Source organism: Acinonyx jubatus, chromosome A1, assembly GCF_027475565.1.
Source record: "Acinonyx jubatus isolate Ajub_Pintada_27869175 chromosome A1, VMU_Ajub_asm_v1.0, whole genome shotgun sequence".
In the NCBI taxonomy this organism is placed as follows: Eukaryota; Metazoa; Chordata; class Mammalia; order Carnivora; family Felidae; genus Acinonyx; species Acinonyx jubatus.
The window spans coordinates 230,133,052-230,193,999 of record NC_069380.1 but is presented as its reverse complement, the minus strand read 5'-3'; the positions used below and the strand labels follow the sequence as shown (position 1 = coordinate 230,193,999).

General features: G+C 47.1%; 2 protein-coding genes across 6 annotated transcripts; one reads left to right on the top strand and one right to left on the bottom strand.

The window, feature by feature from the left end:
• Positions 1–7,078: 7,078 nt before the first annotated feature.
• Positions 7,079–17,126, bottom strand: FASTKD3 (FAST kinase domains 3). Of its 2 annotated transcripts, XM_027074137.2 has the most exons (7): positions 17,004–17,119; positions 14,615–16,085; positions 13,438–13,523; positions 10,761–10,935; positions 9,531–9,600; positions 8,666–8,780; positions 7,079–7,622 (listed from the first exon to the last, which is right to left on the bottom strand). In XM_027074137.2, the coding sequence occupies exons 2-7, from the start codon at positions 16,050–16,052 to the stop codon at positions 7,524–7,526; spliced, it is 1,983 nt and encodes a 660-aa protein (XP_026929938.1). In that variant the 5' UTR covers positions 16,053–16,085; positions 17,004–17,119; the 3' UTR covers positions 7,079–7,523. The 2 variants fall into 2 exon arrangements, 1 of the variants encoding a protein (XP_026929938.1); XR_003425387.2 differs by lacking the exon at positions 7,079–7,622 and having other exon boundaries at positions 8,702–8,780; positions 9,531–9,720; positions 17,004–17,126.
• Positions 17,120–48,376, top strand: MTRR (5-methyltetrahydrofolate-homocysteine methyltransferase reductase). Of its 4 annotated transcripts, none has more exons than XM_015068049.3 (15): positions 17,120–17,253; positions 19,000–19,164; positions 21,103–21,256; positions 23,232–23,349; positions 26,098–26,476; positions 30,829–30,951; positions 32,541–32,694; positions 33,566–33,654; positions 35,837–36,014; positions 39,392–39,434; positions 39,983–40,169; positions 43,374–43,492; positions 44,765–44,857; positions 44,943–45,125; positions 47,783–48,376. In XM_015068049.3, exons 2-15 carry the CDS (start codon positions 19,036–19,038, stop codon positions 47,925–47,927), a joined length of 2,094 nt encoding a protein of 697 aa, XP_014923535.3. In that variant the 5' UTR covers positions 17,120–17,253; positions 19,000–19,035; the 3' UTR covers positions 47,928–48,376. The 4 variants fall into 4 exon arrangements, with proteins under 4 accessions (XP_014923535.3, XP_026929911.2, XP_026929925.2 ...); XM_027074110.2 differs by having other exon boundaries at positions 39,983–40,187; XM_053202235.1 differs by lacking the exon at positions 17,120–17,253 and adding an exon at positions 17,764–18,213 and having other exon boundaries at positions 39,983–40,187.
• Positions 48,377–60,948: the final 12,572 nt, after the last annotated feature.

Below are 60,948 nucleotides of genomic sequence, written 5' to 3'. Positions count from 1 at the left end.
AAATTCAGTTTTGGTTTGTTCACCTTGCCGATTTTGGAATAAAAACGAACACGGATTTATACGAGGCCCAAAGTGGACATTTTCTGATACCGACCGCTCTCGCAAGGAGCGGGACCCTGCGGGAACCAGGTTGCACAGAGAGAGCTGACCCTGGGCCTGGGACCAGAAATGGTCCGAGCCTGGGGCATCCTGTTCTTTGGAAGTTTCAAAAACGAACGTGTCAAGTCAAAAAGACAAAGGCGCCACGGTGAAGGGTTTCCCGCTGGTCTAAAATGGGGCAATTTAAGCATCAAAAGGATGACCGGGATGGACTGAGGCAGGTCACTGTACAGATTTCATGACTTCGTAAATTTCCTAAGACAAAAAAATCCTCACCAGACCAACTTTTTACTCTATAAATTGATGCAAGGAAAGTAACATTTTTTCTTTTGTATGTTTTTTTTCTGTATAAACCTTATGTGAGGGTACACAAATAGTTGATGAGAGAAATCTCTTCTTTGTAGATAAATACAAGCTAATAAGGGGAGAAGGGATGATAGAATTAGGAAATCATCCCCTCCCTCCCTCCCCCCCCCAAACACCTAGTGGAATAACGGATCTAGGCAGCAATCACCAAGAGATGCTAAAACCGTCTGCTGTTGGCAGACGGATGGATTGGGCTGGTAATACAGGAAGTCGCTGGTCAATTTACTAGGTATCTCTAAGAGGGGACAGCAGGGCATCATATGATACAAAGCAAATGTACCGCCTCTGAAGCAGGCATCCTGAAAAAACTTAAGGAAACTTAAGAATCTAAGCAAAGGGGCGCCTGGGTGGCTCCGTCGGTGAAGCGTCTGACTTCGGCTCAGGTCACGATCTCGCGGTTTGTGGGTTCGAGCCCCGCGTCGGGCTCTGTGTTGACAGCTCGGAGCCTGAAGCCTGCTTCAGATTCTGTGTCTCTCCATCTCTCGGCCCCTCCCCTGCTCATGCTCTGTGTCTCTCTGTCTCTCAATAATCAATAAATGTTAATTTGAAAAAATTAAAAAAAAAAATCTAAGCAAACCTCTGCCTCTAACGTTTAATTTAACAGAAAATACAGCAACTGGAGGAATAAGTTAGCTAACACCAAATCGATAGTGTGGGGCATTTCACAGGGCAAGTGATCTAATTTCTCCAGTAAATTAATGCCATGATAACTAGGTGAGGGGAGGGGGCAGTTACAGCTAGGGGACTTAAGGCCTAGTAATAGAACATCTGAAAGTAATATGTGACCTTTGTCTGGAGCCTGACTCAAACAAGCCAACAGTTAAGAAATAATTTTTGAGACAGCTTAGGAAAGCTAGAATATAGACCCGGTATTAAATGATTGTAGAGAATAATTACTAGTTTGTTAGTTGTAATGATGGTAGATTAGTTAGATAAAAAAAAGTGTTCATGGGTTGTGGATGTATACTTAGGTTTTTAGGAATAAACTATATGATAGCCTGGATTTCTCTACAAACTTTTCAATAAAAAAAGGAAAAGAAAGGGAATGAATAGATGAAACATGATTGGAAAATTTTGGTAATTTTTCATGCTGAATAAGAAGACTCACATGGATTCATTACATTGTTCTTTCTATGTTTTCTGTTTGTGTGTTCAAAGTTTTCCATCATAAAAGCAAAAAATGGTAGTTATTGGGACGCCTGGGTGGCTCAGTCGGTTAAGCATCCGACTCTTGATGTTGGCTCAGGTCATGGCCTCACGTTTCATGGGGTCAAGCCCCGCGTCAGGCTCTTTGCCAAAAACGTGGAACCTGCTTGCCATTTCTCTCTCTCTCTCTCTCTCTCCCCCTCTCCCTCTCCCTCTCTCTCTGCCCCTCCCCTGCTCATGTGCGGGCACGCTCTCTCTCTCTCTCTCTCTCAAATAAATGAACATTAAAAAAAAATAGGGTTATTAAGAGAAATTGTTTCTTGCAAATATCAGAGTATGAACTAGATGCCAGGGGATGGGGACAGAAAAGCTTGTTTTCATCTCAAATGGGATTACACATATATTAAGGGAAAATGCCCTAAAAATTTTTTTTAATGTTTATTTTTGAGAGAGCGAGCGAGAACGAGCAGGGGAGGGGCAGGGGGGGGGGTGACAGAGAATCTCAAGCAGGCTCTATGCTGACAGCAGAGATGTGGGGCTCGAACCCACGAACTGTGAGATCATGACCTGAGCCAAAGTTGGACACCCAACCGACTGAGCCACCCAGGCGCCCCCAGGGTGAAATGTCTTATGATGGAGTCCCACAGCCAAAGAACACCAACTCGAAGTTAGGCTTACCGACTGTTGAGGCAAGGGAGACAGGTCCCCAGGGGAACTGAAGGGAGGGGTGGCCTGGTGGTCAGAGGATTTGGGGAAGGGTGGGCTGGGGTAAGACTGAATGAAGCTGCGTTGGGGACACTCATGTAGACCAGGTTTGGCTGTAAAAGGGTTGACGTTGGGCCTGACCCGAGAAGCCGACTCAGGATCCTCAAAGGGAAGATAAATGTGGGGGGTGGTGCCCAAACCCGCCTCTGCTGGCGTTCTGTACCAGGTTGGAAATGGAGGCTACGTCTTTGTGTCGAAATCACCCGTGGGATTCTCATGTGGCTCAGGATCCTGCAGGCAATAAAGGAACGTTCCGCTCTTGTCGACACGGTTCCAAACAGCAGGTTTTACAGAGTGAGGATTTGCGGCCCAGGGTCCTTGATGCTTATTAACAAAAGCGGCTGCCACAGGTTCACGGTGGCGCACAGTCACGTCCCTCCTCCAGAGTGTTCCTGACGTGCACCCTGGACGTGCACCCTCGCCGCTAGTTGCAACAACGAAGGTGAATTAGGGATGCAACGTTAACACATGGCCGGTAACAACGGCCCCCGAGTCTTTCTGAGCATTTACTGCTTTCCAGGGACTGGCCAGACACTTGACAAGGTGTTTCTCATTCCACCATCCTGCACGGAGACTCCTAAGGGTCCGGGCATGTCTCCAGTTTGCGGAAATCTCGGCTTCTGGAGGCTAACTCACCTAGCTGGCCACCACTGAGCCCAGATCCCCTCACTGCACTTGAACACGAAGTCTTCCAGTGGGTGCAGCGTTTTTAGAGGGAACCGAGGGCTTCCTTGCTCTCTCAGAATTCTATCAAAAATACACCGAGTGCTGTTCCTTCCTCTTTTTCCTTCCACCTAACAGACGTTTACCAAGCCTCCACACACACCCGGCCGTGGGAGGGTGGGCAGACAGGGTCCTGGGGCTCCAAGGAGCTGCGACTCCAGCCGGCATCTTCTCGCCAGCGTCCTGTCGACCCTTCACGTTGGGTAGGGTCAGGAGACCTGCATTCCTTCTTTAGAGGAAGGTAAGGAGGGCCACCTGTCACCTCACGCTCCCACAGCTCCTGCCTCCCCGCCCCACGTACACGCCAGCACAGGATCCATTCTCCAGAAATCTCCTTTCTGAACTGCGCAACCCAATGAATATCCCAAGCTTTGCTGCCCCCTAGAGGTGGGTCTGAAGAATATCACCTTGGTGCTGGTGGGGTGGGGGGGAAGCTTGCAAGTGGACCAATTTTTTACCGGTTTTTGTTTCTTTTTTAAAAATTTCCTTTGCTCTTACTTTTGAAAAGCTACAGCAAGATATCGAAAGATGTCACCAGGGCGCCTGGGTGGCTTGGTCGGCTAAGTGTCCGAATCTTGCATGATCTCAGGTTTCGGGAGTTTGAGTCCTGAGTTGGAGCCTGCTGGGGATTCCGTCTCTCCTTCTCTCTGCCTCTCTCACTCTCTGTCTCTCTCTCAAGATAAACTTAAAACAACAACAACGGGGCGCCTGGGTGACTCAGTCGGTTACGCGTCCGATTTCAGCTCAGGCCATGATCTCACAGTTCGTGAGTTCGAGCCCCGCGTCGGGCTCTGTGCGGACAGCTCAGAGCCCGGAGCCTGCTTCAGATTCCGTGTCTCCCTCTCTCTCTGCTCCTCCCCCTCCCATGCTCTGTCTCTCTTTCAAAAATAAATAAACATGAAAAGAAATTAAACAACAACAACAAAAGAGATACCATCAACGTATTGTCGCAAGAGCTATGAGACTGGATAAGTCATTCCAACAATACTATCACTTTTGCTTCTATGGGTAAACATCACAACTCAGAGGACTGAGGGTTCCGATGATAAGGACTAGGTTTTATAATCTTACAGGATTCGTCAAATTCACTCCACTTGGTGAAACCAGAAATCTTGTATCTATTTATTAGCCTAGATGATCTTCATGACAAACATGTACATTTCAGCATTAAAATTTGCTTTCATTTTTTAAATTATTTTTTAAAAATATTTTAAGTTTATTTTTATTTGAGAGAGAGAGAGAGCAAGCAGAGGAGGGACAGAGAGAGGGAGAGAGAATCCCAAGCAGGCTCTGCACTGCCAGCAAAGAGCCCGATGTGGGGCTCGAGCTCATGAACCATGAGAGCATGACCTGAGCTGAAGTCAAGAGTCCACAGTTTAACGGACTGAGGCACCCAGGGGCCCCGGAATGAAAATTTGCTTTAAAACCAAGTGTCACTCAGTCCGGCCTCCTCTGGTGAGACTGCTGGGTGCTTTGTGGCCCTGCCATGCCTGGAATGTTCTCCGCTGCACAGACCCACCTCCCTGTCGCCTAGCCTTCAGCTCACAGAACCTCTCACTCCCCAGGCAGGCCTGGGCTGTTCTCCATTCTGAGTCTGCACATCAGACGGCCAGCGGGCTCCGCACTGTAATCATCTGGTCACTAATTTGCCTCACTCAATCCCCCCACCCCTCAGGCCTGGGCCCTGTTCCGCTTCCCTAGGCAGCCGCCTTCAGGGTGCCCCGCGCCGAGGGGAGCACTTTAATAAATGTCTGGTGAACCCACAAAGGGCAGGGAGAGACAAATGAGACTAGGAGGGAACTGTAGGCACAGGGGAAGGGGGATCTGATTCTGGTCGGAGGAAGGATGGTCACGATGGGGGAGGAGTTAGACCCCCAGCAGGGGTGGAGGAAACAAATTCTAGGCGGTACTTTTTCTCCATAGCGTTTAGAGCAGACCGTCCCCACGTGTTTGTGTGGCTGTTCGTGACCCTCTTCTCCCACCACATCTCAGGCTGTTTCACGCCCAAGGATGAGTCACGGGGAGAGGCGAGCAGGGCAGCGGGACTGGCCTGGAGGCCGGGGAGGGAGCCGCAAGGTCGAGTGGGCACAGGACCCGGCAGCCTCCAGGCACCTGTCCCTGCCCCGGCTTTGCCGCTGTGGTTTTCCTTCTCTGCAGTCAGAGGCACGCACTCCACCGGCTGCAGACTGTGGGCTGACTCTGCTCTGGTACTTTTCCAAGTGGCTTATGTATTTTAACTAATTCTCATTTCGACCTGCTGTGGGTCGAATCCTGAAGCCGATCCCAATGCCTGTGAATATGGCCTTATTTGGAAACAGGGTCTTCCCACAGTCCGTCAAGACAAGATGAGGTCGTTAGGGTGGGCCCCAATCCCATATGGCTTGAGTCCTTGGGAAAAGGGGAATTTGGGCACAGAAATGGATACACAGGGAGACGACCATGTATAGACAGACACGCACACACACACACACACGCGCGCGCGCGCAAGGACGACAGCCATGTGAACACGGAGACAGACTGGACTGACCTTGACGCACACCAGGGAAGCCCAGGCCTCCAAGAAGCTGGAAGAAGCAAGGACACTCTCCCCTGGGGCCCGCCCAAGGGGCGCAGCCCTGCCAACACAGTGATTGCGGACTCCAGGGCCCCAGAGCCATGAGAAAATAAACTTGTGTTGTGTGGCACTTAGTTGTGGCCGCCCTAGGAAACTTTTCAGAAGCCCTTCGTTACTGATGAGGATTCGGGTGGAACGGAGGCCCAAGGCCATCAGGAGGCAAGAGGAAAAGCTGGAACTCAAACCCGGGCTGGATTCTTTGCAGCTGTGCTCTTACTGCTTCTCAAGACCAGACTCAAATCTTCACCTGTTGCTTGTGATGCCTGACAGGGGTGGGACGCTCAAGCTGGCTAAGCTGGCCCATAACCAACGAGTGGGAACCACACCCGACTCAGAAGGCCAGGGACCCACAGGAGTGTGGGCTGCAGTGCTCAGCACGGGTGCGCGGTCTGAGCACGGGATAGCAGCGGCTTCCTGTCCGAGCTCTCTCTGCTCCACCAGCCGGCCTCCATGTCCTCTTTTCCCCCAACACTTTAACCTGACCCCAGTGGGACGGGACGGGACAGGAGGAGGACGCATCTGCACTCAATGGGAGACAACACGATTGATTCCGGATTCAAAATTCAAAAGCTTCTCTCTCCAATCAAATGCCCCTCCCGAAACCCTGCCTAAAGAAGTGACCTTTGGGGCGCCTGGGTGGCTCGGTCAGTTAAGGGTCAGACTTCGGCTCAGGTCATGATCTCGTGTTTCATGTGTTTGAGCCCCACGGCGGGCTCTGTGCTGACAGCTCAGAGCCTGGAGCCTGCTTCGGATTCTGTGTCTCCCCCTCTCTCTGCCCCACCCCTGCTTGTTCTGTCTCTCAAAAATTGAATAAATGTTAAAAAAAAATTTTTTTAAAGAAATGACCTTTTATGTCTTTATCCCTTAAAAAGAACCAAACGGCTCCCATTCCAATGGAAACCATTTTCTTCATAACTACAGGGTTATTTCTGCATAATTCTGTAATTACACGTTATATCCATAATCCTCTTTTTCATTATTCCTTCTCTTACTATGAGACTGCCTCTAACAAAGGAACAGGAGACAAACTTTTCGTCCTTATATTTGTTACAAGTGTTAACAAAGATCTTGAAAGAAAATATTTTCAGTTAGCGGCTACTGCAAAACAAAGATTTAAAAATAAGCACACCTGGGATGCCTGGGCAACTCAGTCAGTTGAGCGTCAGCGTCTTGATATTGGCTCAGGTCATGATCCCAGGGTCACGGGATAGAGCCCGGAGTCGGGCTTCATGCTGAGTGTGGAGCCTGCCTGGGATTCTCTCTCCCACTGCCCCTTACCCCTTCCTGCACGCACACACACACGCCCCCTCTAAAATACAAAACAAAAATAATACTCATTACATTTCTTTTTTTTTTTAATTTTTTTTTTAACATTTATTTATTTTTGAGACAGAGAGAGACAGAGCACGAACGGGGGAGGGGCAGAGAGAGAGGGAGACACCGAATCCGAAGCAGGCTCCAGTCTCCGAGCCATCAGCCCAGAGCCCGACGCGGGGCTCGAACCCACGGACCGTGAGATCGTGACTTGAGCTGAAGTCGGACGCTTAACCGACTGAGCCACCCAGGTGCCCCTCATTACATTTCTTTATTGTACTTGATCAATTGCTTTGTGTATAAAAGTATAATACTAGTATTAAATAAAAATAAAAATTTATTTTAAATTTACCACTGGTAAGCGTATACACGGTGTAAGGAAAACCACAGACCCTTTCCGGATCATGGCCAACTCACAACTTCCATCCCTCTTTGTACTGAGTCCCAAGAAAACACAAGTTGGTTCACCGAGTCCTGAAGCCAGTATTCCTTCTTGTTACCAACGAACGCCCACGTTGTGAGGAAATAGTTTTCTCTGCAAATATTCCACCAATTCAACTCTTGATTTTAGCATCTCAATCTCATAATAGGGGATCTGTAAAGGGAGGGAAATAGAATACATCACACAATCCGTCATGTTCTGAAGTCACCCTGGTGTTTCGGTCCCTCGAACCCTCCGCCACGGCTCCTGGAAGGCAGAGCTCACGGCTGCTCGGCGGGCCTCCCCAGTGCTTGCGAGGGTGCCCAGCACCCAGTGCGACTCAGCAAACGAGCCGCAGAACATGCAGAGAGAACGGGCGTCTCACGTGGAGAGAGGCTCACATTTCGGGTCAGGGCGGAAGGGGAGCCCGAGCCAGAATTTGGATGCGCAGAGTGGCGAGACCAGTCCTCTGCGGGAAGCAGCGGGGCCAAAGGGAGAGAGGCAAGAGAGCGGAGGGGGGCAGGGGTGTGAAAGAGACCGCTGAGCACGGGCCGACCGTGGGGGGTCTTGGATGCCCAGATGCAGATGGGTTTCCACTTCATCTTGTAAGCAGTAAAGGAACAGTAAAGGTTTCTCAACACACACAGGCATGTCAGTTTCAGGAGCGTTAATCTGGGGATGTAGGTAAACTATGCAGTGGAAAAAAGTAAGCAGACGGGACAGCAGAGAGCAGACCAGCAGACCGGGAACACACAGTCCGGGAAGCTCCATGAACATTCGCTGCTGACTCCGCACAGACTGCCTCGCTAAGAGATTGACAAGACAAACACAAATAAGGGCTGAAGCTTAAAAGTACGATGATGATCCTGGTTTTAACGGGGTCATCTTGGCTATTTCTATTCATTCAATCAGAGGGACATTAAAGCAAAACAGGTGCTCTAAGAATTCAGTAATCCTAGAAGCAGAGGTTAGTATAGCTTAGAAAGGGTATACGGATGCCGCACTTGAGAAAACTGTGGGTCTGAATGTTCTGTATTTCAAAATATAAATACAGGGATTTTTTTTTTTTTTAACTGGGAAAATAATGCTCAAAGTTGGCCTTTAAACTAGATGTAAGATGCGTGGTCCACTGGGCTGGCAGACCACCTAGCCCTCTGGAGAAAACACATCTAAATTAGAAGTTGCTTTGGGGGAGAAGAAAACAGGTGAATTCCTACCTGAACAACCCGATAACCAAGAAGGCGCAGGTGTCTCTGTTTAATAGCTTCCTTTCCCAGTAAGTGTCTGCTATTCAGAGAAAATCTTTTTGGATCATCAATGCATAGTGCTAACCTGAAAAATCCGACGGAGAAACTTAGTTCTTAAAACAATCCAAAATATTTATACATTTTTCGTGGAAAGTGTTTATTTGGGATTCGGCTATTCCTGTGTGTCAATGTTATTTTCAAATAAATCATGAGTGTGCCATTCTTTAATATGCTGAGAAAGCAATCTTATTAATATTAATGTTTCTGTTACAAGGAATTTCCAAAATTGGGATGCTGTTCAGTAGTGTCTTTACTTCTAGAAACATGTCTATTTTCCCACCATGTTTTTAATGCTTTATTTATTTATTTGGGGGGGGGGGGCGGGGCAGAGAGAGAGGGAGAGAGAGAGACAGTCCCAAGTAGGCTCTGCACTGACAGCAAAGAGCTCAGTGTGGGGCTTGAACCCAGGAACTGTGAGATCATGACCTGAGCCAAAATCAAGAGTCGGATGCTTAACCCACTGAGCCACTCCTGTTTTCCCACCTTCTTAAGAAAATACCATCGACGGGCGCCTGGGTGGCTCAGTCGGTTGAGTGTCCGACTTTGGCTCAGTTCATGATACGCGGTGAGTCTGAGCCTGCGTCAGGCTCTGTGCTGACAGCTCAGAGCCTGGAGCCTGCTTCAGATTCTGTGTCTCCCTCTCTCTCTGCCCCTCCCCTGCTCATGGCCTCTCTCTCTGTCAAAAATAATAAACATTAAAAAAAAAAAAGAAAACACCATCGATTATTAATCCCAACAAGTTTTGTAACATAAAAACCGCACCAGCTTTCTTTACCTTTTATGCACATCTTCATCAATCGTAAATGGCAATACTAATCCTTCTTCGTCTAATTTAATTTCCACATCTGGTGAGAGAAGAAAGGAAACATTCTCCGTGTGATACCCTCACAAACACTACGTTCCTTTCCTCCTCCTCCTTCTGTTCTGAATTCTCCCACACTGCAATTTACCAGCTGCGCTGGAGGCTGCAAAGAAATGACCACACCAGACCATGGTGAGAATTTTAACGTAACCAGCTCTACCATCAACCAAGTCAGCCTTAATTTCAGAAGGCTCAGCCACTAAATCAAGGTGCCGGGTGTGATAAGAACTGCACGTACTTCCTCTCTCTCCTTGAGGTGAGTATTGGGAACCCTTCACCCCAGACAGGAAGCAAAGCCAGACTGTGGCCTATACAAGTCGCAACTTTCACCACGGAGTCTCCCAGAGTCTCCAGGGTAGGCAAAGCCTCCTGCGCCCCACTCTGTGGTCGCTGGGCACGGCAGACCCCCACTTCCTCCCCTCTGATGTCCTGCTATTCTCTTTGTGAAAAGAGCTCTAAAGGAGGAGGGAAGTGAGCTACGACGTCCTGAAGCCTATAAAACACTACCTCCTCGGAGCTGATTTTCTTGCAGTCATTCATTTAAAACACTGTTAAGGGCAGAAGGACGTGAACTCTCCCGTCAGCCCCACCCAACAGAACTTTCCGCCGTGATCACATGTTTGCGCCTCTGCTGTTCCAGCACGCCTGCCACCAGCCACCTGTGGTTCTGAGCCCTTGACATGTGGCCAGGGCAACCAAGGAACTGAACTTTGGATGGTTTTTAAACTGTAACTAACGTAAATTTAAGTAGTCACAGGTACTCCTGGCTAGGGCGTCGGACAGCACTGACCTAGAGTGGCACAGCAATTATACTGGCTAATGATTACCCAGCACTTGCTATGCTCGGGGTATCACTCACTCAGTGCTTAAGCAAGTCTGGGTCACTACTCTTCGTACTCTCATTTTACAGAAAAGGAGCAAGCGGAAAAAGATTACTCTGCCCAAAGACATTCCCCTACCACGTGGCTAACAGGTGGGACGCCCCCCACGCATCTGGACTCCACGGCCCACGGTTCCAATTTGCCTTCCGGGAAGGGCCAACTCCGTTTTATATTTCCTGACCTTCCAGTGGCTGCGAAGTCCTGCATATTCCCAAAGAGGACAGCAAGCCAAGCCTGGTAAAGGAGACTCCCAAGTACTTACCTATTGTATAACAATAGGGCGTTAACACTTTTGAAGCAAAATACGTTCTTGCGCCCAGAAGGTCAATCAGTCCAATCCTCACAGATTTGTAAAGCTGAAAATCCACAGGCGTCTCCAGAGAACAGCACGGAGTAAGAAATGACCTCACTTGATATTTAGGAAGAAGTTTCCGACCCTGAAAATTGTATGTTTAAACATGAGAAAGGAAGATACGATCCAAAACTAGAAAATAAAACAAGGTTACCTGCGAATAAGTCTGATCAATATTACTCTATAAGCAGGATACTTTTCCAGATTAAGGACAAATACCTTCCTCAAAATGACAACAGAAAAATATTCTTGCGATAGCTCAAATCCAATAGTTCGATAGATCTTTTAAATGTGTGGGTTTTTTTTTTAACATTTATTTATTTTTGAGAGACAGAGACAGAGCATGAGGGAGGAGGGGCAGAGAGAGAGAGGGAGACACAGAATCCAAAGCAGGCTCCACGCTCCGAACTGTCAGAACAGAGCCCGATGCAGGGCTCGAACTCATGAACCATGAGATCATGACCTGAGCCGAAGTTGGACGCTTAACCAACTGAGCCACCCAGGTGCTCCTAAATGTGTTTTAAAAGTAGTCCGTGGTCATAGAAAGAAAGAAAGGAAGGAAGAGAGGGAGGGAGGAAGGGAGGAAACAACAGTGCTCTTGCAGCTCAAGAAATATCTCTTTGGAACTCTTAGAATTGCTTTAAGGGCCTTAAGGACACTCATGTTTTTAACAGAGGACAATGTGATAAGGGTGACATTTCAATTTACCAGGAGAAGGAGAGCTACGTAATAAATGGTACAGCCGGTAATCCATCCAGAAAATAACCAAGTGAAAGTTCTAGCACATGTTGAGGACTGCCATAAATTCCAGGTGGGTTAAAGTGCTATAAATACAGTAAGGGAAAGGAGCATTTTTAAAAATTTAGTAAAATATGTGTATTACCTTAGGAATGGTAAAATATTCTAGAGAGAGGAAACCCAGAAACCATAAAAGATGGATACATTTGACTATAGACAACTTGAAAATTTCTGTAGAGCAAATAGAGATCATAAACAATATTAAGCTACAAGCCCCCCTCCCCCAAATGAAGAACAAAAACTAGGACCAAGTATGTGCAACATACATAGGCGCTAATATCTCTATCTCACAATGTGTTCTAGGATAAAAAAAAAAAAAGAGAAAGAAAAAAGACAACCAATAGGAATCTGAGTCAGGAGATAATGAGGTAATTCACAGCAAATCGACCAATAAGCATTGTGAAAATAGGCTCAGCTCAAGATGCAATTTAAACATGTGACACGGTACTTTTCCACGGAGTCAAATGACAATGATTCAAGGGACTAACCACGCTCCGCAACAGAAACGATAGGTAAAGGGACATCTCCAACTATCAGGGGAAACACATCTGCCAGTAGTCCAGAATCTAGTCCGCAGTCTAGTCTCTAGATTGAAAAACAAAAAGAATGCACTTAATCTTCATGCATTGCCCTCGAGGAACGTCCATGGTAGACTGGGCATATTAGAGCCAAGTGTCCTCGGAAGAGCCCCGTTCCAAGGAAAGAGAGAAACAGGAGTGTTCATGTATTTGTGCACCTTTGTACATAAAACTGCTAACACCACTCCTTCAGGGATGGAGGGAAGCTGAGGTAAGTAGCATTTACTTTTCTATGCCTTACTACTGTTAAAGCTGTTTTGTTTTTTTAAGTAGGGTCCACGCCCAACATGGGGCTTGAACTCACTACCCTGAGATCAAGAGTCCTATGCTCTACTGACTGAGCCAGCCAGGAGTCCCTGTTGAAGCTGTTTTAAAGAAGAAAATAGGAGTGCCTTTCCATTCTTCCTTCTTAATCTGAAATGAGCTGCTTTTTGTTTTTGTTTTTAATGTTTAGTTTGAGAGAGAGAGAGCCTGTGCTCATGAGCAGTAGTGGGGTGGAGAGAGAGAATCCCAAGCAGGTTTCACGCTGTCAGCGCAGAGCCCGATAATGTGGGGCTCGAACTCACAAACTGGGAGATCATGACCTGAACCAAAATCAAGAGTCGGATGCTCAACCGACTGAGCCACCCAGGCGCCCTGAAAATGAGCTAGTCTTAAATGTGATTCAGTCAAGGGAGGGATGAGCAAGTCTGGAGAGGCCATGTGTGATCTTAACCAAGGTGCTGGATTAAGTTACAAGAACGAATCTCTGGGGTACTAGACAGGAAGCACCAACTCCACCTATCAGGTGAGAGTGAAACTTCTGGCTTGGCGTAGAAATGTACTTGAAACAGTTTAGGATTTGCTCAGGCCTAACCGAACGAGGGATTCACATTTACTATCTAACAGCTGTGGGGAGTGCAAGCCCTTCAAGGCCCTCAGAGCGCATCCAGGACGCTCTGACTCATGTGCCGGCAGCACCCCACAGAACCTCCCAAGAAACCTTACGCAACTGGAAATGGGTACTTCCAACACAAGAGAACAGGTATGGGGACAATTTATCAAAGAGAAGGCTACCTAGTGGGAAAGTAAGTTGGAGTGAATGAAAGCTCTGCTTTCTGATGAGGCTACTGAGACAGATCAAAAGAGGAAAAACTTAAAAGATGGGGAGGGAGACACAAAAGAAAGCCGCCCCCACAGGGAAATAAGGTTAAGAGGACCCCTGCTTTTACCTTATAGAAAGGGCATTCTAGCACTGAGGTTAGGAACAGTTGGGTCAGCTGTGCGAGGCTCAGTCTGTCCACGGACGATTCTTCCCCTGAAACAAGAAGCATTCCAGTTGTAGGTAAGTTTGAATTTGGTTTGTGAAGGAACATCACGAATGGACGATGTACACTAATCACTCTGGAAGTAATGTACTATTAAATGGCACTCGGGAGGGGCGTCTGGGTGGCTCAGTCCGTTGAGCGTCGGCTCAGGTCATGGTCTTGCGGTCTGTGGGTTCGAGCCTGCATCGGGCTCTGTGCTGACGGCTCGGAGCCTGGAGCCTGCTTCGGATTCTGTGCCTCCCTCTCTCTCTGCCCCTCCCCGACTCATGCTCTGTCTCTCTCTGTCTCAGAAATAAATAAACATTAAACAATTTTTTTTAAATAAATAAAATAAATGGCACTCGGGGAAGAACTTGTCAGAGTTAACCATGCCTTCTGGCTTGCCATCAAATGCCATCTCATTTAAACTTTTTTGTTTTAAGTTTTATTTGAGAGAAAGAGAGAGAGCATGAGAAGGGGAGGGGCAGAGAGAGGGAGACACAGAATCCAAAGCAGGCTCCAGGCTCTGAGCTGTCAGCACAGAGCCCGATGCGGGGTTCGAACTCACAAACCGTGAGATCATGACCTCAGCCGAAGTTAACAGTCGGATGCTCAACTGAATGAGCTCCCCAGGTACCCCAATGCTATCTCATTTGAACTTCTGAGGGATTCAAGCTATAATGAAAAGTCAACAGATATGTTAAAATTAGTGAGAATTTCCTTTAGCAGTGGAGACAGACATCTGACGTTATTTGGGTGGCCTTGAAGATGACCCACACCCTTTCTGAACAGGGGAGTCTACAGTTGCTGTTGTGGCTTCCGACATATTGGCATGACTATCACCGATGCCACACCATGTCCCCGCGAGACTCAGTTCAGCAGTCTGTGTACCCGAAATGGTTTTCTCTGTGCCGTGCTCCATCATTCTTTAACTCCGTATTTACACTGGCATCTGAAACGTCACATGTCTTCTTTAAGTTATTATGGAAGAGAAATCAAAGGCACCGCACGGCTCAGGCTAAGAGGTAGATGTGCGACTTGAAAACATCACGCACGCATTCAAGGGTTAATTTTTCCACTCTCCAAGTTATAACCAACTCACCTTGCAGCTGCTGAAGAAAATAAGGGCTGAATATTTTTGCCATAAAGTTGACCGGATGGCATGCAATGAGTGAACACGAATGGAGAATTTTCAATAACGTTTTGGGTGGAAAATAATCGAAACGAGTGAGTAACAGGTTTTCTAGCTTTCTGAAAAAAGCAGAGGCGTTCGGTGGCAAATAATTGAGTTTTCCAAACGGTTCAATTAACTCAGAAACCTGACGAGGTGAAAATTTCTCTGACTGGCCAACAAAAGTTTCCGCCACTGCATCGAAGATGGGTTTTGAAAGAATCTGTTTCCTACCGCAGTACTCCATGACTGTGCTGATGACCTCAGGATCCAAAGTGAGACACAGTGAGGCCACGTGTCGCTCCAGGGCTGTTGTAAAAAATCGGTCATTGTGCCCAAAGTATATGAAAGCCTCCAGGACTTTTCTGAGCTCTTCATGAGTAAAATGAGGGATATGCCTCACAGCGTATTTTCCCAATTTTATAACCAGAGGAAGCGCTTGAGTTTGATCAAGAGCCACTAGGGCAGTGAGCATTTGACTCATCAGCGCAGGACTCAAGTTGGAGACGACCGACAGGGAAAAGGTGTTTATCTTGTTTAGAAACGCTTGGTGTCGGTCCACTTTTTCAGCACATGCCTGCAGTATTCTATAAAGGGCCACAATATCCTCAGGGGCAAATGTTTCCAATTTTTCCCCTTGCAGTTGATATATAATCAGTTCTAGTGTCTCACCGCCTGGACCCTGCAGTCTAATCAGACTTTCCCCAAGGATACAGAGACTGCGGACTTCCAGGCCACCTCTGTTGACACGATGGCGGCTTTCTGCCACCAGGTTTAGTAACAAATTACTCTGAGGGCCCACGTACAACAGACTCAGAGCTTGCAAAGCAGTCACCAAAGCAGTGTCCGACAGACTCGGGGATTCCTGCTCGAACCGAACGCATAAAGCTTGAAAGACACCATTCTCTAGTATTCCTTTTGGCAGCTTGTGATTGCCACCTTTTTTTTCCACTTCACAGATCCGTTGCAAGGCTCCTGCTGCCAGGCTATCAGGCAAAGGTTGCAGCGTGCCTATAAAACGTAACACGTCTTCTGAGGAATCCAAGTCGTTGAGTCTCCTGTAAAACATCTGTTCATCCAGGCTTTTAGGATTTTGTTCAGGCCCAGCCCAGTCATGTGCTTGAGAGAACACTGGCTCACCAAGGGGATGCAGGGCGTCTCCGTTTTCCGAGTGGAACTTTTTACAACAGGCATGATGGAACCTGACCCTGCAAGGCTCGGGTTGTAGTGAAGGGAACCACGGACACAGATGCCCCTTGACCATCTTGAGAACATGGTTTACGGGGTGATTTTTCAGAGCGGCCAGCGCTCCATGTATCCGAAAATCGGATAAATGGTGAAGGTTCCTCCGCAAGGTAATCAAAGCCATGCCATCAGATTCTCAACTCCTCTTGACTTCTAACTAAAGAAAATAAAGAAAACACGGTCAAACATACTGAGAACGTGACTCGCTCAACAACATGAATGCTTCTGAAACTGAGGATGAGTACTCATGAGAAACGACACACAAAAGTTTCCCACTGAAACACAAGCACCCCGAGATCAGTAGCAGCATCCCACAGCTTAGAAACGTGGCTGGCACCCACGGATGATAATCGCTATGGTTTCTATGCACTGTTGTGCCCCCTAGTGCTTAGCCCTCACAACAGCTCAATAAATGAAGTACTTCTGGTGTCATTTTATAGACGAAGAAACTGATGCCCTCAGTTTTCTGTCCAGCTTCCAAGCTGGACACAGTAAGTGGCGGTGCTGGGATTCCCCTCGGGCAGTCCAGATCCGAAACACGCCTCCCACATGTTAACGTGTTGGGTCGACGGAAGGCACTGCGTTTGGTTAAACTGACTCAAAAGGAGCAACGGGTTAAAATGGCCAAAATTCGTATAGGTCCACGCAAAGCAAAGGTCAAAACCACGTTTAAGAAGCCCTGAGGCGTTGGTTTCTGCTAGGAGTAAAGACCTGGCCAGTGGTAAGGAAGAAAAGGATCTAGCTTGGCAAAGAGGGAAAAAAGTAGGATTTAAAAGAAGATAAAGGAGGCGGGCGTGTAAAGGAAGAAGGTGGGCGGTCCGTCCAGATCTAAACACCCCGTGTGAGATTTGGGAACAGGAGTGCGCGCGCCAGAGGGGACGGGGCGCCCCGGGGACCCAGTCCTCCTTGGAATGAAAGGAACCCACGCGCCGGGCGCCCCAAACCCGACGTCTAGGGACCTTCGATAAAGCACCGGGAGGGAGGCGGCGGCGGCTGGAGAGCAGCGGAGGGGCCCGGGCAGTACCGACAGCTCAGCTATGCCGCGGGCCCATGCACGCCGGGCCGGGACACCTACCACACTGAGACATCTACTGCGCTCACACCGCGGGAGGTCGTGCAGCGGCGAGGACCCTGGAGCCTCGTGGGCCTCCGTACGCGCCTTCCCAAGCGCCGGGCAGCGGGCGCATGCGCGGGGACGGAGGCCACGCCCCGCGTCCGGAGCGCTGGGACTGGCACAGTTCCTTCCCGCGCTCATTGGTCCCCGGCGCTGACAAGAGTGCGCAGGCGCCCGCTCTCCCCGTGGGTCTCCGGCAGGTCACCCTTAGGTGAGCGCCTGGCGGTGGCTGTTTCCTGAGTGAGCAACCCGTCCTGCTGGAGCCTGGGGGACGCGCCCCAGGGTGGGCAAGGGCAGCGGCTTCTGCGTCCCCACGTCCCTCCCCCGGCCGGGCTGGGCGCTCGCGGGTCGGTCAGGAGCTCGGCCCCGCAGGGCAGAGAGCGGAAGGCGGGCTTCCCGGAGGCCGGTGCTCGGGGGACTGCGGCCGCCTTCCGGGAGCCGGCCCCACGTGGCGGCGTTGACCCACGGCCTGGGTCCCTCCCGTGGGCGTCTCTGTTCCGAACACTTCTCTAGGCTGGGGGCGAGGGGACTCGAGAATGTTTGGAGCACAGCCCCGGCCGGCAGGCGGGGTCTGGCTCTCTTGCTGCTGCTGCGCCTGTGGTTGCCGGGGATCCGCCTCTGAGAAACGCGGGGCCGCGCGGCACCTGCTTTATAAGTGTTGGTGGACCCGAGAGGTTCATCCTCTGCAGCGCCTAGGAAGTGCTCGAGGGCCCAAGCTATAGTGATAAGCGGTGACAATTTCCATCTCTCTCGCTGCATTCCCAGAGTTCTCACCGAGTCCAAATGTGTATTATCCTTACAGTACTTATGCGTTCATTCGTTCAATGTATCGAGCACCTGCTCTGTACCAGGCTATGTTCCCTATGGACATTCCATGATTCTAAACAGCCCATAATTCTAGACATGTTATCTAACCCAATTCTTTTCATGTCTTTCGTGGCTTAATTTATCCTTGGATGTAACTGGTCAGAGGAGCATAAACCTGCTGATGGTTCATTCTGGAAGAGCCAAGATTTGATTTGGTGACATCTGTCCCCACAAGTTAACAGTTCCCCAGTTTTAGATACTGGATGAGGCTGTAAGTGTTCCTTATTTTACTCCTGGTTTTCTTTTCCAGGAAAACATATAAACTATCTTGAGTGGATTGGAAATATTTTCTCTTTGTACATATGTAAGTGTATCTACCTGTGCACCCACATATGTTTGATATTGAATTAAGCCATAAAGCAGAGTATGTAGATTAACTTCAGTACTTTGATCAGTTTATTCGGCATTAGGATCATGGAGGAACAGAATCCTCAACTTTCATTGGAATTTTATTTTTAATTTTTTTTTTAACGTTTGTTTATTTTTGAGAGAGCACGGCAGAGACAGAGAGGGAGACAGAATCTGAAATGGGCTCCAGGCTCTGAGCCATCAGCACAGAGCCCAGCCTTGGGCACGGTGAGATCGTGACCTGAGCTGAAGTCAGATACTTAACCGACTGAGCCACCTAGGCGACCCTTTACATTTTTTTAAAAAATAAAAATATCTAAGACGTAGTGAACACTGCCGTGTCTCAGCTGTTGTTCAAGTCTTTTCAGCTAGCACGTCTTTGTCAGGTGGGTACAATTGTCCCCATTGTAAGGGTGAGGGAGCTGAGACACAGATCAGTTGAAAAGCTTTCCTGAAGTTCTCTCGTTTTGAATGATGGACCCTGGATTCAAGCCCAAGTAGCCTGACCCCAGAAACTGATTTCCGAGCCTTGAACTTAAAGCTTCACTCGTGGTTAAATGAATTCTCTCTTTTTAAGACTCGCTGAGAATTAATGCTAACAGATCTAGAGAAGTCTCTTTTGTATGTGTGGATATTGGTGGAGACTTGAAAAAGATTGTGAGGGAGAATTAATGCCTGTGGTGTACTACTTAATTAAAAAGAAAATCCCTTTTTTCTGTGTTTTTTTTTTTTCTTTTCTCAGTGTAATTGTTACAGGTGAAACATATGCCTCAAAGTGATGAGGAGGTTTTTGCTGCTCTATGCCACGCAGCAGGGACAAGCAAAGGCCATAGCAGAGGAGATCTGTGAAAAAGCATTTGTGCATGGATTTTCTGCAGATCTTCACTGTATCAGTGAGTCAGATAAGGTAAGTGGTTACTCATGTGGTTTTTATTGTGTGTTTTGTGCCTGCAGTATTTTGGTTGGGAGGGAATGTTAAACAGCAAAGCAAGGTGCTGAATGCCACCATAATCCTTTTCTCCCCCACCACATTCAGAAATTTATTTTATCAACTGTGTTGTAAGATTTCTGCCATTTTTTTAAGCATATAAGTGTATGAATTAGACTAAACTGTCCCCCAAATCGAAGCAAGTAACTATTAACCGTAAGCAGAAGTCGTAATGCTTGCCTTGGTTTTCTTGGTTCTTGGGGTGGCTTTGCCAACAAATGAGACGTGTTTGCGTGCACGTGTGTGCTTTCCAACTCACAAATCCCATGTCTCAAAATTAAGACTTGGCATTCATGTCAGAGTTCCTGCAAATGAAGGGCCATGGAATTTTTTTCAAGTTTATTTATTTTTGGGAAAGAGCAAGTGCATGGGCTCGTGCACAAAGCCAGTGGCGGTGGGGAGGTGTGTGGAGCGGGGGAGGGCAGAGAGAGAGACAGAGACACAGAATCCAAAGCAGCTCCAGGCTTCGAGCTGTCAGCACAGAGCCTCTGCGGGACTCAAACTCACTAATAGCGAGATCATGACCTGAGCTGAAGTTGGATGCTCAACCGACAGAGCCGCCCAGGCGCCCCAAGGACTATGTAATTGTTCTGTGGAATAAAATTTAAAGTCGAAGTGGAAGGATCTAGAGAAGATTTGGCTTCTTTAGGTCAAGGACTGCTTATTTTTATGTTCAGTCTCTGCAGAAGTTCATACTTTAGGTTATGTGAGATCATAACACACGTATATTCTTCTCTCAGTTTGTGGGATTGAGTCCTGCAGTTTTACTGTTTTATACAGTCCGGTTCATAGCAACTAACAGCTTTTTATACCAGCACAAGATGATGTACCAGCCACTCATGGGTCAAATTTAGCTTAGTATTTTAAAAGTTACCCTTCCGGTACACTCAAGTTCATAAGCTCCTCTGTCCTTTCCCACATCTCTGGTTCAGAAGACTAGACTGTCGGCAGCACACTTGAATTATAAACTCTGCTCCTAGGAGAGCCACCTGGTTCCTTCATGTGTGAGGGCTAAGGTGAGCCAGCAGGGAGCATCCTGGAGGACACTGCCAATCAGCAGGTTCTGTAATCCTGTGGTTACTTCAGAGTTGGCATAGTGGATGCCACATGATAGAATAGGAACAAAAACAGAGTTGTCCGCACCGTGTAACTGGCCTGGATTTGGCCCCTAGGGTCGCCTCACCACCCAAATCAGCGGCTACTTGAAAATTCGGTGAGTGTTTTAGTGCCTTGTTAGTCACATGTGCGGTCCCAGCTGATTGACTTCTCCAGCTGTTCCTGATCCAAGTTCAAACAGATAGCTTTCTACTTCTAGGTCGTGGTCGTCCTTTTCAAGGTGGAGTTACTTTAACAGACTGTAGAAGTTTAATACACAATTTGCGCCGCGTCCTGTAAGCATTGAATCACCTGGAAAAACGTTAGCTCAGATCCTTGTGTCCGCCTGAGAAATAAGTGAATTCCTCAGAAGCAGCTTGGATCCGCATGCTCAGTAGAGCTCTGGAGTCATGATAGAGATGGTGAAGTGCTCTTCTTGGAATATTTAAATTTAGGTGAGAATTAGGATGAAGAAACCTGATCTGTAAGACACGGAAACACGGACGATCTCGGCTTACCACTGACGCTATCCCCAGCCCCCCGGAGCCCTGAGGGAGTGAGGACTTAGCCAGGCTCCCTGGTGTCTGAGGAGTGGGATGTGCACCTTCCCAGAGTGACCATGCTCCGCACCCTCTCTGCCGTTAAACAACGCGCAGTACAGGTGACCGGTTCAGGATAGAGACTAAGCCGGTTGCGTGGCCGATGCGTTAAGTCGAAACTACATACAGCTGTAGATCCCTGACATGCCTGCTTGTCTTCTAGTACGATCTGAAAACCGAAACGGCGCCTCTCGTCGTCGTCATTTCTACGACGGGCACGGGAGACCCACCCGACACCGCTCGCAAGTTCGTCAAGAAAATCCAGGACAAGGCGCTGCCAGTGGATTTCTTTGCTCACCTGCGGTATGGATTGCTGGGTACGGACTGTATTTTGGTTCTGACTCTCCTCAGTTATTACAGGTTTGATTTCTGGTATCTGAATGTATCCTTCAAAACCGTGGTGTGTAGCTGTAGCGGTCTTGTTTTTGTTTGTTTTTTATAGAAATGTGTAAAACACGTAAGTGTAAATACTGTGCTGTGTTCTGCAAATGAGTCCCCTGGCTTCACCCCACAGCAGCGCCTCTCTGGGGCCAGGGGACATTTTCTGACTATCAGCGGCTAGTCTCCATCCCAAACTTGGTTAAAAATAAAAGGAATCCCTGAAGGAGCAACTTTAAATGCTGTTTTATTGATTTTGTGTGTTTTTTTGTTTTTTTTTAAAAACAGGCTCCCAGGTCGATCTGATTTCCCTAGGAGTCACTCCCCTAGTATGATTTCTAATCTCGGCCACATATTAGGACCAGCTAGGGGAGTTTTCCTTGAAATCTGTTACCCGGGCCCATCTCCAGTGACTCTAACTTAATTGCTTGGAGGTGGGGCCCTGGCATCAGTGGTTTTTAAAAGCTCCCAGGTGATTCTAATATGTATCCCAGGTTGGGAAACACTGGCATCTAAGTTGCTGTGAAGTATAGGTTAAAAAACTAAGATAAAGGAGCAGAAAGACCAGCTCAGCAAGATAGGACACCAGAGAGAGAATTCAGAGCCCATATTCCTGGCTTGTGATCTGTATTGTTCTTTGAATGCTCTTTGAGAATTATTTTGGGGAGGGTATCTGGTAAGGATGGATTATGCTAAGTGACTGATCAGAAATTTGAGGTTATGACGCCGACTAGGTTCTGTCTTACAGAACTTATTCAAATAAGAGGGGGGTTTAGAGTACTTACATGTTTTTATTCAAGTTTTTCTGATTTCAAGAATGAACACATGTTGCTTTAAAAAAATTCCTTGAAAAAAAGTATAGACTGAAGCCCATCCCAACCTTTCCGGTCATTCTTAGTCCGTTTATGCCCCCCTCCCTCCAAAAGCTCCCATGTTCTTGTTGGGAAGGTACATGGAGATGATTAAGTGAGAAATTGACCATTTTAATTTTAAATTTTTAACCAAGTATGAAAATGTTAGTCCATTTTCTTACCAGGAGACACAGAAGCAGTTCCTAATTCACCTCACACAGAAACATGGCAAGTGATTATATATTACCTGTCTCTGCTCTAGATTAGGGGTCAGTAAAATCAGTAAAGGACCAGCTACTAAATATTTTGGGCTTTGTGGACCATGTGTTCTTTATAACAACTACTTCCCTCTGCTGTTGTGGCTTGATAGCTACCATGAACACTATGTGCACAGATGGACTTGGCTGTGTTCCAGCACTTTATGTGAAGAAAGACAGCGAACGGTATTTATTTGGCCCACAGGCTGCAGTTTGCAGACCTCTCACTAGATCACAAAAATCTTCAAAGACAGATGTTACGGGTTTTTTTTAACGTATCTAATTCTTGTTTTAAGGTTTCCTTCCACATTAAAATTTTTTTTTTAATGTTTATTTTTGAGAGAGACAGAGAGCAGGGGAGGGACAGAGAGGGAGGGAGACACAGAATCCAAAGTAGGCTCCAGGCTCTGAGCTGTCAACATGGAGCCTGACCCTGGGCTCGAACCCATGAATCATGAGATCATGACTAGAGCCAAAGTCGGACACTCAACCGACTGAGCCACCCAGGCGCCCCTAAGGTTTCCACATTTTTACAGATTTGTGTAAACAAACATGTAAACATATTTTTGTTAACGGTGGCCAAGAAGTACTTGTTTGTGTTTCGATGCATCTGGTACTTTAACATGGTAAGATAGAAGACGATCGTTTGCATGCTTAGTATTACTCAAGGAAAACCTCAGAAAACGTGAAGCTATACGTTATGTATTCGTTAATCAGCATGTAGAATGTTGTTTTAAATACTCTATCTGTTCTATGTACCTTCTTTAAATCTTACGGTGCACTAACAACCCCTTTTGGGCTCCTAGGGCTGGGCGATTCAGAATACACATACTTCTGTAATGGCGGGAAAATCATCGATAAGCGACTTCAGGAACTCGGTGCCCAGCATTTCTACGCCACTGGACACGCAGATGACTGCGTGGGGTAAGGACAGACTGTGCGGTTTCCACTCAGCCCCTGCTGGTACTTGATGAAAGTCTGTGAGGTTCTAAAATGTGATGACTTTTGATTTAGCACTGAAGCTTTTATTTTGAAAGTGGTATTTTCATTTCCTTAGCTTTTTTAGCTCTAGGGCCAGAGATCAGCCGGAGCTTGATGTACGTATTCTGTTGACTTTAAGTGCCTCACCCATCTCAGTAGCTGCTACCGGAAGAAATTTGAAAAACCGCCCCAGTACGGTTATCTTTATCTTGAAGCGTGTAGGTCTTTGTGAAAGTCCACATTTTTTTTAGGAACTTTGATAGCACGTGTGCTTGCTTCTCTGCCGCGCGCACAGGGGTGACTGCGTGCAGGTCCTCACGTGGAGGGCGCCCGGCAGGCCACGCGTCACCAGCAGAGAACACAGACCAGAGGCCTTCCTGGCACTCTGGGTGCCTAGGCTCTCTCCCTCGCCATCTTAATGGCCATTTGCCACCATGCCGGCCAGAAATAGAATTCCTGCTTCCATTAGATTATTCTCGTTTTTACAGTTCAGTATTTCACTGCATGTGCGGCCTCTCAAATCCTCTTCATGTGTCTGTTCAAAGGTCTTCTAGATGTCGTGCTCCACCTTAGTTTATCACTTAGCCTTTGGCCGTTTTAGCCAGATTACAGCATACCTGCTTGCTTTTTCCTACTCGGTGTGTGTATTAAATTCATACTCACTTGATTTTTCTTTATGAATAATGACAAAGTCAGCAAATGTCTTGCTTTTCTGCATAGCGCCACCTCGCACGAGTGTGGGTCCACGTAACCCACCCTTCGGGTCCGCTCCCTCCATCATTTCCTACAGCTGTGATGCTGTGGACGCTTCCAGATCTCAGCACGCACGTTCTTAGTTGTGACAGAGCTCGACCGTGTTGCCTTGTGTCTTCACCTTTTAGTTTTGTTCCTTTATATTGATTTTTTTTTTTTTTTTTGGTGGGTTTTTTGTCAGAATCCTGTTACCTCCCATTGTTTGTCTCATAAGAGCCGTTTACTTGCTAACTTCTTCTAGAACCCATTGGGCCTTTCCCTGAGCCCATATTTGACGTCTTGTCAGGGGCATTGTTTCCCTGTGCATTTACTGGATGGAGTGTTAAAATTCTTGGGGCGCCTGGGTGGCTTGGTCGGTTGAGCGTCCGACTTCGGCTCAGGTCATGATCTCACGGTCCATGAGTTCGAGCCCCGCGTCGGGCTCTGTGCTGACCACTCAGAGCCTGGAGCCTGTTTCAGATTCTGTGTCTCCCTCTCTCTCTCTGCCCCTCCCCTGTTCATGCTCTGTCTCAAAAATAAATAAACGTTAAAAAAAAAAATTTAAAATTCTTAAGTGTATTAACCTGCATCTCTGAAACTTTTAACCTAACCACCTTACTTGAACTTACCCTCGTCTAAAATTGTTTTCAAGAAGATATCCTGGATTAGCGTACCCGTCACCACATTGAGGGGTTCAGGATGCAGTGTGGGGTCCAAATCCCTGCGTCCAGATCCGGAACTATCCACTGCCTCTAGTGACCGTGAAACTTTGGTCGCGTTACTTCCCCCTCTCGTGCTACCATCTCTCCCTGTGTGAACTAGAGAATAATAGTGTGTGTTGTGGAGAGTTTTGGGGAGGACTGGATAAACTGACACAGGCTGTCCTCTTAGAAGAATGTCTGCCACGTAGTCAGTACTCCATGGACATTAGCTCTCCCGCGACAGTGTCATCGTCTCAATATCTCTGAGCCTTGAGAATGGCGTGTTCGATGGAGCGGCCGTCGTGGAACTCAGAGTTTTGGGTACTTGCTTTGCCAAAGGCTCGGAGGGGTGGATGTGGAGCGTGGAACCAAATTTTGAGTTGTGAGCACCTAGTGAATCTAATGAACTTATAGCCAGAGTCCTATGAAGACAGAGGCCTGGAATGTGCCTTCTCCTGTCATTTAACTTTATGAATTGGAATTTAATTGATATGTCCTTTGAGTTGTGACTAAAAATGAGAAGGAGGTTATTTCCAAGGTTCCGATCCACAAGTTTCTCAGTTCAGGAAATATATGAGATGTTACTGTGGGCCTACCCTACTTTGTTTATTGGCAAATACACTACCACATTTTAAGACCTACCTATGATTTACTCAACTTTCCTAAAGGATTATTAGTTTTTTCCTTTATGTTCAGACTTGCTGCAGATTTTATCAAAAATATCCAGAACTGGTTGAAGATTTGAACTATTTATACTTAGTCAAAATAGCATTAATCTGGAGTGATTTCGTGGTGATAGTCTAATCTCTAGGGGGAAAAAAAGGGCAGTAAATTAGGTGAAAAAGTGAAGTTGCATTTGAGCTATGTAATTGTCATGTGATATTAGAGTGGACTTGGATTTGGGGGGAGTTCTGTTAGCCTCGGAATTTAGCATGCCTGTTTAAAGTCACAGCTGCTTAAAATAAAGATCGCCAACTATATTTTAGAAAGTTAAGAGCAATCCCATTCCTCTTACCTATTACTAAAATGGCTTCATTTCCGTTCTGACATTGTTTGTGGCTGAAGTGCCGACGAACACAAAATAGCGTTTTTAACTCGATCTCAAGTGTATTTTGTATTCCGAATCATTGTTATGTCTAGTGTTTTTGACCGCTTCATAGTGCTCAGCCAGATAGACTGCAGTTGCCCTAGTATTGCACATTTAAGTGGAGAACTTAGGCCTTTTTGTATTTTTTCCTTTTTTGTTACCACAATCCAGTTTAGAACTTGTGGTTGAGCCCTGGATTGACGGACTCTGGGCTGCCCTCACGAAGCATTTTACGTCCACTAGAGGAAAAGAGAAATTAAACGGAGCTCTCCAGAGAGCATCGACTGCCTCCCAGAGGATGGATCCTGTGAAACCAGAATTATTGCACATTGAATCACGAGTTGAACTTCTGAGATTAGCCGACTCAGGCAGAAGGGATTCTGAGGTTCAGGAACAGAATGCAGTGAACAGAGATCAATCGAGTGCTCTGATAGCAGAGTCTGAGCCCTCACTCACCCACTCGGTTCCCCCACTGTCACAGGCCTCTCTGAACATCCCTGCCCTTCCACCAGAATATTTGCAGGTGCATCTGCACGAGTTTCTCGGCCAGGTAAGTGGCTTTACTTTATTCCTCGTGCTGTAGAATGTTAACTCACCAGGGGGTTTGTTTTGTTGTTGTTACATGACAACAGAGGGCAGCAAACTGGTCCACCACCTATCCCGGAGATAAAGCTTTGTTGGAACACGGGCCTGCCTGTCCATTCCCACGTGGTCTGCGGCTGCTTCTGTGCTACAGGGTTACGTGGTTACCGAGGCCTGCGAAGCCCGGCCCCTTTCTGGGAAAGTTTGTGTGTTGCAGAAGCGTTTGTGTTATTACATTACCTCTGTGGTTGAAGCAGCAAATGGTTAAGAGCTCGGTTTCTCTGTTATTTTGGAGAATTCTTTGTTGCGGGTACTCAGGAAATTACCTTAGCAGCTAAACTTAAAGCACTTCTTTATAGTAAAATCTCATTTCCAGCATGGCTTTTTGGTGTCTTGGGATGCTCCGTTTTGGGGATTAATTTTCTTGGCAACATCTTATAAGCTTGTTTTCGCCTATATTGTCACTTTCTTTTGTCAAGTGTATTTTTTGTACCAATAAGGAAGTGAGTTTAAAGTAGTCTGTAAATCTGGGGGCACCTGGGTGGCTTGGTCAGTTGGGCGTCTGACTCTTGATTTCTGCACAGGTCTTGATCTCATGGTTTGCGAGATCGAGCCCCACATGGGGCTCTGTGCTGAGAGCGTGGAGCCTGCTTGGGATTCTCTATCTCCCTCTCTCTCTCTCTGCTCCTCCCCTGCTTATGCACACATGCTCCCTTGCTCCATCTCTCAGTATAAATAAATGAACTTAAAAAAAGTCTGTACATTTTGAGCATTAAGTTGGATAATATCTCATTTCTCGTCACTACTCTTTGGACATGCCTGGTACACATCTCCATTGAAAGCCAGTCTTTTGGGGCAGAGCCACACTCTGTCTTTAGAGTGGCTGACTGTGGAGTTCGTGCCGGTTTTCTCATGGAAACCACACCCTCATGCAGCCATCCTGATTTCTTGTTTCTTGATTTTTTATTTCAATTTTTTTGGGGGGTGGGAGGGGAGAGCATGCGTGGGGCAGAGAGGCAGAGGGAGAGGGAGAGAAAAAGATCTTAAGTTGGCTCCACACCCAGTGCAGACCCAGACATAGGGCTCAGGACTTGATCTCATGACCCTGAGATCGTGGCCTGAGCCTAAATCAAGTCGGACGCTTAACCAACAGCCACCCAGGCGCCCCTCGATTCCTTATTTTTAATGAAGCAATTTAAATACGACTTTCTGGTATATTAGAACTGTTTTCTGACACCTGATATGATGGTGGTTTTTTAACGTTTATAGCATCTCTCTGAAGCATCCAGATAAACAAGTCTTCATACATAAACAACTATTGGGTATCATTCCGCTTGATAATCGCGTGAATTGTTGACGGAGGTGATGACAGTAGGTACACGTTTGTCAGGTCTGGGAACCGACACGAGCGCCTCTAACGAACCTGGCGCACAAGCGGGTCCAGGGCCCCTGTTGCACGCTGTGGGGACGGATGCACGTGGCAGAGGCGTGTGTGAACGTGACTGCCTGACCGGGCGCTTGAGGAGGATCTAAGGAGGTGTCTGTTATAGGAAGTGTCATTAAATAAGCGTCAGTTGCTGGGAGTGTGGTTGAAAGGCTTAAAATCTCAACCGGTTAAGGGATATTTGTGTACATTGCCCAAAGGATATGTTTAGAGGATAAGGGCTTGGACAGAGATTTATTTTAGGCCATCCTCTTGGGGTCGTCACGTTAGGGAAGGGGAGAGGAGGGGAGGAGCCCTGGGAGAGCGGCCAGTCCCGCTCCACATCACCTGTGCCCTTCCTGGGGGCTCTTGGGCTGTGGGGCCTTTGGGCTGCGGGACCGGCCGTGGGACCCCTTAGCCCCCGTCACTCGGACCCCGCACGGCTGCTACCTGGTGTGTCGCCTGGTGTTGGGGTCGGAGCGGCCATCCTAGGATCCCAGGTGTGGAAGGTGCAGGCCTGCCCCAGGCTGTCCCGCTTCTCCCAGGTGAGGTGACGGACAGGACTCATCGGTGCGTCCTCTGCCGGGAGGTGCAGGCCTGTCCCAGGCTGTCAGGCTCCCGGAGGTTGTACCGAGAGCGCTGGCCCCTCAGTCTGCACAGGGCGTGGGTCTTCCCGGGGACGCCCGCACACCAGCCACGTGTCCCCCGTTGGGTCCGATGGGCGCCGTGGCACTGACGGGCTCGTGTGCCGTGCTGCAAGTCCAGATGTCCCGCCTTGAGCCGGATTGCTGTAACAGCCGGCCGGAGCGTTGCCACGGTCTGTTCCGCGTGGAAGCGTGTGGTCTTCTTCAGGGAGAGATGTGGAGAAGAGCAGACTGGCTAAGTCTGTGTCCACGTGCTGTGTGCCTGAGGCCGTGTGGATCTGATCTCTCAGAGGAAGCCATCCTGCGCGGAGGCCGAGCTGGGGCTTCCCGCTTGTTTGTGTTTCTTGTGGTTCCTCGTCGTCCTCCCTGAGGGTCCGCCTGGTCGTTGCAGGGCCCAGGTTGGCGAAGTGGATGGAGACCGTCCCTGGTCCTGTCGACTTTTAGGGATGGTATCTGTGCCTGCAGTTCCTCTCAGGATGCTGGATGTTTCCCTTTGTACCTCGTGGGGGGAGAAGGCCACGTCAAACTCACAGGCTTCCTCGTGGCCTTCCCACCACATAGCCCTGAGCCCCCCAGGGTGGGGTGCCCTAGTGGGGGCGTGGGCGTGGCTTGCAGGGCAGAGGACTCACGCAGCAGGGAGTTCTTGCTCTCTGTAGGAAGAAGTAGCCACTTCTGCAGACTCGGCAGGTTCAAGGGAATCTAGGGATTCAAGATTTTGAAGCCTCACGTCCCCCTGTCAGCTGCCAGGAGGCCATTCTTTCCCTATCAGAGACAGGCCTCAGCCTTCTGTCCCGAGGCAAGAGACAGCAGCTTCTTTGGATGCCGTGGAGGATGTTCTCTGGCTTCCGTGTTTAGTTTTTAAGTGTTTTCTCAGCTTTTGCGTTTTTTTCCAGAGGTGTCAATGAAGTTTAGTAAAACCCACAACTCGACTGGCCGTATCAGTGCTATTTCCCCCTAGATCTCCAGCACCAGCTACTGTCCAGTGCGTTCCTTTTCACGGTGCGCCCTCCCACTTAGCTCCTGCCTTGCCGCCTGGTGCTCTGTCGCCCCTCTGCCACCGGTGTCGTGTGCTGTTGTCAGCCAGGTGGGTGATCCAGCTCCAAACTCCCGTTTTAGCATCTTGAAGCCACTCTAGCACCGGCTGTCACAGACTCGGTTCCTGTAAATCGAACTACGTGATTATTTTTAGGGTATCCCCTTGAGATCCTCACCTGGGGAGAGGGGGGGCAGAAGCAGGAGTGGGCACGGTGAGAAGTGGGCTGCGAGGCGTTCCAGCAAAGGCCCCAGCCGATCTCACGGGGTTCTCCGGAGCTGGGATGGCCCTTCAGAGTTGGCCAGAGTTGGGGCAAAGGGACTGGGCCTTTATGGTCATCAGCTAGTCATTGTGTATGGGCTGCCTCTGAAAGGAGGCGTGACCGGGGTCCCAGATGACCACGAGCCAGCTGAGGGCCGTCTGCCGACCGTGCTCCCAGCAGCCCTGCTGAAGGCGGTCTCTGGCGGGGGGCTTCTCCCGGTAGCCCATGTCATGACTGTCAGGCTCTGAGCTCTGACGCTTTTCCCAGTTCCCCATCTAGCCGTGTATCCAGTGTTAACTGACTAGCGTTTTGGAAGCTTCTGTCTTCAAAAGAGCTGAGGAGCATCAAGGTAGGAAAGGGGTGGAAATAGTGCAACCAGTTGGATTTCTTTGTGGTTTCCCAAGGCCTGGGCTCGCTAATACGGGAGCCACTGGCCATGGGTGGCCACTTAAAGTTAAATAGATGAAAATAAGAGCTGTTTGTTAGGCACATGCGTCTGGTGGCTCCTGTGCTGACCAGGGCGGGTGCGGAGCATTCCCGTCGTCAGTGCCCAGCAGGCTGAAGGTTCTCAGGAACATCTCTGCAGGCGTCTTCCAGCCTTAAACCTCTGTCCTTTCCTTTACAGTCTCCCTCCTGAAATAGTGCATGCACGCTGCCTCCTTTTGCCCAGTTTACTTGGAAGACTGGTAGACCTTTACACGAAAATGCTGGTGCCTGATGTTTTCAATATACATCCCAGAAATGTACCTAATAACCAAGGCATTTAAGATCTGGATGAGCTATCTCTTCTGAAAGATTGAGAGGCGTGTGTCTGTAGCCATTTGCCTTAGAAACAAATTCTTCAAGAGCTAGGATGTTTTCTAAGACCCTATAGATCTTACCTAGTCACTAAGTGAAGCAATGGTGAGTAAAATTGGAAATCGCATTTAGTGATATTTTATCACATTTGTCTCTCGAGGAGGAAAGCCGAGCATCTGTGACTCCCGTGGATCCAGTTTTTCAAGTTCCAATTTCAAAGGCAGTTCAGCTGACTACGAACGATGCCATCAAAACCACTCTCCTGGTGGAATTGGACATTTCAGTAAGTTCCAGAGGCTGTTTCTGAGCCCCGTGTGCTGTCGAGGGGCTGCTGGGGTCCCCACGCTCGGGAAGGAGGATGGTCTCTGACTGACACCAGGCCTGCTCATTCTCGACCCCCCATGTTTTCTCCCCACGTCCCCCCATGTTTTCTTTTCACTTTGGGGGTGTGTGGGGGTGGGGCTACAATGAGGAGGGATCTGGGAGGTGAGTTGATTGGAGAGAACAGTGGCGCCACCTATAGAGTGTCTCTCGCCTAGGAGAGAGCAGCGTCCCCTCCCTCAGTAAGCCATGAAAAAATAGCAGCATCAAAGCAGCATTTCCGTTGGAGAAGAGCCCTGAGACAGGCAGCCGGTCGTTGGAGGGTGGTCGGGAGCAGAGCTCAGACCCGGCCGGGCACCGACTGCTTCATTCCTCGTCGTTGTGGTGGCTCTCGTGCCTTGAGAATCCGGGAAAAGTCACGGATCCCTCCAGAAAGATGGTGATAAGCGTTCTCATGTAGTTTTAGGGGCACGTGCTGTGTCTCAGCTCCATCCACGAGCCACTGCCCAGCCCCTGCCCCAAACCACTGGCCTCCTGTGACCTCAGGGCCGGAGGCTCCAGAGTCCCTCAGCTGTGTATTTCGGTGGGGGTTCCGGGAAGGGGGTTGTGCTTTCAGAAAAGGGAGTCAGGCCCGTCTGTAGATTTTGCGGAACTTCTGATAGGAAGAGAGAAATGACAGGCATCAAAACTAAGTGGTTTTGCTGGCATACGATTGAGTAGTTTCCCGTTCCTTTGGAAGTGTTGTTAAATGTTCTGTGTATACCAAAACGTTTTCTTTTTCATTCTGTGTTACGCTCTTGTCATAAAATGGCGAGGGTTGGCCGGTAGGTGGGTTCACGCTGTGTCCCTCACTGGCCGGGGATGTGAGCACGTGCGGTCAGAGGCACTCCGGATCTGTGTCACTCTGTGAATCGCTGTGGGGAGCACGTGGATCTTCCAGTCTGCGTTCATTCACAGCAGCAAAGCCAAGTGCTGTAACGTTTTCTGCTGAGTAAGGAAGAAATACAATGTCTCTCCTGCCCTCGTTCTTCCCCAAAAGAAAAAAACTAAAGGAAATCGAGGACCAATGCAGACAGCCTCAAGAAGTTTCTCTCACTCATTATATGCGTGTTTGCCTGAGAGGGAAGTTTACGTTGATGATGAAAACGTTTACTGAGTCACCTTAAATGAGAAAGGTTTTAACATTGTAAAAAATACTCAAATGGTCGAAACAAAACTCTGGGTAACTATGGAAGTTTTTTTCTTTAAAGTAACTCCTGAGGCCCCTGGCTGGCTCAGTCCATGGAGCATGTGACTCTTGATCTCGGAGTTGTGAGTTGGAGCCCTGCGTGGGGTGTATAGGTTACTTTAAAATTAAAAAAAAAAAACAAAAAAAAAAAACTCCTAATAAAAGGTTTGTTCAGTTGGGCTTATTTTTTGAAGTTAGAATCATTTTGTTTCTAGCACCTATTTTGAAACGAGAATATAATAAAAACATATTTTTGTTACCCCACGGCTCAAACACTTAACTCCTGTGTGCTTTTTTTTCCTTCCATGTTGGGTCTTCTCTAGAAAACAGATTTTTCCTATCAGCCTGGAGACGCCTTCAACGTGATCTGTCCCAACAGTGATTCTGAGGTTCAACACCTGCTCCAAAGACTGCGGCTCACAGACAGAAGAGAGCACTGTGTCGTCTTGAAAATTAAGGGTGACACAAAGAAGAAAGGTACAGCCCCGATCTGTTATTTCTTCAGGTGTCATTGGACCAACGCATGGGAGGTGACCAGTGCAAGGCCCTCCTTCCCCAACCCTGTGTGATGGCTGCACAGGTGGCCTGAGGCCTGGCGCCCCGTCAGTGGGTGGGACACGGGCACGTGCTGGCCTGCCAGTTTCTTAACTTTTACACCCATCACACGGGGTGGGATGATCATGCATTTTCTGCTTACTGGGACACTGCTGGACAGGACACGTGAGTGTAACTGAGTCTGTTCGTTGGCTTTCTGCCCTTAGCATTATTTTGTTGTGGAGTTCTACGAGAGTTGTCCTACAGTAAACTTTTATTATATGGACCTTTTTAAGGTTTTCTTATAATGTGTATTTCTCATAGCATATTTATTGCTTATTTAGTATATAAAAATAGTTTTCCATAATTAAGGGGCATTATGTGTTTTTTCAGTTGTTTGCCTAGAATCTTGAACTGGAGTTTCATCAATTCTAAAATTCTTTTTGAGAATAATATGCATTGTTAATGGACAAGAGCCATATTTTGGTTTTTGGTTTTGGTTGTTTTTTTTGTTTGTTTTGGTCCTTGGCTTTGGATAATTTCCCTCTTGTTTGGTATACCTAGATTTGGTAGGTGTGGCTAATAATACTATTGAATTTATAATTCTTTTATTTATTTATTTTTGCAAAGTGGATTTTTTTTCCCTGTAAACATTTTGGGAAAATTTTTTGACTGGATAAACATTGCCACAAATCCTATTGTACCTTGCTAGCACGGTAACGTAAAGAATACAGGTAATTGTGTTTTGAAGGATGCAAAAACATTGTATTCTTTATTTTTTGTGTCATGAACTCTTTCCTGTGTGCCTGAAAAGGAGCAGCCTTACCCCAGCACATCCCCGAGGGACGCTCTCTCCAGTTCATTCTCACCTGGTGCCTTGAAATAAGAGCAGTTCCTAAGAAGGTACTTCTCTTTGGGTGACTATTTGCAAGTATACTTAGCTCTGTGTATCTGCCCTTTGAAGGCTTAGAAGATACGGCGTTCAGGGCATCTTTTCAAGAGTTTCCAAGCGTGTATGGTATTTGTCATGGACAAATATTTTTGGGGTTGTGCTTATATTGAAATTTTGTGTTTTCTGTTGAAATGACATTTTTCTTATTCTTACCAGCCGTTAACTTGATGTGACACGTTAATCAGCAATTAAGGTGACCCCAGATGACCTTGTGTTCTACTGCACAGGGTCACCTTTTCTAATTGATGACAGGAAGCTTATGAGGGTGCAGGCCTGTTTAATGTTGGGGTCTCTTCTGGGTGAAAGCACACAGTCACCTCCTGTTAAATCAGAATTAAAGGATTCGGGTAGGTTACGGATGTCTAGATGAATGTGCAGAGAGAATGATCCACTAGGTGTCAGTAGGATGCCGGGAGCTGCGTTTCGAAGATGCTCGTACCTGATTTCTTCCAACCGCGTCCCTACACAGATCCAAATGGGGAAACTTTGCCGGCCGCACTTTGCCAGTGAGCATGGGTGGTGCCTCCATCAGGGTGCCCTCCACAATGCCATTTCTGCTCTCTGTCGTATTCGTCGTTTGTTGCATGCAGCCTTTGGGAAGCAAACTCCTTTAGAGAGAGGCTCAGCCCTGGATGTAATTTGAGTACATTTAGAATTCACTGTGATGAGAACTTCCTGATTAAACACAGTACGTTTCACAATTTAGTTCAGCTCTACCTTTCCATACAGCGAATATACATAAACATATTTTTCCTTACTATAAAAGTAACATTCTCACTGTAAAAATTCTGGACACAAAAATGAGGAACTCAGGAACTCAGGAGCTCGTGTACCCCAGCGTGGGAAGGTATCCTGCCTGCGACCCGTGCAGAGAAGTGGGGTGCTCGTTCACCTCACATGGTTTCCGAGTGCTCGGTGTGTGTTTGGCCCTGTGCCTGGCATCGTGAAGAAGGCTTGCAGTGTGTTAGTCCCAGGATAGTTCAGGCAGGGCTCCTGAGCTGAGCCACTGGAAACCCGTGACCCCTCACGAGAGGAGGGACCTCGTCCTTCCTGTTGGGGGGTCCAGGGCACAAGGTGCTTGAGCCATGGGGTGACAAGTAGGAGTGTCTGTTAGCATCTCATTTAGCACTGGAAACAGAGGACTCGCTTACTTGCTTTGTCCCTAAAGAACCCTGGAGTGGTGACAGCTGTATGTGCCATTTAACGGGTGTATGTCCTTAAGAACCATCTATATGTATGTCATGGTCCGAATACGTGGAAACCGGAAGTCGTCACTAGCAAGTTTGGTCTTTTGTCCGAGAGTTTGGACTTGGCTCTTTGAGGCTTGGGATTCAGGGTGTCATTGCTTGGCTTTCTTCGTTTCTGTTCTCCTCCTCTTTCTGCAGTGAGTCTGAGGTGACTCAGAGAGTCCGTGTGCAGGAGGCTTCTCGATGCTCTGGCCCTGCCTGTCTTTGCAGCCTTTGTCCTGCGCCCCCATTTCCCTGCGTGCTAGTGAACACGGCATGGCCCCGGAGAGCATGCTTTTGCCGGCCGCCTGTGCCTTTGCGGAACTGCTGGCCGCTTCGCCCTCCTGACCGTCTCTTCCACGGGGCCAGCTGTCGGCCCAGGCTTGCGTTCCGGGACACCCTGGCTGCCGAAGCCCCTATCGGGGTAGTTGGCCTCCTGAGCACTCTCACGAGCTGGGAGCCCTTAGGGCAGAGCAGGGGTCGTGCCCAGTGCCTCTTGTATAAAGGACTTACCGGTTAGCAGATGAGAGAAGTCTAGCTTGTGGTCATCAGCTAAGACAAGAACAGGTATTTTGTCTCGAGTTAAAATGAGGAGTTAACGAGACTCCTGATCGCTGTTACTCGAGTACACCAGACGTGACATCTGAGGTCGTACTTGGGACTGAATCACATTGGTTTGGGAAACAGGAAAGGTGACCGAAAGTAGAACGTGGGAGGGCACTTTCTTGAGCAGGCTGAATGAAAGCACATAGGTGCCAGCCAAGTTCTCTCTCCTGATCGCACACCTAGATGCATGACCGGGCGCGTCCCCGGGTGACCAGGCGCGTCCCCGGGTACGTACTGACGGAAGATTCGCGCAGCCTGGCCCCACGTGGTACTTTCAGCCTGCTTCCTCTTCTGGCCGCAGGCGATGCTGAGAGCCCTGGCGGAACACGCGGCCGGCCCAGACAGGCGCAGGCTGCACGAGCTGTGCAGCAGGCAGGGCGCCGCCGACTACGGCCGCTTCGTGCGGGACGCCCACACCGGGCTGCTGGACCTCCTGCTGGCTTTCCCATCCTGCCAGCCTCCGCTGGCGCTCCTGCTCGGTGAGTGCTCCCGGCCCTGCGCCCCAGGGGCCCTCCTGTGAGTGCTCCCCGGCCCTGTGCCCCAGGGGCCCTCCCGCGAGTGCTCCCCGGCCCTGCGCCCCAGGGGCCGTCCCGAGAGTGCTCCCCGGCCCTGCGCCCCAAGGGCCCTCCCATGAGTGCTCCCCACCCCTGTGCCAAGGGCCCTCCTGTGAGTGTTCCTGGCCCTGCACCCCAGGGTCCCTCCCGTGAGTGCTCCTGGCCCTGCACCCCAGGGGCCCTCCCGTGAGTGCTACCCTGCCCTGTGCCCCAGGGGCCCTCCCATGGGTGCTCCCCACCCCTGCGCCAAGGGCCCTCCCGTGAGTGCTCCCGGCCCTGTGCCCCAGGGGCCCTCCCGTCTGTCTGGCAGGTGGCAGGTGGGAGCGCGTCTCTGGGAGGGAGCCTCTGTGTCGGGGTCTTCCTGGAAGTGGGAAGAACCCCACTGCCACAACGTTTATTTCCTTACTCCGTCCTTCTGCCATCATCACAATCGTCTGAGCTTCCTTGCAGCCAGTGGTCATTCTCCTTCTTTGGATTGGCCTTCAGCATCTTTTCTATTCATTCAGCTATGGTTTGGAAAGTGTTTTTGGTCAGATTTTACCGAAAAAGGAGTTTCCCGAAGGAAACCAGGTTTTTCAAAGCTGATAGGCATCAGGTGTACGTGACAGAGGTTAAGGAGGTGGGTGCTCTCTGTGCAGAACACAGAGGTGTCGCCGCTGGGCACGTCCAGTTCAGGGCGCTCCCAGGGCGGCAGGGGCCCCCCCGTGTCGTACCGGCACGTGCCGCCTCGTGCAGGGAGCCTCCGGGCTTGAGGCTTGGGTGAACTAGCCACAAAATGTCCAAATGTAGGATTACCTTGATTTTCATCCACACTGTCTCTTGGGGTCTTTGTTCCAACAGAAGAGAGAAGACCTCCCTGAGGAACTGTGTGTCAGGGAGGGACTTTCGGCAGCCTCCGTGGGGACCACAGACGTTTAGCAGGGATGGTGACCGAGAAGTGTGCAGGAGTCTTAGACGCGTAGTACTTTCCTGTGCTTGTAGTTTTGTCCTCTCCTAGCTGTTTTCCTCTGGTGATAACTAGTAAAACCTTCAGAATTGCATTATCTTTGGTTCCAGGAAAACGTATGTCCTGCTTCTCACTGTTAGGCCACAAGGTGCCCCGTTGTCCTGCAGAATTAGCTGTGTGCTCCTCTATAGTCAGTTCCTGCTTTATTTCCCTTCTTCTTTTTTTAAGTTTATTTATTTTGAGGGTTTTGAGGGAGAGAGAATACATGTGCATGAGTGGCGAGCAGGGCAAGGGCAGAGATAGAGAGAGAGAGAGAGAGAGAGACAGAGAATCCCAAGCAGACTCCACACCCAGCGTGGAGCCCGATGCGGGGCGCAGTTTTATGAACCGTGAGATCATGACCTGAGCGGAAATCAAGAGTCGGACATTCAACTGACTGAGCCCCCCAGGCGCCTTTTTCCCTTTTTCTTAGTACTCCTTTTCCTTGTCCTCAAAACGGTGAAGTTTCTGAGCGAGGCAGCTCCTCCCACTTCCCCGTATTCAAAGGGACGCTCCTCCCCTTCCCAGTGGAGTCTGTGGAGGGAGAACGGGGGTTGGGAGAATAACCAGAACATGTGTAGACAAACTGTAAGAACTCTTGTAAAGCTCCCCAGCATATGAGAATAGGTTTCTGTTCTTTTCACCGATTTGCTGTCTTTTAATTTTGTATAGCATTTATGTAAAAAATGAGTAAAAATGAGTTATGTAAAAAATGAGTAAAGGCATTGAGGCTTAAAAAATTAGATTATTGGGGCGCCTGGGTGGCTCAGTCGGTTGAGTGTCCGACTTCGGCTCGGGTCATGATCTCACAGTTGGTGAGTTCGAGCCCCGCATCGGGCTCTGTGCTAACAGCTCAGAGCCTGGAGCCTGCTTCGGATTCTGTGTCTCCATCTGTCTCTGCCCCTCCCCTGTTCAGGCTCTGTGTCTCTGTCTCAAAAATGAATAAACATTAAAAAATTATTTTCCAGCTTCTTTAAAGAAATTGAATGTATCTAAAGCTTATACTATGTTGAGCCCTTTTTAAGCCTTATTCTGTTATTTGTTAAATTTTAGAACAGGTCTTTCCCAGTTTTTACTGGAGAACTCCTAAACGTATAACGTTGAACACAAAAAGTTTCAGAGTTTGTTAGTGCACAGTTAGGTATTCAAGTAGTGAATCTTTTTTTTTTTTTTATGAAATTTATTGTCAAATTGGTTTCCATACAACACCCAGTGCTCATCCCAAAAGGTGCCCTCCTCAATACCCATCACCCACCCTCCCCTCCCTCCCACCCTCAAGTAGTGAATCTTTGACTTTTTTTTAAGTTTATTTACTTTGAGAGAAAGGGAGAGTAGGGAAGGGGGTGTGTGGGTGTGGGGGAGAGAGAGAATGACAGAGAGAAGGAGAGAGAGAGAATCCCAAGCAAGCTCTGTGCTGCCAGTGCAGGGCCCAGCTCAGGCCTCAGACTCACAAACCATGAGCCATGACCTGAGCCCAAATCAAGAGTTGGTTGCTTAATCGACTGAGCCACCCAGCTGCCCCTGACTCTTTGACCGACTTTTAAAAGAGCACCAATGTATTTGGAAACCACTGGGTTCTGGATAACTTAAAGGTTTTACCACTACATTCCCATTTTCTTCTTACTATATAAATATAAGAAGGAAAAATATTTCAAGCCTAAGTATTTCCCATAATCCTTAACACCCTTAATCTTTTGGGGGTCATGATCTTATTTGAAATATGAAAACTCCGGACACTTCTCAGAAAACTGCACACACATAGCGAATTTAATGAGTTTCTTGATTCTGAAGCCCCTTCATGGATGCTTCTATTATCCTTTGGGTTAAGAAGCTAGCCTTAGAAAGACACACTGATTTCCAGTTAAAGGAATGCCACGTGTCTGGTTTTTAATGTGAGGAATTGGAAAAAGTATTCAGTCATAATTTGCTTAGTCACAGTGAATTTACACATGCTCTAAAATATGATTTAGAGTGGGAGAGAGCCAAAGCATAAGAGACCCTTAAAAACTGAGAACAAACTGAGGGCTGATGGGGGGTGGGAGGGAGGGGAGGGTAGGTGATGGGTATTGAGGAGGGCACCTTTTGGGATGAGCACTGGGTGTTGTATGGAAACCAATTTGACAATAAATTTCATATATTGAAAAATAAAAAAGTAAAAAATAAAAAAAGTTATGATTTAAATGCAAACATGTTATTTTGGGTATTTGAAATAAAAAATAGGCATCAAACTCAGACTTGAATTTTGACAAACCCTTACATATAATTTTTTTTTCAGTAGCAGTGAATTCATTGCTTGTTTTCATTTTCTTTTTTCTAGAGCATCTTCCTAAGCTCCAGCCCAGACCATATTCGTGTGCAAGGTACTGATATTTACTAACACATAGCATGTCTCTCCCAAAATATTGTGAATCTCCGACTTCTAAATCCTTACTAGTTCCAAATTCACCCGGTAGAAGTTTAACCTGATTTGTGGAAGACAATAGCAGGGACACGATAGGGAATGAAGGAGACCCGTCTTGGGACTCTGGTCCTGCAGGAGCACAACCACATTTAGTCCCTGGGCTGCAACCACATTCCCCCACATGAGGCCACAGTTGCCCGGGCCTCACCTGCTGCCTGGAGTGCTGGGCCAGGCCACCTTTGCTGGGTAGCAGAGGCCGCCAGTGAAGAGATGAAAGGTTGCAGAGATCTTACGGAGTCTCGAAGCAAACAGGGAATTGGAATCTCACAAGATGGGGGGCAGGAGGAGGGGAGCTTTTAAGGAGCAACAGATTGCTTTTCCCTGAGGAGTTAGAAGGCAGCTTAGAGCCCAGAAAGAAACCTCTCTGTGTCCAGTAAGAAAGGCTGAGTGTAGCCTGGATGATCAGTCCTGTTACAAAGTTTAAAAGTAACCTGTGTGTCTCTGCAGCTCAAATCTGTCTCACCCGGGGAAGCTTCATTTCGTTTTCAACGTCGTGGAGTTTTTGTCTCCCACCACGATGGAGGTCCTGCGGAGGGGCGTGTGCACAGGCTGGCTGGCCATGGTGGTCGCGTCCATCCTTCATCCAGACACGCAGGTGTCCCCTGCAGAAGGCGGGCCAGCCCCTGCTCCTGAGGTACCGGGAGTGTGCAGTGTGGGCGTTCTTAAAATGCTGTTTACCTGATTCGAAAAAACAACGTGGTCTTCCCTGGCATCGTCCGTTACTGTGCAGTTTATTCAAGGGAAAATTTTTGCCATACTTGAATTTTAGAATCTCTTTCCTGGGAAGTCAGGAAAACATTACCTGCGTTCCATGTCTCTCTCAAATATTTAAAGTATGAATTTTGTAAAATACAGTCTTTTCTCCTTCCTTGTCCTGTTCGTAGAAAAGAAGGCCTTTCCTGCCAGTTGGCACAGGAAGAGTCCAGGACCATACTGAAGGCTGGTATTGAGGTGTGCAGGCCAGAGCCTGTGTCCTAGATAAGTCCTTAACTTGGAGTCAGTCGACACCCAGAGATTAATTTTATAGCCTTTAGTTTTGGGGTACTAGAGGTTGTTTTTTTTTGTTGTTGTTTTTTAAATTTTTTTTAATGTTTATTTACTTTTGAGAGAGAGAGCACAAAGAGGGGAGAGACAGAGAGAGAGGGAGACAGAATCCAGAGCAGGCTCCAGGCTCCACGCTTTCTGCACAGGGCCTGACGTGGGGCTCGAACCCATGAATTGTGAGATCGTGACCTGAGCTGGAGTCAGACGCCCACCTGACTGAGCCACCCAGGCACCCCTAGGGTACTAGAGTTTCATCCTATTTCTTCCCTTTTTGTCACAGATGTGGTATAGAATTCGAATTAGTGCTGTTAATGTGAAGGCATAGTGTGGCAAAATGGCTTTTTAAACACACGGGAGAAAAATGTGACTCTATTTTTGAACTGTGGACACTTTTACATCTGGACTTCGTGCCCATCCTTCGTGTTTTGATAGAGCATGGGCAGAATCTCACTCAAGACTGTGGCGAAAGGAACAGTTTAAAGTCCCTGCTTGCCCACGAGGATGGTTGCAATTAAACAAAACATTTCAGGCTTTATCACGAAGTCGTCTTTCTCTGTGGTATTGAAAAAAAACGTACCTGTCATTTGTAGCCTTATCTTAGGACGGATGTGGTCCTTGTAAGTTATTGCAGTGGAAGAGTTCGTGCCCTGAGGGCGTAGTAAGGCTCAGTGTATACTTGAGAGGGCTTGTGGGAAACTGCTGCTTGAAGTTGCCCTTTACTGCGGTATTTTGCCAGGCTGCTGCCTGGACGGAGGCGTCTGAGAGAGAGAGACCCCGTCTCCTCCCCTGCGCCCTGTACTCCTGGGTTCACGCATCAACAAAATATTAACCTAACACACTGTTCTTTTTTTTTTTTTTAATTAAAAATATTTTTTTTAATTTTTATTTTTGAAGGAGAGAGACAGGGCGTGAGCAGAGAGAGAGAGGGAGACACAGAATCGGAAGCAGGCTCTGGGCTCTGAGCTGTCAGCACAGAGCCGGACGCGGGGCTCCAACTCATGAGCTGAGAGATCATGACCTGAGCCAAAGTCGGATCCTCAACCGACTAGGCCACCCAGGCACCCCGGTTTTGAAAAGAAATACTACAATACCGACAGGACCGTACTATGTCGTACGATCCTATGAAAAGAGATGATCTCCAGAAAGTTGAACATGTGTGCGCCACACATATCACAGCCACTCAGCACAGGTGCCTTTTACACATTCTTTCCTCCCTTCCGCCCTTTTCTTGCTCCTTTCTCCGCTTTAACAGATCTTTTATTGTAGGCTCCTCAGTGTTGAGGCATTAGGAGTACCGGGAAAAGGATACGATTTCAACTGTGCTGCTTAGCACACGTCTTATTAGGAAGTGTAGAGACTGTTAAGGGTCACGTGACCCACCCCACACCCTCCCTGCGCGGGTAGATGGGACAACTGTGACAGACGCCCCCTGTCCCTGGGAGGCGTGGACCGCCCCTCCCGACGGTGTGTGGCCAGATCACGCCATGAGGCGCGAGCGGACAGGATGCGTGCCTGGCCCGGCGGGAGCTCCCTGCCGGTGCGGCTGTGATAGGAGGATGGGACGCCACGGGTCAGGGACGCTGCTGGGGCTTGGAAGTGGGTGAAGTGGGTCTGTGGTGCAAAGAGCTATAGCCAACCCGTAGCCTTACAGGAGAGCCAGGAAGACATGTGTGGAGGTGTTGTGAGCCGTGTGGGGTCTGCTGCAGCGAGAGTGGACCGATGCTGGTTGCCTTGCGGTCCCTGTCACCAACACACTCCCGTCATACCCGGTGTATCCTGTTTTGTTTTGCCTCATGGGTCTTATTACCAGTCATTTTACGGACAAATGTCTGATCATCGTCTCTCGTTCCGAAAATGTAAGTCCTCGGAGACAGGGATCTTGTTTTGTTCATTTCTGTATCCATAGTGCTTGTCCTGTTGAGTACTGGCAGGGAGACTCATACGTGAATGAGTCAAGGCCAAGGTAACGTTAATGACTGGAATGAGAGCACGCATTCACTCACAGCTCTGCTGGTTCTTTGTTTAAAAAGTACGGTGTTCATCCAGTTGATGAACCTCGTATGATTTTCCTTCCACCGAAGGAGAAAACGTCTGTAATTACACATGGATGTGTAGAGCAGTTTCCCATTACCCGGTATAACTTCTGCGCAGAGCAAAGTGAGACTGGAGCTGAAATATATTTAGAGGCTGATTCCTTGTAAGTATTTCTGGCACACACTTTAGAAGAACCGTCTTTTGAAATTTTAGCAAAAAGGTTGTATTTATCTGTGTATTCGGCTTATTTATTCTTCCCCTTTTGCAGACACATAACATTGACCCCACATTAACAAAGACAGCACAATTCTCTAGCATCTTTGGAGCAACCCTCTGCTTTTTCCTTCAGTTGCCTAATTTGCACTGGAAACTTCCACTCCATCTTGTTAATCTTCGTTGCCCCTTCATGTGCGAACACAGAGAATCCGGTCTTCAGGTTTTCGTGCATTTCTCCATGATATATATAATGGGTTGCCTACTAGAAAGCAGATCTTATCCACGGGCCCAGGACAAGAATGTGATTGTATCTGTTCAGTGTTCTACCTTCAAAACATACCTGTCATTTTTAAAGCACCTTTGATTTCGACGGAAAGTAAAACTTTGCAAGACAGGCTTGTGTTTTTCTCTTTGGTGGTGGAAATGTTCACGGTTTCAGTCAGATCTGATGCTGCTGTTTAATTTCTCTAGCAAAGATCATCTTGCTTACGTACCTTTGTCTAGGTTTTCTTTCGGACTCACGAGCATTGGTTTAATATTCCAGATCTCCATCTCTCCTCGAACGACCGGTTTTTTCCACTTACCGAGTGACCCTGCCGCCCCCGTCATAATGGTGGGTCCGGGAACTGGCATAGCGCCCTTCATTGGTTTCCTGCAACACAGGTATGTGCTTTCTTTGACTAGTGAGAAAATGTATCCCTTGTGATACTGGCTAGAAATACAACAGAGCACCTTTTTTGTTTCCGCAGTGACTTTTTTGGATATTGGACTTGGGTTGTAAAATTTTTATTTAAAAAAATTATTATCAAATGTGTGATCGCATAGCGTAATTTGTCACCATGGGAAAAGTAAATCTGCTGTCTCCCAGAGGTTTCGTTTTGTGTTAGAAGCTCCCTTTTTACGGCAGCACTTTATTTTTCTTTTTTTTTCCCCCAGCTGCACATAGTTTATAACGTGTAGTTGGGGACAGATTTCAGGCAGCACTTTCTGTTGTGATGATGTGTACACTGTCCCATGTGTCCCTTAACTAGATAATCCTGCTACTGACGGAGATTCGCTTACACCAAAGGTTCAAAGTTAAACCCAAACATCAGTAATTTTCAGCAGATTGATCTGAATAGATGTGTCTTCGTATCCGTAAAGAACTATTTGATGTAAAACAAGTTGTCCTTCTCTCCCTGTCTGTGAAATCATGAACAATTCTTTTTGTGTGCTGGTCTCCACATAGCGGTGTAATATCCTGTGGACAGAGTCTTTTTGTTGTTTTTACTTTGTTTTTGGTTTTTCCTCAAGGAAGCAGAGAGGAAGGGCAGACGTGGCCGGCTCGTCTCATCGCTGTGTCATTTCTGAAACAGTTCTCAGCAGATCGTTCTCCTGCTTAAAGCCCGGGGCCACGTTTCCATTCCATTAATTGAGAGTTAATTTTATTCAGAGTCGCTATCAATATTGAATGTAGAAGTCAGTGTAGGTTTCACACTGTGATGTTCTGGGTCATCCTCCTAGATCCCCACGAAATGCTCGTAGGTGCCTGCAGCCCACAGGTAATGCCTGTTGTAGTGGCTGCTGGAGGGACCGGGGATCCCTGGGAACATGGCACAGTGGTCACTCAGTGACTGCAAACCCTGCCTCGGTTTCTTGGGGGTATTTCCTGACCTAATAGCTTGGTTTTACATATATATATATATATTTTAATGCTTGTTTATTTTTGAGAGACAAAATGTGAATGGGGGAGGAGCAGAGAGAGAGGGAGACACAGAATCCAAAGCAGGCTCCGGGCTCTGAGCTGTCAGCACAGAGCCCGATGCGGGGCTCGAATCCATGAACCGTGAGATCATGACCTGAGCCGAAGTCGGACGCTTAACCGGCTGAGCTGCCCAGGCACCCCAGTTTTACATATTCTTTATGTCCAACATCTCCACTTTCTTTCTCACGTAGAGAGAAACTCCAAGAACAACATCCAGAGGGACACTTCGGAGCAATGTGGTTGTTTTTTGGCTGCCGACATAAGGAAAGGGATTATTTATTCAGGTACGACACAATTCTAGTATTCTGATTCCAGGCTTTCTCAGCTTGAAAGGATGAACTTTCAAGTAACTCATATACCGTATTTCAGAGAAGAGCTCCGACACTTCCATAAGCGTGGGATCCTAACTCACTTGAAGGTTTCCTTCTCGAGAGATGCTCCTGTCGGGGAGGAGGAAGCCCCAGTGAAGTATGTGCAAGACAACATGTGGCTTCACAGCAAGCAGGTGGCCAGGGTCCTTCTTCAGGAGAGCGGCTACATTTACGTGTGTGGGTGAGTGGCCGTCAGGCTCAGGGGCCGGGTCGGCGAAGACAGTTGATGATACTTATTAAGTGAACCAGGGACTGTTAACCTAGGTCGGTAGGGATGACTGATTTGATTCCTAAGTACAGGAATAGGAATACAAGTTCTAAAATGATTTTAACATACATTTAGCAGCCAAGATGTTGTGATTATCCGAGAAATAGAAGTGAAAATTCATCCTTGCTTTTCAGAATGCCGTGTGCCGTATTGAATACATGTTTTAGCCTCTAGAAGTTCTTTTTGGTATTGAGACGTTAATCATTGAACTTGCAGTCTCAGGACTGATTTTGTTGTATCCAAGAATATGTGACATGTGCAGCTGACCTAACTAAGGAAAACTCTGGTTTTTTACTCTGAGAATGTGAATCTAAAGATCCTTTTTTTCAAGGCATAATTTATGTCAAAGTTGAACTAAGCCAGGAATTTTCTTTGTTAAGTTTTACTTACTTTTTGAAGCAAGATCTATTATAGAAATCCCAAAATTGCCATAAAAAATAAAAATTTGGGGAACTTACCAACTTGTCAGTGGAATTAAAAAAAACTGCTAAATAGAAAGGACTTTTGAAGTGAGAAGTAGTTGTTTTTAATTCTAACACATCCCTGGCATTTATTTATTTTTAAATTTTTATTTATTTTTGAGAGAGAGAGACAGGGTGTGAGCCAGGGAGGGGCAGAGAGAGAGGGAGACACAGAATCCGAAGCAGGCTCCAGGCTCTGAGCTGTCAGCACAGAGCCCAACGCAAGGCTCGAACCCACAAGACATGAGATCATGACCTGAGCCGAAGTTGGATGCTTAACCGACTGAGCCGCCCAGGTGCCCCCACATCCCTGGTGTTTAAAACATGTTGTAAATCACCAAGTCAGGTTTTTTTGTTTGTTTGTTTTGTTTTGTTTTTAAACTGTGATACCGAAGAAGAAATACTGGTACAGTGATCTGGAATAGATATAATTTAAAGAGGTTTTATAAAACAGAGCTTTTTCTGTTGACTTCTCATGACCTGTTGGGATAACATTTATTCTGTCTTATTGTTAAAAAAATTGGTTTTGACCGCTGAGTTGATTTTGTGACCTATTAATGGATTTTTGACTCTCTGCTTTTGGTTGATAAAGGCAGAGATTCTGGACATGATGTTGGTTTACATTTTCATTTAGCTTTTAGAGAAGTATTTGACCTTCACTTTGGAGAGTGTAGAGCTGTCAATGATGAGGAATAGGCTGGAGTTTTAGATGCAGCTCGAACTACTAGAGGCAAAGTCAGTTGCACAAGTCTACGGATAACTGATAATTGAGAACTTGGGGGCTATCTTACATGTCCAGAGTCTTAAAATGTTAACTCAGGAATAGTTCTTTACTCATGACTGGTGCCTCACTTTCCCATCTGTGCAGTGGAGTTGATAATGTGCATCATGGTGGTCTGTGGTCGGGGCTCAGGACGAGACCCCATGGTGCCCTCATGCGGACCAGCCCCTCAGCAGGAGTGATCTTGTCCCTCAGCCCAGGGACCACTGTCCCAAGCCGGGAGCCTTGTGCTGCTGACAGTCAAGAGGACAGTGGAGACCAGGAGGCGTGGCAGCTGGCAGCCACAGGCACCATGGGGAAGGGCTGTGGGGATGAAAGCTCCGGTGCAGTGGTGGAGGGTGGAGCACGACCAAGTCGAGGTGGCCCCGGGAGACGCCTTTCTCAAGAAGTGTTACCGCAAGGGCAGGACAGGTTCTGTTCCTGACATCTTGGAGTCCTGCCTGACACTTTGTTTTTTTTTTTAACTTGTTTGTTTTTAAGAGCGCATGTGTGCAGGTGCGTGAGTGAGCGGGGGAGGGCAAATAGGGAGGGAGGGAGGGAGAAAGAGAATCCCAAGTAGCCCCCATGCCGTCAGCACAGAACCCAACATGAGGCTCGATCCCGTGAGCTGCAACATCATGACCTGAGCCAAAATCAAGACTCAGACGTTTAACTGACTGAGCCACCCAGGTGCCACCAGCGTCCTGTCTGGCACGGTTCAGATATGGAGTGATAAGTGCAGTACATTCCCTGCCCCCAAACAGCTTACTCCCTGCTGGGAAAGCCACATCAGCAGGTGGTTGGAGGGGACTGCAGGGGCACAGGAGGGTCACTCACCCTGTTCTATAAGTGAATAGGCTAAAACATGTCGAAGCACTTAGAGCCAGGCCCACAGTTAATGTGTCTGTTAATATTTGTGTGTGTGTGTGTGTGTGCGCGCGTGCGTGTGCACAGGCATGTGCGTGTCCATATGAAGGCTTGTAGGTGGAAACCTGGTTGCCCTTGGGAATGCAAGTTCCGCTGTGTGCCCAGAGAATGAAGTGGGGGGATGAAGGCCATGAGCAGAGCTAGGTTTATGGGGTCCTGAGACCTTGGACTTCGCTGCTCCTGGAGCAGGGGCGCCTTTGAGGGTTTCCAGCTGGCAGTGATCAGCTCTGAGGTTTGGATGGGTCACTGGTGAAGGCCTGACAGCTGACAGGCTGGGGCACCTGTTGGGTCGCTTCCCAGAGAGACAGAGGGAGGACCAGGGTGGGTGACGGTGGAGTCCGTGGGATTAGATGTGTGAATTACGGAGGCTTCGGTGAAAGTTCTTGTTTCCTAAACACTGACGCTATTATTCCTTTTTCTAGAGATGCAAAGAATATGGCCAAAGATGTCAATGATACCCTTGTGGAGATAATAAGCAAAGAGACTGGAGTTGAGAAACTGGAGGCAATGAAAACATTGGCTACTTTAAAAGAAGAAAAACGGTACCTTCAGGATATTTGGTCATAAAATCAAAGGAAAAGAAAAGAGTTGTGCTTTTTTGGCTGAAAGCGCTAAAAGACAATTTCACTGAAACTGAGACTTTGAATTTTTAAAACTAAATTAAAAAAGGTTTCTTGGAGGAGGTAGGGCAGGAGTGGATCACTTCCCCTTACAGCAGACTTCCGGCTTGGTTTTCCGTAAATGCCCCTGCCGCTCAGCACACCGCGCTTCAGCCCCTACACTGGCGCCTCCCGGGCCGGCCACTGCATCCTGGGGAACGACACAGGTCCCTCCATCCGCTCACAGGGCGTCTGTCTGTACGCGACGAGGCTTCCCAGGACAGGGCGTGGGCCCTAGAGCCGAGCGGGTGATAGTTAAAGCTCGTGGACTTAATTTGGCAGTTTTTATAAACAAGGTGAAAATAATTTATTCTTACGTGAACTCTACCGTAAAGAATATTCATGTATTAAAATGAACCGTGTGTGGTGTGTGATTACTTATGGACACAGACAGTGTCTGACGTCCGACGTTTTGACCTTACGGTGGGTGAGAGCGGCTCGCATCCGGTAGAAAGTGTACTCGACAGTTCGAGTTTTGCTCTTTCCCCGGGTCGGGGACGAGTGATGTCTCGCTCTCCGGTTCACGGGACGTGGCGGAGTCCCCAGGCCCGGCCGCCGTCTGCACCCGCGCAAACGTTTTGTCTCTTTCGGTGCAGCGCTCGGTAAATCGAGGTGGTCGGCACTAAGCTGCACCTTCAGGGCTCACATCCGTGAGGTAGGCCGAGCTGAGCGGTGACGTTCGGTAGCTTAGGCGGATTAAATGCTTTTCGACTTACGAGGTTTTCAACTTAGAATGGATTTGTTGGGCTGTAACCTCACTGTAAGTTAAGGAAGATCTGTATAACCTTGTCAGATGATTATTTATTGCCAAGACTATATTTCTGATAAAAAAATACTAAGGTAATGCTTACAGAGATTTTTTTAAATGACTTTAAAAATGTGACCTATATTTTAAAATTCTATTTTATATGACTTGCCACAATTGCTTCTTAATATCATAGTTCCAGAATTTAGGGAAATTTGCATAGTTTACAGATGCGAGCAAGTACATATTTTAGTAAAACTACACCTCCATCCCCCCTCCCCCCCCCCCCCCCCCCGGTTCGTCTCCTCTGCTCCTTTTGGCATATTTTTTAGTTTTTCTACATTATTTTAACCCCATACTATCACTCAAATTGTGTCCTAGGCTTAAAATACCTACTTAAATTAGTGTCCTTGTGTTCTAAAAATTCCTACTACGGTCTGATATTTATATCCCCCCACCCCCATTCATGTGTTCCTGTGCTAACTTCCATTGTGATGATAGTAGGAGGTGGGGCCTCTAGGAGGCACTTGGGTCACAAGGGTGGAGCCCTCAGGAATGGGATCAGTACCCTGACACGGGAGGCCCCCCAGAGCCCCCTGGCTCCTGCCTGGGGGGACACGAAGCCTGCAGTCTGCGGCCAGAAGAGGGCTCTCTCCAGAGTCAGGCCCCACCGGCACCTTCCTCTTGGATGTCTAGCCTCTGGAACCGTGAGAAGTAATGGTTTGTAAGGCACCCGCCGTCTGGGGTGCCGCCCAAGAGCCTACGACAGCTCCCAGTGACAAATTCTTGTAAAATTTGTCAGTACAGAAAAAAAAACGTAAAAGGGTATGATTAATTTTTCTAGGCTCTGGTGTTCACTGGTTTTTTATTCAAGAGATTGGCATTTATAAAACAAATCTACCTGTCAAAGGTTCCTGGTCATTTTGAAAAATAAATAATGTTAAGAATTGATAAAGCTTTATGCCTGTTTGTTACATTATTCTCTAGTCTTATTTTGTATATTTTATAGCAAATCTATTATCTATTATTTTATAGATTTAGAATTATATATAGAATTATGTTATTCATATATAACAAATTTATATTTAAACAAATCTAAAAAAACAGAACCTATCAAACAAATCCAGTTACAGACTTAATGATAAGCACGTGCTTGTATATATCAGCCAAAAAGGACCTAAGATGAGAACATTGAAAAGGGCAAAGCACCACGTTCTTTACTTTTGAAAACTGTAACAAGAGGTAACGAGCTCATGTTCCCCTGCCAATATTGTCTATACCGTGACCCGCCACTGCCCTGTAAAGAGAAAGTGACAGGCCACCCCGGTGGCGCTGGAGCCCATCCTGAGCCGTCTTGTCTGCATACGGCCTCCAGGTTAGTCCTATTAGACGCTGCTGGGTGTCAGGTGTTAGAGCAGGTCGGTCAGCTCCCTTGCAGCCTTGCCAGTGAGTGATGGTGAAGATAGGCGTCAGCTCAGATCCTGTACCGTGTTTATTAAACGCGCGTTCGCGATCCGACACACGACAGCTCCTGGAGCCTGTTACGTCAGCTTAGTGGGGTTCCGGGTCTCTCTCTCTAGATGGTCCACGGCGTCTTCCAGGAAAAGTTTCGAGGTGGTTTTGATTGCCAGGGGCAGGATTTTGTTCCTCCTGACGCTGTGGGCTGCCCTCCAACCCAGTGGGGACACAGGGCTATTTTAGGGCTAAGTCTCAGGCACTACCCAAGGGCCTTGCTAGATAGTCTGACCTTTGCGGGTGGCGACTACCTCTGAATTACTCTGTCCTGGATTCCGTCCTATCTGGAGCACCACTGGTGTTACCAGTAAGAGATGCTTCCTAACCTCAGTTGTTCTGACGAGCCGCTCTCAGACCCATTACTTTCAGTAACGACGCTGATGAGCGAAAGCCAGAACTTGGGGTAGCTGTCTGCAATGGGGGTTTCTCACTAGAAAGCCGACTGGGCCCAGGAGGTTCTTCGCTCTGTGTAGCACACCTGTATGTCTGTGCTGATGGATTCTAAACTGAATCAGATTGAGAAAAAAACCATGAGAATTTGAGCTTGATAATTAGAAAACTGGGTGTATGTGCCACATCCGACAAACTGGGACCCTCCTTGCTTTGAAATACACCTGAAACTTAAAATCGATTATGAATGAGGCCAGAAGAGAAAACAGGTTGCATAACATAAGGCATTGTTCTCTGACCCTTAGGGGGTTAAAAATGAACTATAAAAAGTAACCCACAGAGAACAGCGTAATTTTAAACACCTGCAAATGATCCATAGCATAGGAGGAAATAAAAACGGATTACGGAGTATCTGGGGCGGATTTCTTTTGAAGGACTAAATGTACCCGTGGGGTGCAGCCAGAACGGTACCCAGAGGGGAATTTCATCCACTTCACAGATACTTGAAAGTATACTTTTTCAGGTACTGCTCAAAGCACTGTGGCTACAGCAGTGAACACAACAGATGAAACGCCTCTGTTCCCAGGAAGCTTGCGTTCTTACGTTGAGGAGAGACAGCAACGAATGAATAGACGTACCGGTTATATGTGTCTGAGAAGGAGGTGGAGGCTACGGAGAGAGTGGTCTGGAGGAGATCTCGTGTACCGGCAAGTAGAACCTCACTGGGAAGGGAAAGACTTGAGAGGGACAGGGAGCCAGCCATTGTGGATTTCCTCAGGCCGAGGGGACAGGACAAAGGCCCTGATGTAGGACAGTGTCGCAAATGTGAGGAACAGAAGAGACAAGGGGAGGTCTGACTGTGCATGCCTTGAGACTGTTGGAGATGATGGCGTTTCCTCTGAGTGTCTAGAAAGCCATTTGGCTGGAGGAGTGACCTGATCTCGCTCCGCTCCTGAGAGCTTCCTCTGGTCGAGACTGAATTGAAGGGGTCCCAGGTTGGAACAGCGAAATCGCATAGAGAGCTGACGTGATAGAAAGGGTCAGGAGAGTCAGAGATCTTAACCAGTATCTGCCTTTACTAACGTCAGGTGTGCAGGGAATTTGAGGACGTGGGGGAGGTGCAGAGACATCTAGGCCCATCTCCCCTGTTCCTCCACGGTACCGTAGGCCCTGGCTGAGATTCAGCACATGCGTGTGTTACATAAGGGGGGCATCACTTACACAAGAGGGCTGTTTAGATGATGGAATGTCTTCGCGTGACCAAAATTACACAGCGAATGTAACATTTTCTGGAAAGCCAGGCCTCGTAAAGCTTACATCCTCGCTTTATTTCTAATGAGCATGCTGGACCAACCAAGGATTCAGTAATTACGTTAAATGTACTAAACAAGTAAAAATTTTTTTTTCCTTTTTAAAAAATGTTTATTTATCTAGAGAGGGAGGAAGGAAGGGACAGGGGTGGGCGGGCAGGGGAGAGACCAAACAAGCTCTAGGCTCAGTGCAGAGCCCAACACGGGGCTCGATCCCACAACCATGAGATCATGACCTGAGCTGAAATCAACAGTTGGACGCTCAACTGGCTGAGACACCCAGGTGCCCAATAAATAAAAGAATATTAAGCAAACCCATGCAGATGCTGTTTAGAAGAGACACGCTGACTGAAAGCTTGGAAGAGGACGTTCTGCGCAAACAAAGCAGATGCAGTGAAATCAACATAAAAAGAAAAGTTCAAGAAACGCTAGTGGAGATATGTTCATGGTGATTAGAATGAATAAGGAGGACGTGAAAATCCTAAGTACATACGCACCTAATAACAAACCTCCAAAATATATACACTTGTCAGAAAAGCTAAAAGGAGGAAAGGCCAAATCTAAAATCTGAGTTGGGCGGGCGCCCGAGTGGCTCACTTGCTCAAGCAGCTGCCTTCGGACCAGGTCATGTTCTCACAATTCATGGGTTCGAGCCCCACATTGGGCTCTCTGCTGTCCGTACGGAGCCTGCTTCAGATCCCCTGTCCCCTCCTCTCTCTGCCCCTCCCCTACTTGTTCTAGCTCTCAAAAATAAATAAAATAAAATAAAAAAAAACCGGCAGCAAAGGGAAGTAAAAACTGAATAGTAACTTCAAAAAAAAAAAAATAATCAAAATCTGATTTGGGAAATATAATACCACACTTAGTAGTGGAGAGAATGAGCAGACAAAAAGACAGAACAGTTAACATTTAGAAGATTTTAAGCAACAAACCCAACGGGCCTGGTTGACCTATATAACACCAATACCTCCTAAACAGGGGTTCTTTTCTAGTTTATACTGAATATCTGCCAGAATAGACCAACTTTCAAAAAGACGAAGACTATACGACAGGTTTTCTAAGAATTAACCAAAAGTCAAGAACTAAAATGAAACTAGAAAAAAACCCCAAATATTTGAAAAATAAGCAATACACAAAATGACCCACAAGTCAAAGAAAAATCACAAAGGGAATCAGAAAACATTTTGGTGAAAAAATGGACATACCTAAATTTGTAGTATATGACTCAGTCAGTGCTCTGGGTCTAAATCTGTGGGTCTAAATTGTTACATTATGAAATTAAAAAAGCTTAAAAGTCCATGATTTAAGCTCATATACTGGTAAGTTAGAAAATGACCAGTAAATTAAACTCCAAGAATATAAAAGAATCTATCAAGATGAGAGAAGAATGGAATTAAATAGAAAAAAATACATACAATAGAAAACCAGAAAGTCAAAGTTAATTGTTCAAGATTTTCTCAGCTTTATTAAGGTATAATTAACAAATAAAATTGTATGTATTGAAAATATAGGGGCCCCTGGGTGGCTCAGTTGGTTGAGCGTGTGGCTGTTGATTTCAGTTTAGGATCCTCTCCCTCCCTCTCTCTCTCTCTTTCTCTCTCTTTCTCTCTCTCAAATAAAAGAATAAGTTGTGCAATCTGATGATCTGATATACATATATTTTGTGAAGTGATTACCACAATCAGGTTAACACATCACCTCATATGATTACCATCTGTGTGTGTGTGTGTGTGTGTGTGTGTGTGCATGTGAAATGAGAACATTTAAGATTTACTCTCAGCAAATTTCAAGTATACAATACTGTACTACTAATTGTAGTCACCACGCAGTACATTAGATTCCCCAGAACTGACTCATCTCATAACTGAAGACTTGACTCCTTGACCAATGTCTCCCCATTTCCTTACCCTCCAGCCCCTGGCAACCACAGGCTACTCTCCATTTCTAGGACTTTGGCCTTTTGGTTTTTTTTTTTACATTCCACATTTAAGTGAGATTATATAGTATTCGTGTTTCTCTGTCAGGCTTATCTCAGCATAATGTTCTCTATGTTCATCCATGTTGTCACACATGGTAGGATTCCCTTCCTCCTCGTGGATGAATAATATTCCATTGTATACACTGGTAAAGATCAACTGAGGCATAGTGAAGATTCTAAGATTTTATTTGAACAAAAACCAATTCGAATCGGGCAGCACCAAAACAGAAGTTGTTAGGAGTGCTCCACAGACAGGATCTAGAAGAAAGACTTTTCTAGAAAAGAAAGGAAAGCAAAGTGAGGAAATTATTTGGTTGGCTATAGCTTAAGTGGTTGTAGTTTTGGGGATAGCCTAGTTGACTGTGATTGGTTGTCCTTAGATTTTCATTTCTTTTTTTTTTAAGTTTTAGGTTTTTTTAAAAATATTTTTTAATGTTTAGTTTTGAGAGAGAGAGAGAGAGAGTGAGCAGGGGAGGGGAATAGAGAGAGGGAGACACAGAACCTGAAGCAGGCTCCAGGCTCCGAGCTGTCAGCACAAAGCCCGATATGGGGCTCGAACTCACGGACCGCGAGATCATGACCTGAGCCGAAGTCGGATGCTTAACCAACCACGTCACCCAGTCGCCCATGTTTTTTTAAGTTTTATTTATTTGTTTTGAGAGAGAGAGAGAGAGAGAGAGAGGGAGAAGGAGAGAGAATCCCAAGCAGGTTCTGCACTGTCAGCACAGAGTGGGACTCAGGGCTTGATCTCATGAACCGTGAGATCACAACTTGAGCCCAAATCAAGAGTCGACGCTGAACTGCCTGAGCCCCCCAGGTGCCCTTGATTTTCATTTCTTAACTCTCACACATTACAAGCCCTGTTGCCAGAGTGCTAATTGCTTTTATTAACAAACCCTTGACGACCACTGATCTCTTTTTTTTTTTAATTTTTCTTTTAACGTTTATTCATTTTTGAGAGACAGAGACAGAGCATGAGCAGGCGAGGGGCAGAGCAATGGGGAGACACAGAATCTGACGTGGGGCTCGAACTCACTAATGGTGAGATCATGGCCGTGATCATAACTGACTAAGCCACACTGGCACCCCCCACTGATCTCTTTTTAATACCTATAATTTTTGCCTTTTCCAGGCTGTGTGATATGATTAGAATTCTACAACAGGTAACTTTTTGGATAAGTCTTCTTTAATTTGGCAAACTGTCTTTAAGATTCATCCATGTAGTTGTGTGAATTAATATCTGGTTCCTTTTTATCACTAAGTAGTACACTGCTGTATGAATATATGACTGTTTATTCATTCGCCTATTGAGGGAAATCTGTGTAAACATAAGATTTCGATTCACTTGGTTAAACACATAGGAGTGGGATTTCCGGGTCAAAGACTAAGTTTTTATTTCATTTTTCTTTTCTTAAAATTCTAAGAAACTGCCAGACTGTCTTCCGAGGTAGCTGTCTCATTTTGCATTCCCACCAGCCACAAGTGAAAGTTCCTGCATTTATTTTGGGAGGAAATGTGTAGGAGTTCAGCATTGTTAGAGCCTGCCCTGGGTACCAGCCTCAGAATTATATAGTGCTGCATGTAAACAAGAAATTCAAAATTTCAAATGGCAGCATAGACATTATAAACACAAGGAAACAGAACTTGAGTTACTTCATTTCTGTTGTTCCGGACGGCCACTGGAAGTTTTCCTTCGCGGTGACTTCTGTAACATCTGGAAAACAATAATTTATTCCTTTCCTTATAAATAATATAGGTGAGAAATGCTCTAAACTAGGGGTATAACCAAGAAACGTCTCCCCCTGCTGAATATGTTCATCACAAAGCTCTGCATGGAGCCAAAACCAATGTTGAAAAGTCTACCTCAGCCTTTGAAGTGCATTTACAATCTGAACCTCAACGCGGCCACCGGAGATGCTCCTAAGATTTTGTTTTCTGCTGTAACGTGATGTTTGTTCCTGAGCCACTTTTTTTTTCGGATGTGAGATTTTAAATCAAGTAAATCAGATAGAAAATATTTACAAACATCCAGATTCAACCATAAAAATCGTATAGTAAAACTCAGGCTTTAAAATTGTTCCTTGAAGATCAGCACATAGACCTTGTAGAGAACACCATTAACTATGCGATAATAATATGTAAGTAAATGGAAATTCACACAGAAAGAAAATAATCAAATTTCAAGGCAGAAGGTCAGGGCAGAGGACAAAGGATGCTGGCCTTTTCTTGCCAGAAGGAACGGCAGGACTTGTTTGAATATTTTTCTTAATTTCACCGAGAACTGGACACTTCTAAAGGGGCGTCTGGGCACTCAGACGGTTAAGCGTCCAACTTCGGCTCAGGTCAGGATCTTACAGTTCGTGGATTCGAGCCCCACATTGGGTTCTGTGCTGACAGCTCAGATGTGGAGCCTGCTTCGGATTCTGTGTCTCCCTCTCTCTCTCTGTCCCTCCCCCTGCTCATGCTCTCTCTCTCTCTCTCTCTCTCTCTCTCTCTCAAAAATACACATTAAAAAATATTTTTAAAAAACCCCTAAAACTCACTCTGTTTCTCAAAAATCAGCACTAAAATTTTTTTAATTAAAAAATAATAAAACAATGGAATAAACATTCTCAATTTCGTTAATATTCAGCTGTTTTCTGAGATTCCTTTGCATGTTTTCCCTTAGTAGAAATTTATGGTGAATTTTCCGGTGCAGCTATCTTAGGGACAATACTTCAACTGCAGAGACATTTGAAACAAAGATATCAACAGTATTTCAGTTTCTGGAATTTATTGTGATGTGATTTTTATAAATCTCTGACAATGTTACCCTGGTAGGTAAGACCTTCCTAACATTCACATATCTGTTCTCTCATGTGCAAACAATATTTAAAAATTAAAATTTAGGAAGTGCTTTTTCGATTAACTATGGGTGAAGAGACATGACAGATCTTGTTCTATGTCCATTGAACATGAAAATGCAAGAAGTTAAGTATCGAAAACAGACATTGCAATATAATTCATTAAGATATTAGACCAATACATAGCTATAAGTTTCCCTGGTTTTTTCAAAACGTGTGTTAGTGTATCTTTTATTGTAATGTTTATTATACTTTGTCTTTCTAACTGACGTGATTATATATACCTATATTGAGTTCAGTAAAAAAGACATTTTGGGGCTCCTGGGTGGCTCAGTCGGTTGAGCATCCGGCTTTGGCTCAGATCATGATCTCACGGTTCGTGGGTTCGAGCCCCGCGTCGGGCTCTGTGCTGACAGCTCAGAGCCTGGAGCCTGCTTCAGATTCTGCATCTCCCTCTCTGTCCCTCCCCTGCTCACGTGCTCTCTCTCTCTCAAAAATAAATAAACATTAAAAAAAAAAAGATTAAAAAGACATTTTCACTGCATTTCTCCCCTGCCATTATTATTATTATGTGTTTCATTAACATGATTACTACTTCTGTTCCGTAGAGGAGGAGATGGTGTTAAACCATGATCTGCTTGAGGTGTGAAATGTATTAGGTAGGTCACTGCTGGCCCAGAAAGAGGACGCAGCATGGGGTCATACTATAAATAACACAGCGTCGTGAGGGAAAACCTTTCTATCTTGTGGGAGGAAGATTTGCGATTAAAAAAAAAATGCAAGAGAAGGCAAAACATACAAATTTTGCCATTTTCTGAACACGCTTTCTTTTCGTTACTATGTGAAAATGCAAAACATCTACCCCATGGCTGTTGTTTCCTTTGTTTCTGCCATTTACAAAAAGTGCCCTTTTTTCATCGTTCCGCATCTGACACTCCCAAAGAATGACAGAGGGCGAGTGTGGGGTTGCTGACGTGGTTATTTCAAGTCTGCTGTCATACAGGAGTCCGAAAACGAAGGGGAATTTGGTCAGGAAGGATTCATTCCCTCTGACTTGCTACGCGGCCACGTAGGGGCCACCAGGTCTGATGGAACTGTCTGCCAGCCGCGAAAACCCAGGGAGGAAATGGGACTGCTCACGGTCATGCATGTGTTTTCCTGACACCCGGCCATGGCGTGGCCAGTGTGAGGGGCGCCTGCTTGGGGGACTATAAAATATGAAGGTCGCTGGCGGCCAGTGTGATCGCCACTCGGGTCTTCCACCCAATTATTGCGAAGCAGACAGCCCCGTATCTTTCCTTAAGTCACCTCAAATAGAAGAGAAAATGCGTCGTGTCCCTTCTGTATTAAACTGCACTCTGATTTCTGAACATTCACCTTCTGTAACTTCAATTTTCAGATACATGTAACCAAAGCTGATCTCTGTTGTGCGTATTAGACTGTAGGCCAAGAGCAAATGCAAGCCTCATTTTCCAGTAGCGTATGACGAGCAAGGCTTTACAAAGCCAAGCGATTTCATGTGTCTTCATGGCTTCCGGTCCCACTTACCAGTCAGACCACCCACACTTTTGGTATGGGTTTTCCGAAAAAGCCAAAACCCAGCCCAAACCACCCACCAAAAAAACCCAGGACACTCGTCCACTCCGGCCGTGCAAGATGAGACTTACTTGCATAGCGTTTCTTTGGGGGTTCCTCATAAAGTGAACGATGTATGCGAAACGACACTTGTAATTTTTATTCTCTGTAAAGAATCCTGACAGCAGCTTGAGCTGGAGCCTGTAGGGAAGCAAGACACGTGAAGCCTCGTGATACAGTCACCTCTCGGGCTGCCTTCGCACGTTCGCATGACCAGGAACTCTGACCGGCAGGCTTTGGGTGAAAGCCTGTGTCACGTTGCCTACGTCTGGGGAACATTTTTAAGTCTGTACCAATATTGGCAACTGGATGGGAGTTTTAACCTGAATGAATTGGAGTTGACGATGGTCCCATCATCCGAGTTTCCACGTGTAAAGTGTCAGAGCAAAATAGGCATTTAAAATGGTGTAAGTACGGGGGCGCCTGGGTGGCTCAGCCAGTCATCCAACTCTTGATTTCAGCTCAGGTCATGATCTCCTGGCTCGTGGGTTCGAGCCCCGCGTTGGACTCTGTGCCGACTGTGGGGCCGGCTTGGGATTCTGTCTCTCCCTCTTTCTCTGCCCCTCCCCCAGTCGAGCGCCCCCACCCCCACCCCCACTCTTTCTCTCAAAGTAAATAAACTTAAAAAAAATTTAAAATGGTGTTAGTATCTTTTAGCACCACCGTTGCTACTCTTATGAGATTGCTGTCACTTTTACAATTGTTCCTGGAGGAACATTTTGTGGAGGGGTGTGCTCTGAATTTGAGAGGAGCATTGGTATACGGCAAGGTCGTTGCGATATGTTTTTAGTTCCCCTGGCAAGTGCCCAGCCCACCGCATGGTTCCGGAACAGACATCTGTCTCCATGGTCCTTGATTCAATTGCAGTTAACTCAGCACCTTCCACCAGCTTTAATTCACTTTCCGAAGGTTAACAGGTAAAGGAACAGGTTCAGAAAAGGCCTAAATCATGTTTCTATATTTCCGGATGGACGATTTTAACAAAGAGCATGACTCCGTTGTGTATCAGAGAGGTTAAATTCTGCCTTTATTTCAGAACATCCCTGTAGATTGTTGGGAATTTTTTTTCTTCCGTATTTTCAGGGGGAAGTCGGGAGTAGTAGTTTCTTTGTGAAGAAGTTTCCAAGGAAAATATGTGAACTCTCTATCACAGGACCCACCACAGCTCGGGGACTTCGCCACATAGACAGATTGTTTTCTCCAGCGCACCCTTGTTTAATAGCAACTACGGATAAATACGCTGGGCGTGCGGCAGGGGATGCCTCGCCTGCATGTGCCTAATTAATGGTCAAAGGGATGGACTGGTGAGTGTCAACTTGAAGCTGGACTAGAAAAATCCAGAGGATGACATGACTCGACCCATGATAATAGAATACAATGATGCCACCCATCCAACTGTTTGGGAACACGCTGCTATTTAAGCAGCCATGTGAGCCCCTCGGTGAGGCGTGGATGTACTTGAATAACTTGGGGCCCAGTATCCAGCACTCGTTATAATTCTCTGGGACAAAGTCATTGAATATGAACTCTAAAAGATCAAGGGGGCAATGGAGGGAGGTGCCTCTGGCCCACTTTCTTTCTAAGAATATCAGATCTGCAGTTCTATTTGCTGGCTAAGTGAAATATTGGTAACCAAAACTCAAAATAGTCCCCCAGCTAGCAGCAAATGCCCTGGCTTCTTAGAGGCACCCCAACAGCGCCTAAGTGGGGCTCGATTCCTCTTGCCGACGTACCAAAGGTGACCTGAGCTGCAGCCCCCAGGCTCTTGGGCCCATATTAGAACACCCTGTGTCCCAGTTCTTCTTGCTGACAAACACCTGGCTTGGTGTGGGGCCGTGTATGCTTTTGGCGAAAGAGGACGAACCAGAACACAGAACAGTTAGCTACAAATCTTTTATCGGAATTCCAGAGCTCGATATCACGCCCTAGGAACGCTCTGCCTTGGGAAAGAAGGGGTGACTTCTTACAGAGCCCTAATAAGTGGGTCAGCCTAAGTTTAGCTAGTTAATGGAAGAGTCAAAGACGGTTCTCAAAAGAAAAAGGAATTTTTTTTTTTTTTTCCTTTGGAAACCTAATCAGCCTTGGTTTGGCCAATTTGTGTTCAGCAAGAAGGGGCGGGATGTGAGAGTCGTAGGGCCAAGATAGGAAGGCTAATGAATATAAAAACAGCTCGCGTGGCTGCTTAGTGGCGTATTCATGGCGTCTCAGGGATGAGCGGGGACCTTCCCACCCGAGGGCCAGAGCAGCAGCCGAGCATTTGGACGAGTCTGCTGACAGCGATGAAGGCACAGGGCCGGAGCCCGGGGAGGTGAGGTTGCTTTCAGGGATACTGACATTCCTTAGTCACCCCCCCGGCTCGGTTTATAACGTGGACCCTAATCGAATGATGTCCCCCCACGGGTTCCTTTCCAGCCTCGGGGGAAGAATCCTTCCACCCTCCGCACTGAGGCTGTGGGAAAGAACGGGCTCTGTGACCTTTCCCAGCCCCTCGGCATCACTTGGCTGGGAAAGCT

Bases quoted from the DNA above. Each gene is read 5' to 3' on its own strand.
- MTRR (XM_027074110.2), top strand. From the start codon at position 19,036: ATGAGGAGGTTTTTGCTGCTCTATGCCACGCAGCAGGGACAAGCAAAG. The intron at 30,952-32,540 runs GTAAGTTCCAGA...GGTCTTCTCTAG, and splicing joins TGGTGGAATTGGACATTTCA to AAAACAGATTTTTCCTATCA. The intron at 40,188-43,373 runs GTGGGCGTTCTT...TTAATATTCCAG, and splicing joins AGGTACCGGGAGTGTGCAGT to ATCTCCATCTCTCCTCGAAC.
- FASTKD3 (XM_027074137.2), bottom strand. From the start codon at position 16,052: ATGGCTTTGATTACCTTGCGGAGGAACCTTCACCATTTATCCGATTTT. The intron at 8,781-9,530 runs GTAAAGAAAGCT...CGGATTTTTCAG, and splicing joins GATGAAGATGTGCATAAAAG to GTTAGCACTATGCATTGATG. The intron at 7,623-8,665 runs GTAGGAATTCAC...CTCCCTTTACAG, and splicing joins TTGGTTATCGGGTTGTTCAG to ATCCCCTATTATGAGATTGA.